A 72,089-nucleotide genomic window follows, 5' to 3' on the forward strand; every position below is an offset into this window, starting at 1 on the left:
CCCTCACTCTAGGAGCACACAGTCTAGAGGGGAGACAGATGGAGAGCCAAGATTATAGCATAATATGGTAAGTGTTGCAATAGATCTAGGCATATGAAAGCATCAGTGTTCACATGTCAGGGCAATGACGGAGATTTAGTGATGAATGAGTGATGTGAGGTTTATTTTAAGTGAAAAGAGAACTAAAAAGTCTCAAAGACATGAACACATTTCTACAGCCATAATGATAATTCCTAGAACTGCCGAAGCTTTAGGAGAGCCCAAATGCCACAATTCACTGGTTAGATATACACATAAAGGGTAAGCCATTGCCTGGGCTATTTTCTCAAAACTGGGACTTGCCTGAGGGTTTCCTCCTAGACCTTCTCCCTAACCTTCCTGTGGTTAGTGACTGAGAAGCATTTCTTTCCCGAGGTGTCTGCAGACGAAGAACAAATTGGCAAAGGGTCAAGTATCACACCCGTTTGGTTATGCCTCATGTGGACCTGGCTCTCAGAGAAGCTCTTAATGTAGCAGGTATTGATGCCTGGGATTGCAAATCCTCCTCTACTTCACGGGGCATCTTTCCACTCCTGGAGCTTCCTCTCCGCCTGCTGAAAGAGTATGAAGTTCCCTGGTGCAGGTGCAGCTTGGCATGTTGAAAGAAGTGAACCATGTATCCTAAGTCTTTGAACGTATGTCAGGAGTCAATTGAAGGCTCAGGAAAATACATGCTACTCATTTGCCTCTGTGGTGCAGCATAGTAGTTAATCAGGAACTAGACTGCCTGGGTTCAAATCCTAACATGGGCATGTTTATTAGTCCCTTTATGCTTTGGTTCAAGTATAAACTAGCAATAGGATTGCTATGAAGATTAAATCATTCAATGCATGTTAAGTGATTAGCAGAATGTTTGGCAGAAAAAAAAAAACCCAATACAGACAATCTCTAAACTTTCTAATATTTAATCCTTTATTCATTAAATCATGGCAGAATGATTTTTTTTTCCCCCTGGATGGCTGTGTTGCTGACCATAAAGGTGGCAGACATTTTTAGCCTGGGGTGGGGTGGGATGTCACAGACAACTGATTTCACATTGTGGGGGGGAGCCAATCAGCAACATAGCTGCTGTGCTTTTTTGGATGTTAAACATTTGCTCGTCCATCTCTTTCATGGACATGTGGATCCTGAAAATGGCAGCCATCATTAAGTAGCAACAATGGTGGGGGTTACGAGAAGCCATCATGTTTTTGGCATGAAACATCTGCTGGGTGAGCACAGCCACCATCAGGGTCCAGTAATGGTGGCTACCCTTGTGGGTCAGCAGGGTAAAGCCAGGCATGAAGAAGTACAGGCAGGGAAATGAGACCACATTCTCAGCCAGTTTCTGTAGGTCAGCATTTAGCTGGCTGGGGAAGCACAGGCAGGGGGTGACCCCACTCCTGGTGGGAGAAACCAGGTGGTTCAGGTCACCATAGGTGGGTGTGGGCAGCTTTAGAGTTCTGAAGCAGATGTCATAGAGAGCTTCATTATCAGTGCAAAACGTCTGTGCTTTTGTCTGTGTTTTTTATGAGCTGGTGGACAGAGAGGGTGTCAGGCCAGGTTTCCATTAGCAGCCAGTTTTCACTAATCTTTTACTATAGTTCTGACAAATGCATATGTTCAGCATTAAAGAACGAGAGAAACTGGCCCCTGAGTACAAAGATTGCAATGCAAAAACAAACCCATTAAGACCCCCACCTGAATTTTCTTAGTTCCTAAAGTCTGATAGAATAATAAAAGCATTCTTATACATAAGCCTCCTACCAGGGCCCACTTAAGATTAAGAAAGTTTCCAAGGCTCTAGGGAAACCTTTTCAGACCCTAAATATTAGGTATAGATTGAATGAAACACTTCTGCTTGCAGGTACACTCCTACACATAGGCATGGAGCTTAAAATGTACATAAGCACTGGAGAAAAACTTGTAACTTCGAGTTGTTCTGGTGACTTACTCTGACCTTCTCCCTGTAACTGGTTGCAGAAATAAACTTCTTTCTTTCCCAGTCTGTCTACATCTTGTTACTGGATGGCAAGAACAAGCAACTGGGCCTCATTCATCTAGGACCACCACCATTGTGTTCAACCCCTTGGGCTAGGGCAGAATGCCGAATGTGTTCATGATTTGTCTGGGTACTCCTCCCAGACCTTGCTGATGAAAAGGGTATCCATCCCAGACCCAGTGCCCCCACCCAGGGAGTGGGTCAGCTGGAAAACCTCCAGGCACTCACAGCTCTTAGCCTCCTTCCTGGCAACGTCCATCACTGACTCCACCAGCTCTGTGCCTTCTGTAGTAGTAGTGGGCTGTGCCTTGGCCCAGTTATTCGCTGCACCACTCTGACCGAAGATGAAGTTGTCCGGCCTGAAGATCCGCCCGAAGGGCACAGAGTCCAAGACGCCGGGCTCAGATCCACGAGCACAGCGCGGGCACCGCTGGGTCCCAGAGTCAGCGTACCAGGGGGATCCCTCCCTGGAAGGGCACGGCAGTCCAGCCCTCCCCACCCCTCTCCCGCCAGGCCGATGGGTCCCTGGGGGAATTGTCTCCTGGCTGCAAGCCGCCTAGCTCTGCTATGTGGCCGGCGGGGAGCCTGGGGGCCACAATGCAGGGCCACCACCCCAGAAGCCACTGCCACAGCGGAGGTGGTGGAGGCAACCGCGGCGACGTGGGCGGCAGGAGAGAGACTGGAGGGAGGAATCCTTACTATGAGCAAGAAAGGTATAGAGCTTGGCATTTAATGAGAAAAAGGTGTCCAAGACTAGGTTCAAGTTTTTCACAAGTACCTAGCTAGGTAGGAAATAGATACATAACCTAGAGACAATGAAGGAATCAAGTTAGGCGTCTCATAATGGAAGAAATTGAATCAGAGGGGCAAGGTGACTTTGCCATGACATTAACATCCCTTCCAATTATTAGTTTATCTTTGTCTCCAGGATTGTATTCAAAGAATGAGATCACAGACGATAGAACCACAAGGACCTCAGAGAATGGAGAGGTCAGTGGTGTTGGGTGGGAAGTGCAGTTGAGAGCTCCAAGAAGCATTTGGGCAACAAGCTCAATGGCTCTGAAGCACTACTGACATATTTCAATTTTATGAGTACCTACTTTGTGAAGTATGTTGTTTTAGGCTTTCCAGAAAAAAAATGTATAAATAAATATATTCCATATGTTTATATAAAGAGAGATAAAGAGAGAGGGAGAGAAGAGATCTGCTATCATTTTGTTGCTTCTTTTGATGTTGTTATTTCTGTGCACATGTGTATGAGTGTGTGTGTATGTGTGTGCACTTTTGCTTTACCTGTAGAAAATTTTGAAAATTCATAATATAATCTTAAGCTATATTGTAGTTAACATAATAATCATAAATAATATACATAAATCTGTATTTTTGAGGTATCTACTTTTATCAATATCAATGTTTTTCTTTGAAAATGAGGAAATGAATATCATTACATTTCCTCTTAATTTTCTAATTAAAAATATTAATTTCCCACTTTCTGATATTTATATTTCTAATACTGTTAGAGTATATAATGTTTTTACTTTTTTTTGTACCCACAATTCTCATGTTGATTTTAGTCTTGGTTCTCTATTTAAATAGACTCAATGTAAGTTATCAGTTTATTCTTTTGTTGGATTAATTCTTGAAGTTTAATGGATATTTCTTGGCTTTATAGGTCTGTATCAGTTTCTGAAAACACAGTGCATTTTTTCAAACTTCACATGCAGGTTTTTTATATCTTGAAAAAGTGTTTTTTCATTATATATCTGAATGTATGTTCTGTCTCATTTATTCCATTCTCTGTTTTTAAGAAACCAATCATGTGAAAGTTGGGTGTCCTTTGTCTTTTTGACATAAATATCATTTTCTCTGTAATAATTTCAATCCCTTTGTAATTTTTCCACTATTTTTGCATGATTTTTTTCTTCAAGCTAATGCTTTTTTATTTTGACTCTGTTTTAAGCTATATCTGTTCTAATATTGATACTTTTGAGTCTTTTTTATTACCTTCTATTTTTTTTTTTCTGAGGTATGGAATAAAGTTTTATTATCTTCTATGATCTTGAAATTTTTTCATTCAATCTTTTTTTTTTTTCTTTTACCTTGGGTAAATACCTAAGAATGAGATTTCTGGGACACAGCATACAGGAATGTTCAACTTTCTAGATAAAACCAAAACATAGTTTTCAAAGTGGTTGCACAAAATTGTACATTTCAGAGAAATTGTATAAGAGATCAATCAATTCATATCCTTTCTAACACTTGGATTATACAACTATTTGTTTTCAAATTTTGTTTTATTTCAACTTTTATTTTAGACACAGTGGATACATGTGCAAATTTGTTACATGGCAGTACTGCATGATGCTGAGGTTTGGAGTATGGACCCTGTCACCCAGATAGTTAGCATAGTACCTGAAAGGGAGCTTTTAAAAATCTATTTCTCCCCTACTCCCTATCCTCTAGTAGTCCACAGCATCTATCATATTTATGTCCATGTGTGCTCAGTGTTTAGCTCCCACTTATAAATGATAACACACAATATTTAGTTTTCTTTTCCTGCATTAATTCTCTTAGGATAGTGGCTTCCATCTCCATCCATGTTGCTACAAAAGACATTATTTTATTCTTTCTTATAGCTGTGTAGTAGTCCATAGTGTATATGTACCACATGTCCTTTTTCCATTCTACCATTGATGGATGACTGGGTTGATTTCGTGTCTTTGCTATTGTGAATAGTGCAGTGATGATCATACAAGTGCATGTGTTCTTTTGGTAAAATAATTTATTTTCTTTTGGATATATACTCAGTAACAGGATTGGTGGGCCAAATGGTAGTTCTGTTTGAAGTTATCTGAGAAATCTCTAAACCGCTTTCCACAGGGACTGAACTAATTTAAATTCCCACCAGCAGTGTATAAGTGTTCCCTTTTCTCTACAGCCTCACCAGCATCTATTATGTTTTGACTTTTTAATAACAGCCATCCTGACTGGCGTAAGGTAGTATCTTGATTTGTATTTCTCTAAGGATTAGTGATGATGAGCAGTTTTTCATATGTTTGTTGACTGCTTGTATGTCTTTTTTTGAGAAATGTCTGTTCATATTCTTTGCCAATTTTAAAATGTAGTTACTTGTTTTCACTTGCTGATTTAAGTTCCCTATAGATTCTGGATATTAGGCCTTTGTCAGATGCATAGTTTGCAAATACCTTCTACCATTCTGTAGGTTGTCTGTTTGCTTTGTTGATAGTTTATTTTGATGTGTAGAAGCTCTTTAGTTTAATTAGGTCTTTCTTGTCAATTTGTTTTTGTCATAATTGCTTTTGGGGACTTAGCCAAAAATTTGCCAAGGCCAGTATCAGGAAGAGTATTTCCTCAATTGTCTCCCAAGATTTTTATAATTTGAGGTCTTACATTTAAATATTTAACCCATTTTGTGTTAATTTTTATATATTGTGAAAGGCAGGGGTTGAGCTTCAATCTTCGGCATATGGCTAGCCAGTTATTCCAATATCATTTACTGAATAGGGAGTCCTTTCCCCATAACTTGTTTTTGTCAGTCTTGTAGCAGATTAGATGGTTTTAAGTGTGCAGCTTTGTTTCTGAGTTTCCTAATCTGTTTCATTGGTCTATGTGTCCTCTTTTGTATCAGTCCCAAGCTGTTTTGGTTACTGTGGATTTATAGTATACTTCAAAGCCAGGTATTGTGATACCTCTGGCTTTGTTATTTTTGCTTAGGATTACTTTGGTTATTTGGACTCCTTTTTGGTTCCATGTGATTTTTAGAGTGGTTTTCTCTAATTGAATAACACCTATGTTTTCTATTTAAAGCCTTTGTTTGACATTTAAGTCTTTAATCCATCTGATACAGTCTGGCCCTGTGTCCCCACCCAAACCTCATCTTGAATTGTAATCCAAATTGTAATCCCCACATGTTGAGGGAGGGACCTCTTGGGAGGTGATTAGATCACGGGGGCAGTTACCGCATTCTGTTCTTGTGATAGTGAGTGAGTTCTCACGAGATCTGATGATTTTATAAGGGACATTCCTCCCTTCACTCTGCATTTCTCTCTCCTGCCACCAAGTGAAGAAGGAAGTGTTTGCTTCCCCTTCCGCCATGATTGTAAGATTCCTGAGGCCTCTGCAGCAGTGCAGAACTGTGAGTCAATTAAACCTCTTTCCTTTATAAATTACCCAGTCTCAGGTATTTTATTATAGCAATGAGAGAACGAACTAATATACCATCTGACATTGATTTTTGTATGTGGCATGAGGTAGTCTATTGTTCCTGCATTTGCATCAACCTTTTTTTTAATTGGTCCCACCTCCATTAATTTTTTTTTTTATTATACTTTAAGTTCTGGGATACATGTGCAGAATGTGCAGGTTTGTTACGTAGGTATACACTTGCCATAGTGGTTTGCTGCACCCATCAACCAGTCATCTACATTAGGTATTTCTCCTAATGCTATCCCTTCCCTAGCTCCCCACTCCCTGACAGGACCTGGTGTGTGATGTTCCCCTTCTTGGGTCCATGTGTTCTCATTGTTCAACTCTCACTTATGAGTGAGAACATATGGTGTTTGGTTTTCTGTTCTTGTGTTAGTTTACTGAGAATGATGGTTTTCAGTTTCATCCATGTACCTGCAAAGGACATGAACTCAACCATTTTGATGGCTGCATACTATTCAATGGTGCATATGTGCCACATTTTCTTTAACCAGTCTATCATTGATGGATATTTGGGTTGGTTCCAAGTCTTTGCTATAGTGAGCAGTGCCACAATAAACATACATGTTCATGTGTCTTTATAGTAGAATGATTTATAATCCTTTGGGTATATACCCAGTAATGGGATTGCCGGGTCAAATGGTATTTCTGGTTCTAGATCCTTGAGGAATCGTCACACTGTCTTCACAATGGTAGAACTAATTTACACTTCCACCAACAGAATAAAAGCATTCCTATTTCTCTACATCCTTTCCAGCATCTGTTGTTTCCTGACTGCCATTCTAACTGGCGTGAGATGGTATCTCATTGTGGTTTTGATTTGCATTTCTCTAATGACCAGTGATGATGAGCGTTTTTTCATACATTTGTGGGCCACATAAATGTCTTTCTTTGAGGAGTGTCTGTTCATATCCTTTGTCCACTTTTTGATGGGGTTGTTTGTTTTTTTCTTTTAAATTTGTTTAAGTTCTTTGTAGATTCTGGATATTAGCCATTTGTCAGATGGATAGATTGCAAAAACTTTCTCCCATTCTGCAAGTTGTCTGTTCACTCTGATGACAGTTTCTTTTGCTGTGCAGAAACTCTTTAGTTTAATCGGATCCCATTTGTCAATTTTGGCTTTTGTTGCCATTGCTTTTGGTGTTTTGGTCTTTAAGTCTTTGCCTATGCCTATGTCCTGAATGGCATTACCTAGGGTTTCTTCTAGGGTTTTTATGGTTTTAGGTCTTAGGTTTAAGTTTTTAATCCATCTTGAGTTAATCATTTGGATTTTGTTATATAAGGCATCCAAGTTAATAAGATAATCCTAATTTGTATTGTTCATTTAAGTAAATAGAGGTGCTGTGATATTAAGTTAGTGGTAAGACAACATTTAGAAATCAAATTGTTGTGGGTCTTGCTTGCATTCATTTACTCACCTATTCTTTTGTCAAATATATTTTTTTCATCTGTTAAACATATGCAAGCATCTGTGTTAGATGCCAGGAGAATGCACAAGTGAAGCACACCTTGTCCTTAGATAGCAAGATAAGGATATTAAGTAGGTAATTAAATGACTGTCATTCAAAACAGAAATTAGTAAGTACCATAGGAAGAATACAAACAAGATTCTTTAAGGGAGAGAGATACAGAGAGAAAACAGAAACATTTCAAATCTTGACCAGGAAATCAGAGAAGAAATTTGATAAATTATTTTATATAGCTAGGTCCAGAGGGGAGTAGATGAGCTGGCTTTTCATAGAATGTGGTGAGTCATTCTGTAAAAGGCTTGAGAAAGTAACTATGGGTAATCACATTGCAGGGAGAGGCTGAAGCTTAATTATGGAGTGCCTCATATAACAAGCTAAGAATTTAAATTTCATCCTATGGTCCACAGAGAGGAGAATTTCTGAAGTTATCTATATAGGTTAGTTGAATGATATGAGTTGTGTTCTAACAGAAAATAAATCAAAAACCATTTAAATCTGTACAGTTGTAGACTGGATATCACTTGAAAAAAGTGAGGGCTTCTTCCAAATCACATTCTATGTACATTCTGGTTCCCTAACCTGAGATCTGTCCCTGATTCTGATCTGGCACTTTTGTGGCAGTTTGTGTTTGATGATTGCAATTTGTTCAACTTTATCTGATATTCTTCTAATCTCCTGCCTGCCACTGAAATTGATGTGTTTGGTCACGTTTCACAAATGAGGAAGTCAAAATTCTGTGAACTAGTGTGGTCCCTGCTGTCTTCCATGTGGGCAGAGTGAAAATTGGATTTTGCTACCAAAAAACAGGGCAAGCAGCTGCTGAGCCCCAGGGGACCATATAACCTGCCAGAATCTTTGCTTCTCTCAATCTATGCATGGCCAGGACCACTTTTTAAATTCTGAGATCAACTATGCATGAAATTCAATAGTTTCCAAAGATAAATCTGGTTATCACGACCAAATACATCCAAGAATAAGAGAATAAGAATGGATCTTTTTAAAATCAATAATTATAAGCAAATTAAAAAAGAAAACTCCTTCAAAAGTTACTTCAGTTAAACATCCTTTCGTCACGGTCTTTCTCAGAGTGATGATTCATCAGTGATCACTCACCTCAGTGAGTTTCTTGACCAAGTGAGGAAGAAATAACAGATACAGTGTGAGATTGCAAAATCCATTTTTTCCTGATAAATGCACTGAGTTTTCACTTATCCAGGTTATGTAACAACAGGCAAAATATGCTGAGCTCTTTGGTATCCAAGGAGAAAGAAACACAAGCATTTCAGTCTTGCGTGTCAAGCCCACACAAACATGTGAACACACACAACTATGTGCAAACACACGCACCCATACACACATATATATACATAATGCATACACAACCTGCACACACTTGTATATTATTCTGAAATACATTGCAAACAAAACTCATATGTGTGATTTTGTATACATAAACCCTTATGTAAATAAACAAATATAGGCACACACATGTGACACATACATGCAGACACATATGAAGGCAAGTACAGAGTAGAAATACAGCATACATAATAATGCACTCCTCTGAAGTTTTAAAAGAAGACAAGCAGAGTATGTAACATTATGTAACATTAAAAATGAATATGTAACATTAAAAATGAATGTGTAATCACTTTGCTATAACTGCAAAAGCATTAATGAACAGGTTGATATAAGGGGATCTGTTAAACTCATATAAAGAATTTGAAGCAGTTTCTCGGCCTGACATTGGCTATAAAAATTATTTGATTAAGAATACATTACATAACCTCTGTATCAGTTTAGTGGGATAACGTATTGTGACAACATCAATTTAAGGGTCTGGTGAAAATAATGAAGGTGAGAAAGATGCAGGCTGGTGACCATTGACTATGAGATCTGGCATTATAAGACTGAAACCTCAAAAAAATCGACCTTTCAGAAAGTCTGTCCAGTTCTCTATGAAATATCAAAATTGCTAGCCATAAAGAAGAATATGAAAACAATAATGACTGATTGTCAACTTACAACTTTCATTGTGATGAGTAAATGTGAGAAAGTGATGTGCTCCGAAGAATATGAGCAATAGTTTCCCCATGTTGAAATAGTTGGCAAGTTCTCCATCCTATGCTATAGCAATAAAAACAGTTCAGGTTTTGCATAACATGCAAAACAGAGGGAGATAAGATGATGGCAGCATTAATCTTGACCCTGTGGTGCACCGGGCTGTGTTCAAGGTGCTTTCGTATGTTATCTCATGATAATTTTTTTTTTGAGATGGACTTTTGCTCTTGTTGCCCAGCCTGGAGTACAATGGCATGATCTCAGCTCACTGCAACCTCTGCCTCCCAGGTTCAAGCAATTCTCCTGCCTCAGCCTCCCAAGTAGCTGGGATTACAGGCATGCGCCACTACGCCCAGTTAATTTTGTGTTTTTAGTAGAGATGGGATTTCTCCATGTTGGTCAGACCGGTCTCGAACTCCCAGCCTCAGGTGATCTGCCTGCCTTGTCCTCCCAAAGTGCTGGGATTACAGGCGTGAGCCACTGCGCCCAGCCCTCATGATACTTTTGAGATCTAATTTCCATATTCATACATAGTTCTTCTTTAAAAGATAATTTAACATAAACTCAGAAATTTTGAAATCTGTCACTCTCCTTCCACTCTGTCTGGACTCTTCAAAGCAAAATGGTATGCAATAGATTTTTTTTCCAATAGCAATTGAATGATGTTTTTTCCCCTATGTCTAAACAAACATGTCTTCACTTAGAGTGCCCTGGGGTAGAAGTAAAAAACATAAAAGATATGCATCTTTCTGGTTTATATATCTTCAGGAATTTTGAGTTTTGGCATGGAGTACTCTGGAAGTTAGTCTTAGCCTATTTGTAATCTCTAAGTTTCCAATGTAAGGACAAAGACCACAATAGTAACATGCATTACATGTATAAGATTCTCACGGCTCCCTATTCTCCATATAGTTCTGGGACATTACAGTCTTCTGCCGACAGGTGGATGAAATGAATGGCAAAGCATTTGAGGAGTTATTGGCCTTGGGAGTTTACATATATGAAAACTTTTCTGAGTGAGAATTGGTCTGGGGCATTGCGTAATCCCAAAGGATAGAGAAATGGCAAAATGCTAATCACATTTCTTTGGATTTGGCCAAAGATTCTTATTCTAACAGAAAGTAAAATTCCATCATCATGGAAAGGGAAAGCGGAATTTAATTTACTCTAATAATTATTCCATTGGATATAAGCATAGAGACTAAAATTATCCCAAATTCTCAAGAGGAGAAATGTTGAACAAATCCATAGAAGAGATGATGTGTCAGTCCATAGAAATGCTATGCTAGGCACCCACTGGGAGATAAGGAAGGAATCAGACGACTTAGTCCAGCCTGTTAAGAAGCTTGTAGTATGGCTCCGGGGACATCAGAAGGTATCCCAGACAACCGGTATATGCTTTAGAAGCTCTGGACAACGGGAGAAAAATCCTGGGTAGGCTGGGAAGGTTTTGCTGGAGGATGTAAAAACTGGAAATAGAACAGTGGGCAGGATTGATCAGAGAGAGAGGTAAGCAGATCCTAGAATGTTCCTAAGAAAATGAGTGGGGACATTTTACCTGGTTCCAATATCAGTTTGGGGGTATTTGAAAATACAAAAATAACAATGTGTGTTGTGCATCAGTTATGCACCAATTTTTTGTGAGGCACTGCAAGGTTTGTTTTATATATTATGCTGCATAATACTCACAACAACTCTATGAAAACATAAGCTATTATTCTCACAACATTGAAAACGTGATGCTTCCTGGGTTTAGTGGCTCACACCTGTAATCTCAGCACTTTGTAAGGCCAAGACAGGAGGATCCCTTGAGTCCAGGAGTTCAAGTTTTCTGTGAGCTATGATCATGCTATTGCACTCTAGCCTGGGCTACAGAGAGAGAGACTCTGTATCAAACAGAAAGAGAAAAGAAAGGAGAACATGATTCTTGACCTGTGAAGCTAGCCCACAATCACACACGTTAACTTGTAAACATTAAGCGGGCCGTAACTCAGCTAGATTTTTTTAAATAATCAAAACTGATTAACAGTGGAATGTATCAGCCAAAATCTTTGGTCATTTGGAGTACCCAGGCAAACTGATGGTTAGCCCTAGTTAGGGACTTGCTGTACTAGTGAGATTTTGAAATGGATAAGATTTAAGGCCAATTCTTAAGATTCTTTAGTAATAAAATCTGTGAATAAATAAACACAAAGTTAATTTTTATCTCAGCCTTGTCATGAGTATCCTCTGGAAGATACCTCCTCTGCTCAGTGGTGTTTTAAAGACCATTTCTCTGGAAAATGCTGGTGCAGTACAATTTACATTTATAAACTCTACCTCTATATAGCTTATGGCTAATTTGCCTGCAGATCTTAAATCTGGCAGAATTTTATGAGCTGAGACTCTCTATGCAAGTGTAATTAAGAGACACTCTGCAATTTTAGGTTCTAAATGATGACTTAAGGGTAAAGAGATTTTTTTTTTTTAAGGTAAAGAATAAAAGCACAAATTAAAAAAAAATTACCCTCCATCTGATGTAAAAGAAATGCATTCTAAAGTGGAAAATTTTGGAAACACAGAAAAATAAAGATGCTAAAATAACAATGACCCTTAAACCTAACAACTGTAGATAATGCGTCTTAGCAATTCAGCTCAGTCGCAACAATTCAGCACATTTTTCCCAGCTCTTTCTTGTAGAGGTGAAATGATATTTTCTATGACATGAATTATAAAGCTTTTTGACCTTAGAACCCCTTTACATCTTATAAATTATTGAAGATTCCAAAGGTTTTGTTTATGTGTTTTTTCGATATTTATTGTTGTATATTAAACCAGAGAAAAAGTATACTTTAAAAATTTATTATTATTGCAATATTAAACCTATTACTTGTTAATTAACCCAAGTAACATGTTTTAGTAAAAGATAACAAAAACTTAGTGAACATAGTAGCATTGCTTCACAAATCTTTTTGATGTCTGACTTAGCAGAAAACAGCGGGTTTCTCATATCTACTTCTGCATTAAACCCATTAAGATATAGTGCTGTGGATAAAGTTCATGAAGAAAATCCAGCCTCATATAAATGTAAAATTGGAAAAGAGGGGAGTAAGTAAATAGCCTTTAAAGATAATCGTGATATTACCTATAACCTCTAAAAGACTTCACCAAACCCTCATGAAAGAATAAGATTGAGACCGGGTGCGGTGGGTCATGCCTGTAATCCCATCACTTTGGGAGGCCAAGCCCAGTGGATCACAAGGTCAGGAGTTCGAGACCAGCCTGGTCGATATGGTGAAACCCCGTCTCTACTAAAAATATAAAAATTAGCCGGTTGTAGTGGTACATGCCTGTGGTCCCAGCTACTCGGGAGGGTGAGGCAGAAGAAACACTTGAACATGGGAGGCGGAGGTTGCAGTGAGCCAAGGTCATGCCACTGCACTCCAGCCTGGGTGACAGAGCAAGACTTTGCCTCAAAAAAAAGAGTAAAATTGAGAAGGTCAATAATGTCTTAGCGTTATTGTGAAAATAGTTTTGACTTCATAAACCCCTAGGGCCTTGGGGACCACAGTGGTCTCTGTACTAGATTTTGAGAAACCCCGTTATGTATATATTCTGTGTTGGTGACTTATCAATATATTTTAAACATCCTTAAAAATAACTCAAATAAAAACACATCATAATAAATTTAAACCATCTCCATGTTGTTTGGGCGTTAGGTTGTTTTCTTTCTTATACTAACAAAAATAACACTAAAATTCCTACCTTTTATCTATAATTCTGCATGTAAACATTACACTGTCGTTTCTTAAGATGGATTATCCAAAGTTTGAGATTGTATTTTATGGTAATTAATAGGTTGCGCCAACTTGATTTTAAGAAAGATTATACGAACTACTATTTCACAAATAGAAAATGAGAGCGGATATGTCATCAACTGCTCCGCAGCACGGACTATATTGCATCAAGTTATCTTTACTTTGTTATTAGGAGAAAAAAGTAACTTTTTCAAATCCTTTGCATAATGATGAGGTTGACCATTTTTTCGTGCTGATTTGTCACTAATATTCTATATGTAAGAGTATTATAACCATCAGCTCCTTGGCATTAGTATTGGTCATCCATTCCGTTACCTCAATTATTTTGGAGACAGGGGCTTGTTCTGTCACCCAGACTGGAGTGCAGTGGTGCAGTCACGGCTCATTGCAGCCTCAACTTCATGGGATCAAGCAATCCTTCCACCTCAGCCTCCCAAGTAGCTGGCACCACATGCATGCACCACCACACCGGGCTAACATTTTATGTTTTGAAGATACAGGGTTTCACTGTGTTGCCCAGGCTTGACTTGAACTCCTGGATGCCAGCAATCTTCCTGCCTTAGTCTCCCAAAGTGCTGGGATTGCAGGCATAAGCCACTGTGCCTGGCTTCATTCTGTTACTTTGAACCATGTTTATAAATCTGACCAAATACTGCAATGATTTTCCTTAATAATATAATAGTGTAAGCAGCGGTCTACATATGTTGGCATTCTAAGGTTGCTGTAAAAAATGTATGGGTGGCTTACAGAAATTTATCACCTCACTGTTTTGAAAGCCAGGAGTCTGAGATCAAGGTGTTGACAGTGTTGCTTCCTTCTCAGGGCTGTGAGGAAGGATGTGTTCCATGACTCTTATGTAATTTCTGGTGGCTTTTCTTTCTGGCAATCTTAGGCATTTCTCAACATATAGAAGCACCACCTTGATCTCTGCCTTCAGCTTCACATGTAACTACACCCATGTGTATATCTGTGTACAAATTTTCCCTTTTTATGAAAACACTGGTCATATTGGAGAAGGAGTCCATTTCACTCCAGGTGATGATCTCATCGTAACCTAACTAATCACATCTACATTGACTTTATTTTGAAATATGGTCACATTCTGAAGTACTGGGAGTCAAGACTTGAACATATGAATTTTAGGGGAACAGTTTTATCCATAATACTGTGCTTCCCAGACAGACACATCTACTGAATGGGAAAATTCAAAGATTCTGTTTGAACCCTAATATCTACCCCATTCCCTATAAAAAGCTTTACATCTTTTTGTGGTTTAACTAGTTGGGCATAATAGTAACATAATTCTCATAACTGTCATCATCATCGATTGCGTTTGTCCAGAATTTTACTGATTATGAAGCACTTCTCCTAACTTGATATTACTTGATCTTCTTGGTTATTTAAGGAAGGCAAAGTTGAGATTATAATACCTATTTTAAAGAAATCTGAGGTTCAGGTAGATTGCTTTGCCCAAGGTCACTGGGAATGACATCCAGCCCCACCTTGTGTTTGACCAGAGCCTGCAGGGGAGGCCTCAATGACCGTCACTGTAGATGAGAGTCAGTCAAAATGCTCTTTGATTAACAAAAACAAAACATAGCCTACACAGTGATGAATTATTTAACACATGTGAATCAATGAACACAAGGATGGTGAATTATAGCTTAAGTAAGAAAATTCAGTTTTCTAGAACAATTGTTTTTAATCTTTTAAGAGAATAGTTACAATATCTCATAACATACAGCATATGTTTTGTAATCTTTGTGGTTAGAAGTTACATTTACAAGCTTTATAATCAGGCAGTTTATAACCCTCTGGAGGTCTTCTCATTAATTATCAGCAGCTATAGCATGAAAATATGAAAGCAAAATAATTAGAGGCAATATTTAACATTATATAAGATATGGCCGGGTGTGGTGGCTCACGCCCATAATCCCAGCACTCTAGGAGGCTGAGGTGGGCAGATCACCTGAGGTCAGGAGTTCAAGACCAGCCTGGCCAATATGGTGAAACCCCATCTCTACTAAAAATACAAAAATTAGCTGGTTGGGGTGGTGAGCGTCTGTAATCCCAGCTACTCGGGAGGCTGAGGCAGGAGAATCGCTTGAACTCGGGAGGTGGAGTTTGCAGTGAGCTGAGATCATGCCACTGCACTCCAGCCTGGGTGACAGAGCAAGACTCCGTCTCAAAAAAAAAAAAAAAAAAAAAAAATATATATATATATATATATATATATATATATAAAAGATCTTTCCTCCATCGGGGCTCATTTCTAACACTACTATTCATTTATTGTATTCTTATGGTCACAGAAATGAAAATGTTCTGTGAAGTTCCACCTAATTTTTATTCTATTTAGAAAGGTGATATCAGCAATTATTCTGTTGTCTACACATTCATATTGAAAACTTCTCATCCCTACAATTGTCATTTACATTTCTAATATCAAGACCAGTAAAAATTGAAAGTTTATAAATTTTGATACTAGTCACAGATTCAGATATTAGTAACTCCATTGGGAGAAGTTTATCATAGCAACCTTGCAATGTCCAAAAAACAGCCTACCTATCCACTTTTAGAGAAATGTACAAACACATTGTAAACTTATCATTTAATTAATGGTATGGAGCAGTGAAAAGAAATGTGTCAGTATGGCTGAATCTCAGAAGCAGAATATTGATTGAAAAAAGTAAGTCTTGGAATAACGCATACAATATGAATCTGTTTTTATAATGTTCAAAAATATGCAAAGCATGACTATATATGGTCCAAGAATATACATCATGATGTGATTAAACTATAAAGAAAAGTATGACAATGAAAAAACACAAGCTTAGGTGTACCCAAGGCAATCATAATCTCCCATTTTTAACATCCCATTTGAATCCAGGAAGTTTGTTTTATTGTCTTTGTAACTTTTCTCTTGTATGTACTTTATAAAAACAAATCTTAAATGGTAGATCTGACACGTAGACACTATTTCTGCACTTCATGTCCAATCTTGTGCCCCCTAGATAGGTAAGCAGGAAGAAGACAATAAGCAGGAAGAAGATAAAGGATGACTGTTTGAATTCAGCATCCCTGCAGAAATCTACTACCCTGCCTCTACCCTGCTTTATTTCAGGCAGAAATAAATCAGGCCCAGTTCTTGCCCTCGTGGCACTTAGTGAAGCCATTCAGGAGACAACATTCACCTCATGAAATAACAAAGGGCATGGGGCAGACTGTGCTTTCCTCATGTTTTGTCTGGGTTCCTGCAACAATCTCCTGATTATTAAAGAAAAACCAGTTCTGTCCACTTGACATTCATCTAACGCAGGAAGTGCTTTTTCTACAGTCTCTGATCATGAGAATTGCAAACAAATGGAGTTTTCCATCATGCCCTCTGTGCTTATATTATATGCTAAGCTCTGTGTCTTAGCCGGCAAGAGCATTCACACTCTGGCTCCTACGCCACCGGGTTTGGCTCTCTCCAGCTCTACCAAACACCCACCCTGGCACCCCGCCCCAAACCATTTGTTCCTGCTTGCAAATCCTTATATTTGGCAGGACTGCTTACTCCTCTGGGTCTTTGCACATGCTTCTTCCTCTAGGTTGAGACACTATTGCTTTTAGCTATCTAATGAGCAATGCATAGCTCCTTATACTCAGTGCAAAAAATCTTTCCTGACCTTGGGTAATTGCCCCTCACTAGTACTCTTAAAGACCCCTGTACTTTCCTTTATCAACATATGCATTCCACAATGAACAGTGATGATCTGTTTATTTTTCTGAATTCCTGATAACTCATGAGATCCTTGAGGTGTGTGAATCTCAGGGTATTACATAAGAGATAATATTAGTAACAAGTAAAAGCAATTTAGCCATGAGGTACTATCTGCAAATAAAACATGACTGATTCATCTAAGTATTATAGGGTATTTGCAGGGTGGGATTGACATCTTCTTAAAGGAAGTAAGATTAGAACTGGCCTTTGAAGGGTAGACTTGGATCAGCAGGAAACAATAATATTCTCAATGGAGAACCCCTGAAGAAAAAGTACACAAGGAAGAATTTGTAAGCATTTTTTTTGGAAACAAGGAAAGCACAAGATAGACTAAGTAGGAAGTTTGTATTATTGTGAGAAATAAACTTGAAAAGGAAAATTGGACTAAAGTAAGACAACAGTTGGGAATCAATCTTGCATAAATGGGAAGGATTGTGAAGGACTGAGATAATTAGAGTGATCTGATGAAACTCCGGCCAACACTGAGTTAACTGGAGCAAAATTGAAACTGGAAACGCCAAATCTAAGATTGTCTTTCTGTCACTGATGAAAAATACATAATAAGTCCAAAACAGTACCTGCCTTAGTCTTCCTCAAGGAGGATTTTTGGCAAATTGGAGGCAATAAAAGAGACTGACTCATTCCAATTACTCTTCTGAAAATGAAATATGTAAAGGAAGTAAATCTACTTAAGAACTTAGAGAAATTGTGAAGTGCCTGTCAGATTACAATAATTGTCTGGCAGCCTTTTGTGAGCTGTGATGGAGGATGGTCTAGGTAAGGGGGAAAGAAAGGCAAAGTAAGATGTTTTCCTCCATTAACAGTTTCTAGAAACAGACTTTGTGATTGTGGTGTTTATGTGCTGCACGCAAGTTTCTATAGGAGAAGAAATGTTCTGAGGAGTGGAAACTTTCCCAAGGACAAGCTAGAGAACATGACCTGCCTCTTCCCAACCCTCTACCCTTCCAGTTCCTCTCAGTACTCCAAGTACTAAGTCCAAGTAAACTAAGTCTAAGTAAACCAAGTAAGTAACTAAATCTAAGTAAACCAAGTCCAAGATTTATTTGGGAGCTGGGAGCGTGTTTCTGTCAGGAAGGGAAATACTCTTGAGAAGTTATGGGACCCAGGCAATAACACTTCCATGACTCCAAGGCAGAGATCAAGATATTATTTTCATTACTGAAATTAAACTGACATTGGAGAATGTGGCTTAGGCAGGCTATTAATATAATAATGAGCTATTGAACACCATAGAAAACTCTGAGACCTCCTTACATTGGATTCTGGACTATAAATTTACAGCATGGGGAAGAAGAGTAGAATGCGTACTTTCAGGAGGTCGTGAGCTTCTAAGGAGAAAAAGGAACAGACGTACTTAGCTTCTCATTCCCAATTTTTTTCTGCTTCACAGTTGAGTAAAGTCATTCATCCTCTCCGGGGGGTAAATGATTAAGGAAATGGAGAAAGGCTGGGAGAGTTAGAATTCAGAGACCTCTCTAAAGAAAAGAAAATATGACTATAAAGATGTGAGCCTACCTAACAAATTTCTGTGTTCTCTGTGTAGCTGGAGGGAACCATTTTAATATCTGGAAGACCAAAGCCAGTGTCTTTGTGAGTTTCATTGAATTTGATTTATAAGTAAGGAGGCAAAAAGGATACAGAGGGGTCAGAGTAGTCAACTGTGTATTAGGGGAGATCAGGAAAAGTTTCATAAAGGAGAAGACATTTGGTGTTAAGGCCTAAAATAGTAAAGTGAACATTTCAGACATAATGTACAAAGATATGGGTTTTAAAATGGCATGTCATGTCTGGAAAATTCCAAGTATCCCATGTAAATCCTACGTTAACCAAGTATCTTATGTAGTGAGTGAAAACACGCTGAGATTGTTTCGGTTCTCGGGTGGGCCTAGTCTTGTAGGGGCCTTTGTTTAATGAGATAATGTCCTGTTAAAGTTGGGGAAACCACTGAAGGGGGTTAAAAATTATTTGCTCCCTGAGGTTCTCTGACACTTCAGTGAGCCCTTGAATCCTGATCTTTTGTTTGTTTCCATCTTTAGCGCAGCTCAGCTTCTACTCTGGCCATCATCGTAAAGCAGTTTATTTCAATTTCACTTTCTAGGTCTTATGTAATGGTATCCAGTAAATTATTTTACAATTACATTGAATTGTCTGACCTTTCACTAAACATCAAGTGAGTTTGGGGGAGGCATGAGGATGCTACAAGCATGACCCTTAGTTTCAAGGAGCCTGCCTTCTACAGCGTAGGAAGACAGAGGTCTACAAAACAAGATCTGGAACAAATCAGAGACGGGGCCCTAAAAGAGGAGCAAATGAGGGGCTTTTGGAGCACAGAGAAGGAAACACTAAATATTTGTCAGAAGGGGTGGAATTAAAGAGGGCTGCACAGAGGAGATAACTGTAGGCATAACAGAACAGGGGCAGTTTCCTGACTGATGTCGTCCTGTTAATCTCTACCTTCATTTACGGATACTTCAACCTTGCTCTACAAATGCTTAGGATACACTGGAACTCATCCATAGCTAATGGTCTGCATTGGGGGAGTGATGAAAGCTTGGAGACAACAGCTGTGGGGAGATGGGACACAGGGACACAAACACAAGTGATTTATTTCTGAGGTCAGATTGAGAGAAGAGCTGCAGTTTGAATATGAAGGAAGAGGAAGAGCAAGGAAATGTTGCTGGAGTTTCTGACTCTGGTGATCTTGTGGAGATTATTCAATCTCTTAGGATAATGACGTACAGGCACCTTAGCCAGCTGCCTGGGAGTTAGTCCATGGAGGGAAACCCTGTGAAAAACTTGGAAATGAAACAAAAATATTACTGGGTGAATTCGGTGGGAAAGTAGAGATTGTCATCTTGGTTGCTGTTTTTATTCAGTCTTTGTGCTTTCCCATGTGTGTTTTTTCAGTGTCTTAAATTACAGATACCTAGTGCAAATGATTTCGTTCATAGATATGCAAACACATTTTGTCTACTGAAAAGGACAATTGATTTCTCCTCTCATTCCCTTGGAAAAGTCAGTTTTTATCCATTTTAAAGTACATTTTAGCATTCCTGATGGTATATATACATGCACACATATGTGTATATATATATAAATATATATATACATGTTTTAATTCTCCTCTGAATTGGTTGCAACATCTTGTTGGTCATCTCATTAGTGAGTTAAGTAAAATCTTTGATTCATGCTAAGTTTATTTTTATATGAGAGTCATGATTTTACCCTTTAAAAATTACTCTTTAAATGTCCCCTTTAAATTGAACTTTATTTGCATGTAGGTTCAAGGATCTAGTTCTTTTCTTCTTAACTTCACATTTCCAATGACAGGAGAAAAGCTCCCTAGTTTCCTAGCTCATAATCCAAGTTTATGTTGGCTAATCCAGAAATCTGCCAGGTAAATAACTGGTCATTTCTTTCTTTTTGGAGAAATGTCTAAAGTAGGTGACTATTTCTTATGCTGTTCTCCCCAGGGAAGAACATGAGTGTAAGGCAGTCGTCTGAGATACATCTTTCTTGCCTTGCCTCTAGCTTTTTAAATGTCAGTTGCTTATTTTAGACAAATAATGTGCTCTGGCTGCTTTCTAATGTGCTCACATCTCATACTCCGTCCATAAATTTCTTAGTTATGGCTAGAGGATAAGAAGTTTCAAAGCCAACACAATGGGTCACTGGGGAACGAGTCTTAAGTAGAAGTTTTATTTTCATAAAAAATAAAATCCAAAAGGCAGCTCAATGGGTAGAAAAAAATCTTAGTTGAGGACATTCAATATTCCCATCTGATAACTTGTATCCTATAGTAGATTCAACTGCCTTCCCCTCATTTGTCCCCGCACGACCTGTGCATGCTCCTGTCCTAAAGACTACAAGGCTTGACAGTATTTATTTCTTAATATATGTGTCTTTCTTGCTAAAATGTGAGGCTCTTTAAAACAGGAGGCTAATTTGATCTTTCTGCAATGTCATTCAGAAATTTGGAATACAGTAACTTTCTAATATGCATTCCTACCTGTCTGGGCAGCTCTCACGATTTAAAAAGACCTTCCACGTTTTTCAAAAGAAGACATACAAATGGGCAACAAGCATATGAGGAAATTCTCAACATCCCAAGTCATTAGAGAAATGAATATTAAAATCACAACGAGATACCATCTTATACCAGTCAGAACGGCTATTATTAAAAAGTCAAAAAATAACAGATGTTGCCTAGGATGCAGAGAACAGGGAATGCTTATAAACCGTTGGTGGGAAGATAAATTAGTAGAGCCTCTATGGAAAACAGTATGGAGATTTCTCAAAGAACAAAAAATAGAACTACAATTTGATCCAGCAATTCTACTACTGGGTATATACCTAAAGGAAAATAAATCATTATATCAAAAAGATTCTTGCAGTTACGTGTTTATTGCAGTGCTATTCACAATAGAAATGACATGGAATCAAATTAAGTGAGTATCAACGGAGAATTAGATAGAGAAAATGGGATATATATACGTGTGTGTGTATGTGTGTATATATGTGTGTGTGTGTATATATATATGTATACCGTGTGTGTACACACACACACACACACACCATGGAATACTGCTCAACCATAAAAATGAATGAAGTCATGCCTTTTGTAGCAACATGGATAGAACTGGAGACCATTATCTAAAGTAAAATAACTCAGAACAGAAAGTCAAGTACTGAATGTTCCCATTTATATGTGAGAGCTAAATAATGTGTACTCGGAGACATGCAGGGTAGAATAATAGACATTGGAATCTCAGAAAGCTGGGAGGGTGGGAGTGGGGTGAAGCATGAGAAATTACCTATTGAGTGTAATATATACTATTTGGGTGATAGTTATACTAGGAGCTCAGACTTCATCGGCACACAATATGTCAATGTAACAAAACTGCACTCCGGGCCCTCTAAATCTATAAAACTAACTAAATAAATATATGTAAAATAAAAATAACAAAGACCTTTTATGTTTAGAGCCAGAACCTACTTCTTTATAATTTCCATCCTTATGTCACAGGTGTGTCCTTTGGAGTTATACAGATCAAATTTATTATTCTTTCGATGCCATGGAGACAAGGCACACACAAAAGAGAAGACAGTTAGAACAGTGGTCCCCAACCTTTCCGGCACCAGAGACCAATTTTGTAGAAGACAATTTTTCCATGGACTGGGGAGGGGGATGGTTTTGGGATGATTCAAGTGCATTTCATTTATTGTGTACTTTGTTTCTATTATTATTACACTGTAATATATAAATATATAACTAAATAATTTTACTGTGCATAATGTAGAATCAGTGGGAGACCTAAGCTTATTTACCTGCAACTAGATGGTCCCATCTGGGGGTGATGGGAGACAGGGACAAATCATCAGGCATTAGATCCTCATAAGGAGCATGCAACCTAGATCCCTTGCATGTGTAATTCACAATAGGGTTCGTGCTCCTATGAGAATCTAATGCCACTGCTGATTTGACAAGAAGCGGAGCTCAGGTGGTAATGCAAGCAAAGGGGAGGGACTGTAAATACAGATGAAGCTTCGCTTGCCCACTGCCCACCTTCTGCTGTGCAGCTCAGTTCTTAACAGGCCATGGAATGGTCCATGGCCTGGGGGTTGGGAACCCCTGAGTGGCAATAATGGAAGTCACCAAATTAGTTTTTCCACACATCCTCCAAGAATAATAGTGACAGAAAGGAGAATAAGTAAAACCACTTAGACCATGCCTACAGCATGACTGTAGGGTAGAGAATATTAAAGCTTCAACTTATATTTTAGTTGGGAAATAAACTTCTGAAACTCACAGATGGCCTCGGGAGCCCAAGCTAGAGCTGAGCGTCATATAGGAATGCATAGAAGAAAGAAATATGTGTCAGGATCTTGGATGTGACAGAACCAACAGCATCAACTAGGGTTTACAACCAGAATAAGGCCCCATCTTACATGATGACATATGTAAGGACCGCAGATCGGAGTTACTGAGGAGTTAAGAACTCTAGAGTCTCAGTGTCTAGATGGAAGGCACAGAGGTGTTCACTGTACTGTTCTAAATACACTGTATCATCCTAGTATATTGAAAAAGTTCAAGAAACTCATAAAGAAGTTTAAAAATATGGTAGAGAGAATGTGTTGTGAGAACACAGGGGAAAAGTCACTGTCTTCCTGGGGCTATATAAGAAAGGGGCTTTGAGAGAGATCTGGAAGGAGGCAAAAGATCACCTACTCAACAGGAAGGCGGCCCAGTCATGCATATTCCCTCATGGACTCTCAACACAGTGCCTGGGCACTACCTTGATCACCTGGCGGCTTCAGACCCTCTTTAGCCCAGGGATACCTATCCATATTAGTACTCTCTGCAGTAGTCTGTCCTCATGCCTTGGGTTTACTCTTGTTCTTGAATTTGGGAGGTGTTAGCTTGCTGCAAATATGATGTTGCTGAAAAAGATATGGTACAAACAAGTGAACATTTTGGAGAAATCATAGAAGCCAGCAGATGTTAGATTTTTGGTGCTGAAAAAGAATTAAGGCCCAACTTTAGAGCAAGTTATTAAGCAAAGAGAGTAAAAAGGCTCTTTTAGCTTTCCAGCATGTGTTGTACTTTTTCGGTGTCTTTTCTCTACCAGGGTCCACTTGGTACCTGTGCTAACATGGTATTTTTGAACATTATTAAAGAAATATGCAAAGCATCCTTTGCTCAGGGAATAACTGCAGGAAACTAACGTTCGTAGAGGTAATGCACAGAGTCAAGCATTGTGGTAGGTGCTTTGTGTACATTTTATCAGATATTCCCTACTTGAGTGTCATGGATTCTGGAATACCAGGAAGTAGTTGCAGATGTGTTGAGATATTTATGCCCTTCATGTCTGGTGTGGTTGAAAAGGGCCTAGTGCAGCCAGACAGAGCCTCTAGGCCAGACACATCAGGCCACAGAGAGCTTATATTTTCTGTGTACCATGCATGACATGAAAACATCTGGGCAGCATGGCCTTATACCAGCTATTTCTCATTGTAAACTAAAAGGTAAATATCACTTTCACTATTTCAGAAATAAAGAAACTGAGGCTCAGGGGAGTGAATGAGTTTCTGTCCAATCCCATAGACAATGAGTAGCAGAGCCAAGGTTGCAGTCGGACTGCCTGATATTAGGGTTTAGCTTTCTCTCTGCACCCTCTTCAGTTCATGGATTACCTCAGCTCTGTGGCTTAGCACATCTCTGCATTATGTTTGCAAACCCACAGAGGGCAACCACTCATATTTGGAAGCTGAAGTAACACATGAGCTGGAAAGATCTTTAGATAGCATAAAGTTCTGGAGCTTTCTACTGAGGAATACAGTTTGAAAGCATCACACTAGAGGGAAGAGAACAATGAGGCTTTAGGAGACTGGCAATGAGGCATAGAGAAGGAGGAGCCATTGAAAATATTTTTCCTTTAATTTCCCCCTTAATTATTTCTTATTGCTGTGTAACTCAAAAGTAACTAGAGATCCCCTATCCCTAGGTGTATATGGAGTCACTTCCATGGCAATGCCCAGGCTATATGAGCTCAGTGGGTATCCCTCTTTAATGGCAAGACCTTAGTTCCTCCAGGGCATCCTCAGGGATGTTCCACTGTTCTCGGGTATTAGGTCAGTCTGCATCCTCAGCAGCTGGACCAGGGCCCATCCTGCTGCCATTGCCTGTCCTTGAGCTACTGCTTTCTGCTCCACTGGGGCTGCTGTCTTTAACACTGGTTGCTCTAGGCTGGGATGTGGGCCTAGTGAGACTTGTGTCAGCTGCTGCTGCTTAATCCTGACACGGCTCATTCCCCTATTGTAACTTGCCCCTGTGCTTTCCTGGTAGCCTTCTGACCACCTTTATTCCCCAGTGTCTTCCCATTCCGGACCACTGCCTGCCACTTTTCTGGACTGAGTCCATCTTTGGCTTACGGCTCCGAGTAGTATCTTCACCCACTTGCTTGGGTTCCTGCCGTTGATGCAGCTGCTGTCACTATTGGTTCTCGGCAGGGCAAGGGACCACTCTTCTTTTCTATTTCTCTTTACTGCTTCAGGATCTCTACTTTACTTTAGGTTCTTACTCTTCTCTACTTTAGGTTCTTGCCATCAAGGAAGATTGCCCAGCTGTCTGTGTTGGTTCAAGCTGTTCAGATATTTTCTCAGGTAACACCCACCATGTGGCACTATTGCTACCCTCCAATCTTCAGGCCTTGTCACCAAGCCTGGCTCATTACAGCAGATTTCTTCTTCCCTCAGGGTAAATTCTTCCCATAACGATCCCTATTTCTTCTCAAAATGTCACTCCACTGGGTTACTCCCACCCAATTTACCAGATGTGCTTATAGCTATGCTGGCACCCGAATCTTGGCACTGTTAGTTCTTTAGCAAGGAGGCTATTCAGCATCTGCATCAACAGTGATTAACAGGAGTGAGGAAGTCATGTAATTCATATGCACATTTCCTCTTATTTCAAAACATGTCATTTTTATTGCAGAGATTTTAGAAAATGCAGTAAAAAAATAAGATGACAAATATCACTAGTAATGTTTCCACCCAGAGATAAATAAAGTTAATGTTTGCTGAATGTCATTTATATTTATTACGTGCCCTGTGCCTGGCATTGTGCTAAGCACAGCAATGAAAACAAAGCAAAATTCTCTCTGCTAGAGCTTATGGGAGTATACCACGTACACATAATGGAGCCTCTGCTCTCCCTCATGCTATTATTTCATAAAGCCTATTTTTTTTTTAATTCTTTACTGAAGACGACAGAGTTTTCCGACATTTTTCTCATGGTTTCTGAATTAAATCACATTCAGACACATGCCTTTCTCAGAATTTTCCAGATGTCTTTCATTCCCCTGCATTGCAGCATTTTTCTCCTATACTTCATTTTTCTCCCTTCTTTATTTGTTCTCAGACAGTGACTCAGCTAACTGTCATCCTCAGTATTTGTCAACAAATAGAACCTTTAGCTCTTTAGCTCTTTTCTGCCCACTTATGTGCTGTTAGAGTCTTTCCCTCGTATCTGCTCTTGGTGGAGATGACCCCTCATCCCATATACTCCAGGACTCATCTTCCAGTCGTTATTAGCTTAGTGCCCTGTGCTTTGTGGAGCTGGTAGCCTTCCCTGCCCCAGTGACTGGTGCACCACCCTCTTGAATTATTGGAAAATGCAGGTGTCCGTGGTACACATCTCAATTATACTGTTCTCAGGCTGTCTGTTTTCAGTCTACATAAAAGATTTTCTTTGTGGAGCCTGTTCCTCCCAGTACGCAAGGTGCCCCAGCTGGTGCCCCTGTGCTCCAAAAGTTGCTGCATACAGATGTGGAAAGGACAGCAGAGGCTGCGACCTCATGAATCAGCACCCAAGGGACAGATGGGCAGCTGCTCAGCTTTCAGATTGGTTTGGACAGTGGAGAACCTTTGAATGGGGCTAGATATTGGGAGAAGTAAAAGTGCTTTTCTTTCTTTAGATGCTATCTGTTTCATAAAAGAAAGTCTGGGTTCTTGCCTATCTGGTTCTAAACTCATTAGAGTTCATAGAAATGTCTCCATTTCTAATATTAGGTTGTCAGTCCATCTGTTCATCCTAATAGTCTCTGCTGTTATTTTCAGTTTCTTCTTTCCTTTGTCTTTATTCATATTTGATTGGCAGTTAGGAGGGGCCTCCCTCTTTCACTGAAGGTGCTAGACTAATCTTCACAACTATCATGATAGTTGCATTAGTGAACACCTATGTGCCTGATACTTTTCTTGCTGCTTTATGTATGTTACTGCTTTGATTCCAACCCTATGAGGTAGCTGTTATTATCTCCATCTTACAGATAAAGAATACAAGGTGAAGAGGTTATTAAAAATTTGCTCAAAGGATAGTGAACTTGTAAGGTGCACAGGCTAGCTTCAAACCTAGGACTGTTATACTAAAGCTCTTGACATTTCCCCAGTCTCTTAATATCTTTAAGGTTAATTATATTGTGTTATTTTGGCACACTTGTCTAAAAATGAATTTTATGCAAAACTTCCATCGATATCTGCAATAGCTGTACTGCAGGTAAAGGATGAGAACAGTCTGGCACTTTAGTGCGATTTAGCATCTTCCCTCCCTTCCTCTCTCTCTCTGTCTTCTTTCCTTTCTTTTTCCATTCTTCTTTCTTTCTTCCCTCCCTCTCTCCCTCCTTTCCTCCCTACATCTCTCTCTCCCTTCCTCCCTCCCTCTCTCCCTCCCTCCTTCCTTCCTTCCTTCCTTCCTTCCTTCCTTCCTTCCTTCCTTCCTTCCTTCCTTCCTTTCTTCCTTCCTTCTTTCTTTTTATTTCTTTTTCCTTTATTCTTCCTTTTACCCTCTTACCCTGCTTCATCTTTTTACTCCAGGCTCTCATGCTACAGTGAGTTCAAGACCCAATAATGCCTACTTTTTATATGTGTTACGTGTATAAAATTCCTAGCACAGTAGGGTTGATTGGAAATAAGTAAGATTGAAAGTGTTAAAGTAAGTGGCTTCTCTGCCATCTCAAAATGGAGTGTAGACTTATTCACAATCAGGACTAATTAACTGATGGCATTTTCATGTGCTGGTGAGAAAAGAGAGACAGGTTACCTCCAAGAGGAAGCAGGGCAGCAACAAAACTTTTAAACACAGCAGTTGAGCTGTGCGATGGGGCTGGTTGGTGCCCTACAAGAGCAACGGTGGGATGTATCCTACACTCAGGATGAACATTTAGGCCACTCCCATCTCTCAAGGCATGATGAAACTGATTCCCTCAGCAATGGCCCTGACAGGTGGGCTGAGAAGTTGTGAGATTACTCAGACTCTAGTCCTTCCTTCCATATTTAAAAGTGTGGTTGATGAAGCCCATAAACTTAATTCACAAATATAAAAACTACCTATCTTCTTCATGAACTCATTAATATTATGCTTTTTATTAGTAATTTTGCTGATTTTAAAGCATATAAATATCAGTGCCTACTTTGGGCTAAAGACTGTCTTTAAATTAAATATTTTAGATCCAATGATGAAGCTTATCTTTGCACTTGAGCAAGCAATGTCAGATAAAGAAAAAATTGTTTACTGATTTGTACATGAATTTTTCCCCAAATGGGCCTTTACATTTGTTCATGTTCTTAATATTTACACATCTGCAGTGAGATCAGCTCCCCAGGTTATCCCATTTCTGCATAAATATATCCGTATGATTCACCTCACCTGGATTGTCTATAGGCACAAATACATGGGTAGATAGGTTATCATATTACATATTCATAAAGTTTGGTCCACAACCCATCACTATATGATGAATGTCCACTGCTTGCCTTGGCTGAGCAGATTGGGGTCTGTCTACACATTAATTCATAGTGACAACTCACAAGAGTTCCCTTAGTGAATGTGTCATTTATTTGCACCACAAGGAAATCAGATTGTCAGACCTGATAGCTGAAATGTATAACAATATCTGTCAAAAATCTGAAGCTACTGCCCTCAAATAGACCTTGCAGAAAAACAAAGGCATTTAATCCTAGTGGCCACTAGGCAAATAGAAGGGTTTTAGAGCGTGTAGAGTGTTTCAGCTCTGTGCTTCATGGATGAACTTAGAGATGGCACAGCCTGTGACACATAAACGCTACCAATATCCTAGGGAATAAAACTTTCTTTCCATTTTCAAATAGCTTTGTTGGAACATGATTCACAGACCATAAAATTCATTCACTTAAAGTGTACAGTGTACAGTTCAAGGAGTTATGTATCCACAAACACTATCTAAATTTTTGTTCATTATGTTTTGTGTTTTGATTATTGTTTAGTGATTCTTAGGATTTCCTATATATAAAAGCCCGTCATACAAAAATAGAGAAAATTTTGCTGCTTCCTTTCAAATCTGAATGACCTTTTTTTCTTTTCTTGTTTAATTTCCCTGGTTAAAATTTCCAGTGCAATATTGAATAGAAGTGGTGAGAGCAGTAATGCTAATCTTGTTCCCGCATTTAGAGGAAAAGAATTATCTTTTATCATTAAGGATGATTTTATCTGTGGGTTTTTCATAGATACTCTTTATCAGGTTAAGAAATTTCACTTTGATTCCTAGTTTGCTAAATGCTTTTATCACAAAAGAGTGTTGGAATTTTTCAAATTCTTTTATCAAGATGACTGTATGACTTTTATCCTTTACTCTGTTGAAAGAATATTACATTAAGTGATTTTTTAATGTTAAACTAACTGTATTCCTGGGATAAATGCTATTTGGTCATGATTTTATAATCATTTCTATATGCTTCTGGATTCAATCTGTTAGTACTCAAATATTTCTCTATCTATTTTATATTATAAGAGTTACTGGGGCCGGGTGCAGTGGCTCACGCCTGTAATCCCAGTACTTCTGGAGGCTGAGGCTGGCGGATCACCTGAGGTCAAGAGTTCGAGATCAGCCTGACCAACATGGAGAAATCCCGTCTCTACTAAAAAATACAAAAATTAGCTGGGCATGGTGGCACAGGCCTGTAATCTCAGCTACTCAGGAGGCTGAGGCAGGAGAATCACTTGAAACCAGGAAGCAGAGGTCGTGGTGAGCTGAGATCAAGACTTTGCACTCCAGCCTGGGCAATAAGAGCGAAACTCTGTCTCAAAAAAAAAAAAAAAAAAAGAAAAAAAAAGAGTCATTGGTTCGTAGTTTTCTTGGGATGTCTTCATCTGCTTTTGTTATCAGGTATACTGGCCTCATAGAATGTTTGGGAAATGTCACTTCCTCCTATTTTTTGGAAGAGTTTGTGAAGGGTTAGTGTTAGTTCTTTAAACATTTGACAGAATGATCTAGTAAAGCCACCTGGTCTTAGGCTTTTCTTTGTGGAAATATTTTGATTACTAATGTAATGTCTTTATTCATTGTAGGTATTTCCAGATTATCTATTCCTTTTTCAGTTAGTTTCAGTAGATTTTGTCTATCTAGAATTAAAACAAAAATTACCTGTTATATAATTTGTTGACACAAATACTATGACAGTTGTTCATAATATTTTCTTATACTTCTTTTTCTTGTAAGTTTTGTAATAATGTTCCATCTTTCATTCATTATTTTAGTAATTGGAGTCTTCTATAACTTTTTACTGATCAATGTAGCAAAAAATTTGTATTTTGCAACTTAAAAAATTTGATTTTATTGATTTTTTCTATTGATTTTCTATTATAAATTTCATTTATTTCCACTTTAATCTTTATTATTCCTTTTCTTCTACTTGCTTTGAATTTGGTTTACTTTTTTTCTAGTTTCTTATGTTGGAAGATTAGGTTATAGATTTGTGATTTTTCAGTTTTTAATACAGGAATCTAAAAGTATACATTTCCCTCTGAACACTGCTTTAGCTGCATCTTGTAAATTCTGATATATTGTTGCGTTTTTTTTTCAATTGTTGAAGTGATTTTTAAATCTTCCTTATGAATATTGCTTTGACCATTGTTTCATTAGCAGCTTGTTGTTTAATTTCTAAATATCTGTGAATTTCCCTGTCTTTTTTGAGACGGAGTCTTGCTGTCACCCAGACTGGAGTACAGTGGTGCAATCTCGGCTCACTGCAAGCTCCACTTCCCAGGGTCATTTATTTTTTATTTAATTTCATTGTGATTAGAGAACTTATTTTGTATGATGTCGACACTTTTCAATGTATTGAGGCTTGTTTTATGGCTTAGCATAAGGTCTATTCTGCAAAATACTTTATGAGCCCCAGAGAAGAGTGCGTATTCTGCTGCTCTGATGGAGAGTCTATTAGATCTTGTTGGTTTATAGTGTTGGTAAAATTTTCTGTGTCTTGTTTTGCTTCTTTTACATTGTCATATACATTATTAAAAGGGGATATTAAAACTCCCCAACCATTATTATTGAATTGTCTATTTCTCCTTCCAATTCTGTCAGTTTGTGTTTCATGTATTTTTTATGTCTGCTCTCGGGTGCATGTGGAAGCTCTCCACTGGGTTTTATTTGTTTGTTTTTCCACAAAATACTCTATGATCTAGTTATCAGAGAAGATCATAGTTTAGAAGACAAAGTAAGAGGTAAAATGTTTCACTGAAATCATACTCTGTGTTAGGCACTGTGTTTACATATCTGTACATACATTTTCTTAGTAAATACTATAGAAAATCCTTTGCTATCAGTATTATTGCCTCATTTCAAAATGATAGTATGAAGTTTTTCAGCAGGTAGTAAGATCTACTAAAATTTTGCTAGCATATTAACAAATACAGAGTATAATTAAAAATATATATTGTAATACTTTTGTCTGACTAACACATTGTTGGTAAGCTCCCAGAGGCAAGAAATGATTTCACATCATCTTTTCCCACTAGCACCACTAAACCTCAAGTCTGAGCAAATAAGAATTTGCCAGTTATTTATAGCATTCAAAGCACAGTATTCTTATTAACTTCATATAACTCTCATAACACAATACAAGGACACAGTGGCCTAGTGAAAACAAGAGCTTTTGGATCAACTAAACTTATGAGAATTTTAACTCTTGCTATCTATTAGTTGTACATTCTTGGGCAAGTTCAATATCTACTTTAAGCTTCAAATTTCTCATCACTGAAATGGAGAAAATTATAACTAAATCTTTGCAGGGGGAATTAATGTAAATCTTTTATAATACAATCATAATAATTACAGAAGTTAGAAATGGTATAAGTTACTACAGAACCTTTTAAAAATGATTAGTTGAAACTGTTTAAAGCTCTTGCTTTATCTGATTGAAATTTATTGATAAAGTTTGGTAAATTAGCTTTCATGTGTTTATCAGTTAATCCATTTATTTTTACAGGTGCACATTGATTTACTCAAGAACTGTTGAGAAAAATCATAGAGGTAGTACAGTTTGCTTTTGTTTCTTAACCAATCTTTCATTTTTAAATTATCCATTTAATTAATTTCTGCACTGTTTATTTCCTTCCTTTCTACTTTGGCTTTTCTTTTCTTTTTTTACTTTCTTAAGATGCAATATGAGATACTAATTTCATATGTTCCTTCTTTTCTTTAATTTTTTTTTTTTAATTTTTGTGGTTTCATAGTAGATGTATATATTTATGGGTTACAGGAGCTACTTTGATACAGGGAGAGATGGTATAGTTTGTGTTTGAAGGAAATTCATTAGATATTCACGGAAATAAAATAATATTTCATGTGGGAGATGACGTTAGAAAGAGCATGGAACTTGAAGTGGCCTTCAATGTTACAAAACCTGCAAGAAAGTCTTTAGAAGTTTGAGAATAAAATGTGAGGGACATTATCTGAAACAAGGACAAATAATTGGCAAGACTGGACCCTAAAAGATATTATCTTCTACACTTTATGTTCAGGCATATAGAGATCTACTGGGAATGTGTACAAAAGATAATGACCAGGTTAGGCTTGTACTTTAGAACAGGGGTCCCCAGTTAAGAAATGGGCTGCACAGCAGGAGGGGAGCAGTAGGCAAGCGAAACTTCATCTGCATTTACAGCTGCTCCCTATCACTCACATTACTGCCTGAACTCCACCTCCTGTCAGATCAGTGGCAGCATTAGACTCTCATAGGAGTATGAACCCTATTGTGAACTGTGCATGCGAGGGATCTAGGTTGCCTGCTCCTTATGAGATTATGAGAATCTAAACCCTAATGATCTCAGGGGGAGCTAAGGCAGTGATGTTAGTGATGGGGAGCGGCTGCAAATACAGATTAACATTAGCAGAAAGGTTTGACTGCACAGAGACTATACTAAATCAATTGTTTGCAGACCCATATCCAAATCCTGTCAATGGGTGTGGCAAACAACGAGCTGCATCTGGTGGCAAGCTTTATAGTGGCAAGTGAGTTGATGTACTTCAGTTGTATAGTTGCATCTGATGGAAGGCTTTAAGTCAGAATTCGACACTTACTTTAGCCCATGCATGGCCCGCCCATTATTTTATTTGCCACTTTCACCCATGCCTCTTTCCTGTACTGAGCACTTGTCTCAGTCACAGTTTTGGTAAGCCCACCAGCTAACCCTAGCCAAAATGAGTTTTAAAAAAAGTCACTGGAAAGCTTCTTTGAAAAGAGGAAAAGACCCAATGATGAGACTGCAGAAGACTCTAAAACTGCCAACAAAAGAAAAGCTGCATGATATGGTTAGACTTGTGTCCCCACCCAAATCTCATCTTGAATTGTAATCCCCATAATCCCCACAGGCCAAGGGAGAGACCAGGTGGAGGTAATTGAATCGGGGGGTGGTTCCCCCTATGCTGTTCTTGTATTAGTGAGTGAGTTCTCATAAGATTTGATGGTCTTATAAGAGGTTCCACCCACTCTTCACTGGGCATTTCTCCTTTCTGCTGCCGTGTGAAGAAGGGACCTTACTTCCCCTTTGCCTTCCATCCTGATTGTAAGTTTCCTGAGACCTCCCCAGCCATGTGGAACTATGAGTCAATCAAACCACTTTTCTTTATAAATTATCCAGTCTTGTGAAGTTCTTTATAGCTGTACGAACATGGACTAATATGCTGCATTTGGTAGAAAATACCAAGAGTCTACTTAAATTATGGGTTCATTGCGACTGGTGATTCACATTCTCTAATCCTGCTTTGTATAATATGTGGTGACTGGCTATGCAACGAAACCATGAAACCTTCAAAACTACTTCACCACATGGAGACCAAGCACTCTCATTAAAAGGCAAGACTTTAGTGTTTAAACAAACAAACAAACAAAAAAAACCCAAAAAAATGTGAATATGAAGAACAGAACCAATTATTGAAGACCATCACTTCATCAAATGTATCTGCACTGAATGCCTTATTCTTAGTGGTTAACTGCATTGCTAACGCTAAGAAGCCCTTTACCATTAGTGAAGAGTTGATCCTTCCTGCTACTAAGGACAGTTGTCATAAAGTTTTAGGAGTGGCTACAGTTCAGAAGGTGGCATGTGTTCCTCATTGCTAGCACCATAACCAGATGAACTGATGAAATAGCAAAGGATGTTTAGGCACAATTGTTAGAGGATTAACGAATCACTGTGGTACATGATCCAGGTTGACAAGTCTACTGATGTTGACAACAAGGCAACAACACTTGTTTTTGTGTCATATATTTTTCAGGAGGATGCATGAGGATATGTTATGTGCACTTTCGTTGCCAACCAACATCACAGCTGAAGGACTATTCAAGTGTTTGAGTGATTACCTATCAGGAAAACTGAATTGGTCATTCTGTGCTGGTAAATGCACGGACAGAAACGGCTGCAAAGATTGAATGGCTTTCTGATTTCACTACTTGCATCAAAGAGTTAGCATCTGAATGTGAGTTTCTGCAGTGTGTTATCCACAGAGAAATGCTGGCTAGCTGAAAAATGTCACTTGAACTTAGTAACATTTGGCACGATGTGATTAAAAAAAATTATCAACCACATTAAAGTGCATGCCCTTAACTCACATCTGTTTGCGCAACTCTGTGAGGAGATGGACGCAGAGCACACACATCTTCTCTTATACACAGAAGTGAAATGGCTTTCTAAAGGTATATCGCTGGCCACAGATTTTGAGTTATAAGAACTGCTCCAGAGATTTGTCTTAGAAAACCTGTCATCACCGGCAGCAGATTTCAGTGACACAGAATGGGTCACAAAACTTCCTGACTTGTGTGACATATTCAACCTGCTCAACAAACTCAATCTGTCCCTGCAAGGAAGAATGATAACTGTATTCAAATCGGCAGATAAAGTGGTCACATTAAAAACCAAACTGGAATTATGAGGGCGACAAGTAAACAATGGGATCTTTGAAACGTTTCAAACATTAGAAGAGATTTTGAAAGAGACTGAGCCAGGGTCTTCTTTCTTCCAGCTGGTGCATGATCACCTCTCTTAGCTTTCAAAAGAGTTTGAGCATTACTTCCCAACCAGAAAAGACCCCTGAACTGGGAAGGAATGGATCCCACAACCCATTTGTGAATAAGCCAGGTGAATTGACTTTGTCCGTGCTAGAGGAGGATCAACTGCTAGAGATCACAAATGATGGTGGACTTAAACACATGTTAGAGACAACTTCAAATCTCCATACATTCTGGATTAAAGTCCACGTGGAATATCCTGAGATTGCCACAAAAGTACTGAAAAACCTGCTCCATTTCCAACATCCTATGTTTGTGAAGCAGGGTTTTCTGTAGTGACAGCAACAAAAATGAGATTATGTAGTAGGCTGAACAAAAGCAACACACTTTGAGTGTCCCTGTCTCCCAGCACCCATTATTATTACCATGTAATAATAGTATAAATAAAGTGCACATTAAATGTAGTGTGCTTGAATCATCCCAAAAACATCCCCACCCCCACCCCAGTTCATGGAAAAATTGTCTTCCATGAAACTGGTCCCTGGTGCCACAAAAGAGTTGGGGACCGCTGTTTTAGAAGAGCAACCAGAACTATATACTTAATTAGTTAATTCATAGTCATACTCATAGAATTCAAGATAATGAATGAATTTTTCGCGGGAGAAAGGCTAATTAGGAATCACAATTGCAATCGGAACTTGTACTGGGGAAGCCACTACTGGGTGAACCTCCAAAGAAGGCTTACATAACGGATAAGCACGCAACCTAGAAACAACCAATATATAAGGAAAACCAAAAATATGAAAGCGAGCTCACAAACTCAGTACCTGAAAAAGCTTACCCTTGAAGAAAAAAAGGTAATAGATGAATAGTACATTACAGTGAAACTTAGCATCAGAGAGAATGACAAACCATAGCCCTGAAATACATATAGAGGTTAAAACAAATAAGAGTGACTTATGATAAAGACCCAACTGGAGACAAATGAAAACGCAATTATAGAAAATGATACATATGTATATAACAAAATGATAAAATAAAGCTTCATTTATTTAGTTTTATTGCTTAATAATAAAGCTTAATAATAAATTAGCTTAATTGCCTAATGGTGACTAATGAAGAGCAAATTAGTGAACTGGAATACTGAGTTGCATCATCCTTCTAAGGTATGACATAAAGAAATAAAGAGATGAAAATAATGACCAGTTGTCATTTAGAAATTGAATTATGCTTTTCATATTGTAAAAGTGCTTCTTTTCTATTTTCATATGGTTATATTTATTACGTTTTTACTTTTTAATGGAATACAAGTCACAGTTAGGAAAGTTTTCCCCACTCCTATGCTATACAAGAATTAATTGGTGTTTTTTAAAGTATTTGCATGGCTTTAATTTTTATATTTAATCTCTGATCCATGCATGATTTACTTCTGTAGGATGTAAGAAACATATGGACATATGATTATCCAGTTTTTCCAACATTATTTACTGTTTTCTTTTTCTTTCCTTTTTTTAAATATATATATAGACTCTTGCTCTGTTATCTAGGCTTGAATGCAGTGGCTCCATCTTGGCTCACTGCAACCTCTGCCTCCTGGGCTCAAGTGATCCTCCCACCTCAGCTTCTCAAGTAGCTGGGACTGCAGGCTTGTGCCACACATGGCTAATTTTTGTATTTTTTGTAGAGTTGGGGTCTCACTATGTTGCCCAGGCTGGTCTCAAATTCCTGATCTTAATGGATCCACTTGCCATGGCCTCCTGAAGTACTGGGATTTCAGGTGTGAGCCACCATGCCCAGCCTCCAACATTATTAAAACCTCAATCTTTTCCACATTGATTCGAGATGGTGATTTTATTAGTAGTAAATTTAAAAGGAGAAACTAAAAGGTAGTAAAATAACAAAGGCATGCAATTTAGGAAGAAATGCCAAATTGACAGAGCAGACTTCTCAACAGCAACAGGAGATGCAAGAAAATGAATAAATAATACTTTTGAACTGCTGAGAGAAATACATTTTCAACTTAGAAAATTTTACCCTGCTAATTAAATACTCAAGAATAAAGGATGAACACACACATCGTTGGACAAATAAAAACACTCACAATGAAGCAGATCATAAAAAAGAAAATAAAACTAACAAAGAAAGCCAAAACTTCAGAAAAATGGTGAAGGAAAAAAATCAAAATCATGTGAATTAAAAAGCATGTGGGCCGAGCACGGTGGCTCACACCTGTAATCCCAGCACTACCCCAGCCTGGGCGACAGAGCTAGACTCCGTCAAAAAAAAAGAAAGATAAAAGCATTGTGTTCATGTAGAACAGTAATGATAACTATAAAAATAACAAAGAAGGTAGAATTAATACACTAAAATAAAAATAACTTGTATGAGAGATGTGTACAACTAGGTTCCATATACTCTTGGGAAAAAAGTTAAACGATTAATTCATTTTAGGCTTTTAAAAGTTGATATGTTGAAACTTTAAAAATACCAAATTTTAAAGACTATGTAATGGAAAGAACTAAGAAATGGAAATATGCCAATAAATGCATGATTTCCAAATCAATAGTTGCAAAAAATAATACAAAAATATCACTCCAAAACAGTACAAAAATTAGGAAAAATGAAAGCAAAAGAAGTAGTATAAATAGGAAGTAAAAGGCAGGAGTTAATGATGATAAAAGGAGAAAGTAATACAGTGGTCAACACTGAAAATATAAAAGTGATTTACAAAACAAAAATATTAGGTCTTTTAAAAAGACAGAGAAACAAAGCTCTGTCACAATTGATTTTGAAAAAGAGGTACTAATAAACAATATTGAGTTAAAAAGTATATAAATTTACAAAAGTTGAGATTAAAACGATAAAGGAATAAATGATAAAATGAATAATTTTCTTGAACATATTGTTACCAGTGGTGACTCAAGAAGAGGCAGACAATAGGAATTGACCAGCAAACATTTAACACATTGAAATAATGATATATCTCTCACCCAGAAAATGAGTTCTATATTATTCACAAAATAATGTTATTAACTCTTCAAAAAATAAATAATCTCTTGTGTATGTACTTTCCCCCCAAGAATAGGTGTGCTTTATGTAAGGTTACTATCAACATCTGACAAAGCAATAAAGCAAAAGGAAAATTATAGGTTAATCATTCTGAAGAACATAAATATAAAAAGAATATATGTTGACAGAAAGACCAAACGTATTACAGGAATGTAAAGATTATCCAGTTCCAGAATATCTGTCAAAAAGAAAAAGAAAGAGCACATGCTTATCTCAACAGGTATGGAAAAATTATTTTATAAATATTTATGTTTAAACAGTGGCTCTGAAAATATGAGGATATTTCTGTTATCAGATGAAGGATATCCAACAAAATGCACAGAGAAAAGTAATTAGTGATAAAATTTTGAAAGCATTCCCGTTAACATTATGGAAATACTTGCCAACATTTGTTGCAACTATTCAACACTGTTTGAGAGGTTATAAACACTAACTGTGCAGAAGAAATAAGATTAAGGATTAAATAGAAAGAGAAAAAATTGTTGTTACTTGCCAAATTTTCTATACAGAAAATTCACAATTCTACAGACAAAATGCTACACTTAAATAGGAACTTTCAGCTAGTTTTCTAAATAAAAGATTAATAGCAAAAGTTTATTAGCATTTTTGCATTTATAATAACTAATGTAAAATGCTACTCAACTCCACAAAGCCATGAATAATCCTCTCATTAATTAATAAACAATAAAATTTCAGCTTGGAAAAATGACTTTCTAAAATTTATACTCAAAAATGGAAGGAAAAACAGGCTTATTCTAAGACAATTTTCAAAATGGAGAATAATACTAGAATACTTGTAACAATAGCATGATGATACTTATCTTAAAGGGATAGTCCCTAAAACTGTGTGTTTTTGGCAAAAGGCTGAACAAATAAGCCAAAGGAACAGAGTCAAGAAACCAACCGTCACCTGCATAGGAATTTGATATGTTACAGAGTTTAGTTATGGAAAAAAAAAAAAATGGGGAAGCACAGGTAATTCAATAAATACAAGTTTTGGAACACCAGCATTATCAATGTCTACTGTAAATTGTCCCTTCTTTGAATCTTTAAAATAAATTCATTCTGTATCTCACAGATTAATAGTTGGTTGTAGTTTTTCGCTCATGTCTCTATCATCATTCTAGGAGTTTATTTTCTAATAAACTAGGATGTATATAGTAAATATAGATCCAAGTGGATACGGCATCTGAAAGGGCTTTAAAGTCAGAAAATGTGCTTAAGTTTTGTTCCTGTTTCTCACAATTTCCATGGGCCATGGGCTTCTTATTTCAAAAATGGGAACAGAAATATTTGCCTTCTGTATTGATAGATGTGAAGTAAAAATGATCAAACGAATGTGAAAATATTCTATAAATATGAAACTCTACATGTGTTAATTATTTGTTGCTATACTATTTTCAAAGCTTAGGCTATAATAGATGCCAAGCATGATGCAGATGGCCAACAGGGCTGGCTTCATGGGCATTTGACCTGTGTGGTCAACTGAACATGCATGTGAGCAGAGAAGTTATAAGCAATATGCACATCCCCTGTTTCTTGCCAGCCATTTCTACATAGTGTTCACAATGTCTCATAGATGTAGTACTCCAGGGACTCAGGATGCATGAGAGACTCAGAGAACTGCAAGGGAGATTTGTTATGTGTAAAACAGTGACAAAGATGGAAAGGGTAAGATTTCACATTCCATAGTTCCTTTTTCTTTAGTCCTTTCTTACTCATCTGAAGGTAGAGAGTGTTGGTAGAATGTGTGTATATCACAAAGTGAAATATAAACTGTTGAGTTGCTTTTGCACAGCATTTCCACTGTTCTAGTAAGAACAAAATACATATGTATGTACAACCTGTGAAATACAAACTGTAACTTTGATGATTCTACATATGAGTTAAGTGCTCTTATATTTACATTTTAAACTGGCATTGCACAAAATAAGGATAAAGGTAAAATTCACTCTAAGAATTTATTTTTTGATTTTTTTTAACCCAGAATGTCATTAAATACCAAACATAAAGCCCTGTGGCAAGTCGAAAGACTGTGGAAGAAAGGAAAATACTTCACATTTTAATGCCGTTAAAGGACTTTTTTCCTTCATTTTCACAAGAGACACTGCAGTTTCATTTTGCACTGGGTCCCACAAATTATATGCCCTATGCAATGACTGATCAAATTGCTCTGTGAAACACACATTGGCCGATGTACGCATATATACTCCCCCCAACCACTAGTATCAAATTAAAGAAGTAAAATGTGAGACCAATCGCTTGTTTTGAAAACCACAGACTTTCCTAATAAGAGTAGGATTCTAAAAACTTCCTAGAAATGGTTTTGACTCACCTTAATAATTTAACTTAAATATTAGTCAACATTTGCAGTGGCATTGCTTAAAAAACTAAAATAACCAATTTGCTTCTCTCAGGCCCAATTTTTAAAATGCTCCAAGGAGTTTTTGAAGCATGGTCCAATGGAAGCTTCAAGACCACAGCTTCCACTCTATTTTCTTTTCTTTTTTATTTATTTATTTTTGAGACAGAGTCTCGTTCTGTTGCCCAGGCTGTAGTACAGTAGCACCATCTCAGCTCACCACAACCTTCAACTCCTGGGTTCAAGCAATTCTCCTGCCTCAGCCTCCTGAGTAGCTGGGATTACAGGTGTGTGCCACTGCACCCAGGTAATTTTTGTATTTTTTCTAGTAGAGAGGGGTTTTCACCATGTTGTCCAGGCTGGTCTTGAACTCCTGACATCAGGTGATCTGCCTGCCTCAGTTTCCCAAAGTGCTGTGATTGTAGGCATGAGCCACTGCACCCAGCCTTCCTCCCCATTTTCTAGGCAATTTGCACAAAAGAAACAAGGGGGCAGAGATTTATTCATAAGCTTCATCTTGACTTTAGGCCTGTGTGCTAAGAAGACAATTAGACAATTTCTGAGCTATATCCTCAGAAACAGGAGAAAAGGACAGGAAATCTATCAGGAGGATATAAAGCAAGAAATTCCAGAACATTGGTGGTAAGAATTTGGTAGGGATTCTTGAATCTCTGCATATTCCATCAGTTTATTTTATTTTTTAATTATTTTTATTTTTATTTTTTTGTAGAAATGGTTGAGGGGTGGGGGGATTCACTTTGTTGCCCAGGCTGGTCTCACACCCCTGGGCTCAAGCAATCCTCCCCTCTCAGCCTCCCAAACTGCTAGGATTACAGGTGAACTTTCTTCCTATCTTCCTTTCTCTTTCTTTTATTAGTTTTTTTTTTTAAATATTTTGTTTGTTCTCTCTTCAATCATTGTCAATCAAGTCCCCAAAATGAGAGTTAAGGGTGTGCTTGCCATAAGGAATAATAACTCCCAGACTTGGGAGGGGAGAAACCTCACCAGAGAGTGGGCATGGCAGCTGCGGTAGATGACAGAGGAAGTGTGAGTCAGGCCATCTCTGCACTGAAGGCAGTGAGTCTACTCCTCTGGGGCCCGAGACTGGTCTTGCCAGCCCTGCAACCTGTGTCCGCAAGTCTTGTCGCCTGGCATGGAGAAGATGTGAAGGAAATGTGAGTGAATACTCCTGCAACTTCCGCTGTACCAATCTTCTACATGATTCTGACACTGCTCCTAACAAGCATAAGCAGATGGAGGCTGGGAACACACTTCCTTAGGTGTTTAATTTATTCCTAATAACTATGCTGCATCGTTCTTGAACAAAAATCAATTTCCTTTCTGTTTATGTCAAAACTCTTATACTCTCCTCAGTGTCTTAAAATCACTGGTGCAGAAATTTCACATCAAGATCTCATTTTGTATCGAGAAACCAAATTGCATAAAAGCATTTCTGCTCCTTCAACATGAATTTTTATGAATTTTCTGGTATGTAAAATTCTTCACATTAAAGATCTGTCATAACTCAGATCTTTAGCCAAAGTTTAGGCTAATGACTTGGACACTCTTATTAAGCTAAAAGATGTAAGCATTTAATGAAAATAAGTAGATTTTATACGTATTTTTCAAAATTTAAATCTTATTTCAAAATCTGTTGTGACTAAAGTAGACATAACTTTGGTTGAAAAATTAGCCCATTATTGGCTTGACAGAAATAATAAAAATAACACTGAAGTAGAAGTAAATAGTAATATAACTCATTTAAACCCTATGAAATTGGGATAGAAAGATCTACTCTGAGTTTCATCTGAGGGATCATTAACCAGTTCATTGCAGTAGGAGAGAGAAAAGGGGGAGGATCTGGGGTTAGTACCTAAAATTGCCCCCTGACCATTGGTGCTAGAGGGATGCCAGTTCAGTACAGCTTGGGGTAGTAACTGCTTACCTCATCTGGACGGAATATGTTTCCCGATGATGCCGGTGATGGTCAAGGGAAGTAGACATGTTCTGAGGTCACATGCAGAAATGAGAGAACCATTTCTGTAGCAGTGAAATTGGGGCATGTGACAAAGTTATACCTTGATCTGTCTGTAGACAGAAACACTCCAAGCTCTGAGTTAGCATTTTAACCCTAGAGATTAAATTCCTGGCTTGGGAACAGGTTCACAAGAAGAGCACAGGCTACAGTAAAAACTAGACTAAAATGAGGCAGGTCATCCAGAAAAACATGTGGGCCGAATAAAACAAGATTGTGGTTGCTTGTCAGACCTGGCACAAAGTGGATCTTGAATAAGGTCACAGCCCACTCACCAGGTGTGTAATCAAGGTCAAGGACAGAGTAGACAGTATAGATTTGGTGTTAGGTTGTATATTTAATTGTGAGGCTGAAATCGTTAAATTATTTGGTTTGAAAATGGTTTGGAGGCTGGGAAAAACTTGAGAAGGAGAGCCTCATGGCTAGGAGCCAAGCGGAACCTGCCCTGGGCAGGAACCTGTTGCAATAGTCCTGGTTAGAGACAGTTATGAAGCTTTGACTTTGTGAGTAACCTAACACTAAATTCATCAGCCTAACTGTATTATTCTGGTATATTTCGTCATAAGGAAGAAAATAAAATATCTCTGAAGATATGAGGGCCCTGGATGACTGGTTGTTTCAGTTCTGTTAATTCCACCCCCTAATGGAAAGGGGTGGATTCTGGCTTGAGGAACATGTGTGCACACAAAGGTGGGTGTCTCATTTGAGGTATCTATGACTGGTTTGAGTTACTCTCCAATCTTAAAATACCAGGCTGTATCAGTGAGGGTTCTTTAGAGGGACAGAACTAATGGAAAACATACATACACATAAAAGGAAGTTTATTAAGTATCGTAAGGTCCCACAATACCTGCAGGCTGAGGAGTAAGGACAGCCAGTCCAAATTCCAATACTGAAGAACTTGGAGACTTTTAGTTTACCTATAGGCTGCTTGTGTTAACCAGCTCAATTAGTCCCTCTACCTTGTCACAAGGACAGAGGGCTTTCTGTATCTTGGATTCTTGCCTTGGTGTACTGAAAGAATGGATCACACATGGGCTTGGAGAGCGAGTACAAAGGCAGGCAGAAAGTGGCTACCTAGGTTTTTGATAATAGACACAGGGAGGCCCAGGAAAGAGAGAGGAGATACAGATATTCCCAGGGTGGACCTGTTAACTGCTAAAGGTATGGCAAGAACTTTCTCTTTTCTAAAAGTTTATCAGCTCCCGTACAAGGTTTAATTTCTTTCACCAGGGTGAAACAGCCTGGAGTAAAATGTTGTTAATATATGTTACTTCTTGTCTCTATAATCTTTGGCACTAAATTCTTTCCTTGTATAATACACATGTTTAACCCATGCATACTTAACCTTATAAAACTTGATTTTCCTCTCATGCTTAGAAACAACCAAACTCCAAAAGGTTAGGCAACCAGAGCCTCGGACGATGGCTCCCCTTTCCTAGGAACCCTTAGAGAGACTTCTGGGAGGAATCTGACCGCTGTTTTTCCCCCCAAAACAATGACCCCTGTCAGCAGAAAGCAGCTAAAACTGGTCATCTTCCATATTCTGATGGCAGTTAGATGTACCTCTTCAGTGAGGCAGAATGATATGGGAGTGCTGGGAAGGGAACAGCATGTCCCATTAAATGATATAGAAGAGGAGGAAGGGAGGTGCTGAGTAGAGGAGGGCATGGTCCCTGGTTATGGCTCCCTCCCCACTGATGTAGGTGAGGACAGGCACTCCTGCTTTCTCGCCCAAATGTTGCATTTTCCAAGACCACCCAGGCCCACCATGACCCCATCCTGGGCCTATAAAAACCTGAGACCCTAGTGGGCAGACAAACAGGCAGCCGGACTTCAAGAGTACATCAGTGGAAGAAGACATAAGTGGTTAGTCATCAAGAGGATGTCGAGAGGAGCATGCTTTAAGAAGAGCACACTGATAGGCACTGGCACCCCATCAGGCCATTGACTGGCAGGATGAGGTGGAGTTTGGCTGGGCCAGTTGGAGGAGAGCTGGGAATGCCGAGCAGCCCAACTCCATAGGAAAATCATCTGCTTTCTGGCTCCCCCATTGGCTGAGAGCTACTTCCACTCAATAAAACTTTACACTCACTCTCCAAGCCCACATGTGATCCAATTCTTCCAGTACACCAAGGTAAGAATCCAGGATACAGAAAGCCCTCTGTCCTTGTGACAACGTAGAGGGTCTAATGGAGCTGGTTAACACAATTAGCCTATAGGTAAACTGAAAGAGTACGCTGTAACACAGGCCCTCTGGGGCTTCAGGAGCTGTAAACATGCACCCCTAGACACTATCATGGGGTTGGAGCCCCACAGCCTGCCTGTTTGTATGCTCCCCTAGATGTTTGAGCAGCAGGCCACTGAAGATGCAAGTCATACTCCCATCACATGCTCTGTGAGGGGGACAAGGAAACCTTTCCTATTTCAGTACATTCAGGTTCCACCAAAGCTCAGTAACAAACCAAGGGCTATCTCTCAAAAGAAGCATAGTTATCTGCAGAAGATGGCAGGGCCTTGCTCCAAAATCCTATAGGTCTCTGCTGTGATTCACCTATGGGGACCTGCCAAAAGCTCCAAACAGCATTGCTATCTGCCACTGACACCTCAAGCACCATTGAATCTGCTGGGTCGTATGGCCCAAGTGGCAGAGCAGCTTGCACAGCAGCTTGGACCTGTTGCAGAGCCTTCTCCTGTTCTGGTCTCCACTCAAAACTGGCAGCCTTTTGGGTCACTCAGTGACACGATGGGATGGAGTAACACACCCAAATGAGGAATGTGTTGCCTCCAAAATCCAAATATGCTCACTAGGTGTTGTACCTCTTTCTTGGTTGTAGGAGGGGTCAAATGCAGCAACTTATCCTTTATCTTAGAAGGACTACCTCAACAGGCCCTACACCACTGGACTCATAGAAATTTTACTGAGGTAGATGGTCCCTGAATTTTAGTTGTATTTATTTCCCATCCTCTTGCACACAAATGTCCTACCAAGAAGTCCATTGTGTTTGCTACTTCTTGCTCACTGGACCCAATCAGCATAACATCATCAATGTAATGGACCAGTGTGATACCTTGCAGAAGTGAAAAGCAATCAAGGTCTCTCCGAATAATATTATGACACAAAGCCACAGTGTTGATATACCCCTGAGGTAGGAAAGTAAAGGTATGTTGCTAACTTTGCCAGCTGAAGGAAAATTGTCTCTGGTGGGCCTTATGGTCAGGTATGGAGACAAATGCATTTACTAAGTCAATAACTGTATACCAGTTACCAGATATGTTAATTTGCCCAAGCAATGAAACCACATCTGGTATAGCAGTCGCAATTGGAGTCACCACCTGGTTAAGCTTACGATAATCCACTGTCATTTTCCAAGATTCATCTGTCTTCTGCACAGGCCAAATGGGAAAGTTGAATGGAAAGGTGGTGGGAATCACCACCCCTGCATCTTTCAAGTCCTTGACTGTGGCACTATTCTCCTCAATCCCTCCAGGGGATTTACTATTTTTCTAGGTAGAGGCAGTTCTAATGGTTTCCATTTGGCCTCTCCCACCATAATCGCCCTCACCCTACAAGTCAGGGAGCCAATGTGGTGGTTCTGCTAGCTGCTAAATATGTCTGCCAATTATGCATTCTGGCACTGGGAAAATGACCACAGGATAAATCTGGAGACCCACTGTAAGCTGGACTTGAGCTAAAACTCCATTAATTACCTGACTTCCATAAGCCCCTACTTTAACTGGAGGACCACAGTGATGTTTTGGGTCCCCTGGAATCATTGTCAGCTCAGAGCCAGTGTCCAGTAGACACTGAAATGTTTGATCATTTCTCTTTTCCCAATGCACAGTTACCCTGGTAAAAGGCCGGAGTGTCTCCTTGGAAAAGATGGGAGAAAGATTCACTGCATAAATTGTCAGTAATGTAGGGGGGTCCTTCCTCAAGGGGACCTGGTCTTCCCTTCATTCAAGGGGTTCTAGGCTTTTAACTTGTTTAAGTCTGGAAATTGATTGAGGGGCTGTGATTCTCTGTTTTTATAATTCAAATTATTCTTTTTGTCCACTTGACCTGGAAGTTTTCTACTTATATAAATTAAGTAGGAATGCAGTAGGCTTCGTACCAACCTCACTTCTGGGAACACCATGACTAGTTAGCCAATGCCAGAGCTCTACACGAGCCAGACTATTCTGATTGCCACTTTGCCTCTGCTGTACATTTCAGTAGCTATGCCCATCTTGCTTTTTATGGTTGGCCACTGCTACCTCGGGATCCAATTATTTCCACTGTATTTAAAATAATTTATAGTTGAGTGACTGCGGTTTCCACTGTTAGATCTGACATACAGAGAAGAACAGTTACAGGGCTCTTCAAAGATGCAGGTGCTGCCCTCACAAATCTATTCCACAAGATATTGGTCAAGGGTATATCTCCTGGACCTTCCCATCTGGGATGAGTAGGTCTAAAGTGACTAATCTACTCCACCATCCCAATCTCCCTAAGTCTTTGGATCCCTTCCTCTACATTAAACCACGGGAGATGGGACATTTCCAGCTCACTCACAATGGGCCATCTTTTAATCCATATTTCAGCTAACCAAGCAAATAAACTATCAGAACCTTTTTTAACTCCATAAGCTGTAAGGCTACAAGCAGAGTCCCTTCTTAGTGGGCCCAAATCAGTTAATTCAGCCTGATCCAACTCTGTGTTTCTTCCACCATTATACCACACCCTTAATATCCATTCCCATGTCTGTTCTCCAGATTCCTGTTTATATAAATTAGAAAACTCACACAGTTCTTTTCGAGTGTAGTGCACCTTCTTATGGGTCAGACGCTCAATCTCACCTCTAGGGGCCCACCGGGACTTTCATCTAGTTATAAATCTAAAAGCAAACAGGGGTTTTGGGTGTGGCTCCTGAAAAGAATCAACATTATCTTGCCTGGCGACTGCCTCAGGGGAAGCCATCACTGTTGTCTCCAGCAGCTCCGGATTTATCTCCTCAAAGGTGGAAAGGTTGATGGCAGCATGGGACAGGGAGGGGATGTTGCCACTACTGGGGATGGGGAAGCTGTTTCTTCTGGCAAAAAAGATTCAAAAGAATTTATAAACTCAGTGTCCCCAGCTTCACCAGTGTCTTCCCACACATCCCCATTCCAAGTTGCAGGGTCCCATTCTCTACGAATCAATGCTCTCACTTTAACAGTAGACACCTGGGGAGGCTGTGCATGCACCTTTCATTGCAGGTCAGCCACTCGCTTGATAAGAGCTTGTGTCTGTTTTTCCACAATTACAGCTGTTTCTCTATAGGAGATAAGACTCTGACTTGGGGCAATCGTAGCAGATTTGAGGCTCAGTTATCTGCTTCTGAAGCTGGGAGATATAATCTCTGACTTCATTTTCTTTCATCATTTTATCCACTGAGCTTAGAAGCAACCAACTAGCTTCATTATATTCTTTGGTTTTCCACATATGGTCAAAGATATTATGTACAGAGCCACTAAACTCCTTGCCTCTGACAAGCAATAAACCAGGAGTGTCAAATGCATTTATTTTTCATAATTCTCTAAAGAGTTCACACCAACGGCTACCAGTGTTCTCCATACGATTAGAAGTAGAGTCCTTAGTATTTTTGGGTCTACTCATATTAAGCAGCCAACTCCAGAGACCCCAAAACCAACAAAAGAACTCCATCTTTAGTATTCTGTCCTTCTAGAAGCACTCCTGGTACTAAAATCTGTATTAGTCACGGTTCTCTAGAGGGACAAAACTAATGGCAGGCAGAGTTCATTAAGTATTAACTCATACAATCGCAAGGTCCCACAATAGGCCGTCTGTAGGTTGAGGGGCAAGGACAGCCAGTCTGAGTTCCAAAACTGAAGAACTCAGAGTCTGACGTTCGAGAGCAGGAAGTATCCAGGATGGGAGAAAGATTTAGGCTGGAAGGCTAGGCCAGTCTCTCTTTTCACATTTTTCTGCCTGGTTATATTCTAACCATGCTGGCAGCTGATTAGATTGTACCCACTCAGATTAAGAGTGGGTCTGCCTTTCCCAGCCCACTGAATCAAATGTTAATCTCTTTTGACAGCCCCCTCACAGACACACCCAGGATCAATACTTTGTATCTTTTAATCCAATCAAGTTGACATTCAGTGTTAACCATCACACAGGTCCACCTCCCCTTTGGTGAACATTTATCTGCAGAAATGAATTGTCAGAAGCAGCAGTCTTCAGCTACTTCTACTTCATGGATGAGTACCTTTCTATGTTATCATCTAGTAAAGAAGCCAACTTGCCCCTTGGTTTAATCAATTTTTTAAAAATATAATACTTTTTTTTTCTCCTGCCATTTCAGTCTTTATGGCACTGTCTTAGAAATACTTTCCTATTTCCCTGACCTATACATGCTCCCCTCCCAGGTACACTTGCAAAGGATAAATTGTTGTATAATCTGTACATTTACCTATAGACATTGGACAATGGATGAACTAGAAACAGATTTTGAAGCCACAGAAACTTTATCTTCCTGCAACCAACTTTATTCTGCATTGTATATAAAGTCAGGATATTTCAATAACTTAAAGGGTGCCTGTAGCACCACTGCACTCCAGCACGGGCGACAGGGTGAGACTCTGTCTCAAAAAAAATAAATAAAAATAAATAAAACTTTTTGAAAAAGGGTGTTCTGGGAGCATTTTACAAAATGTGAACATTAGAAATGGAGTGAAATGAATGAGCTGTGTGAGAAACTGTGGTAAACTTTCTTTAAAAATGAAGTCAGGCTGGGCGCGGTGACTCACGTCTGTAATCACAATACTTTGGGAGCCGAGGCGGGTGGATCACTTGAGGTCAAGAATTCAAGACCAGCCTGGCCAACATGGTGAAACCTCATCTCTACTAAAAATACAAAAATTAGCTGGGCGTGGTGTTGCATGCCTGTAATCCCAGCTACTCGGGAGGCTGAGGCAGGAGAATCACTTGAACCCAGGAGGTGGAGGTTGCAGTGAGCCAAGATCGTGCCACCGCACTCCAGCCTGGGCAACAGAGTAAGAGTGAAACAAAAAAATGAGGTCATACGGTGGCTGGTGCACATCCCTGCAGAAGGAAGCTCCTTAATGATTTTTCTCCTTCTTCTTTTTCTTTACAATGTCTTATCTAAGTGTGATATCATCGATAATAAGGAATTTTATTTCCTTTTCCAATATTACCATTCAGATACTGAGCAGTTGAAATTATTGTTCAACCAGGAGTCCTCCCAAAGGATTCACGTTAATATCCATAGGTATTTCCTGAGCACCTGTCATGCTCTGGGTATAGAACATAATAGACAAAGATCCTGCCCTCATGAAGCTTATATTCCATTTAATAGAAACTCATTATCTCTCAGCCAAGCATGGTGGCTCACACCTGTAATTCTAGCACTTTGGGAGGCCAAGTCAAGCGGATCACAAGGTCAGGAGTTCAAGACCAGCCTGGCCAACATGGGGAACTCCGTTTCTACTAAAAATACAAAAATTAGCCAGGCATGATGGTGCACGCCTGTAATCCCAGCTACTGGGGAGGCTGAGGCAGGAGAATCGCTTGAACCTGGGAGGCAGAGGTTATAGTGTGCCGAGATGGTGCCAGTCAGTTAACACATTTTTGTATGATTAATGTAGTATACATAGTATTGTTACAAGAAGATAAGCTACAGAACAAAGAAAATGTTATTAAGAGAATCATAAGAAGAAAAAAAAGTGTTTCCTATTCATTAAGTTGAAGTGGATCATTATGAAAGGTCTTCATCCTCATTTTCTTCCCATATAGTGGGCTGAGGAGGAGGAAGAGGAGGCATTGTTCTTGTTTCCTCAGGGGTTGCAGAGGCTGGAGAAAATCTGCTTGTAAGTGAACCTGCACAGTTCAAGCCCATGTTGTTCACATACCACAACCATAACATGGATGAGTTTATTTTATTTTACACATTTTGTTTTTATTTTTATTTATATGAATTTAATGGGGTACAAGTATAGTTTTTTTTTTTTTTTACATGGATTTATTGCATACTGGTGAAGTCTGAGCTTTTAGTGTAACCATCAGTCGAATAATGTATATTTTACCCATTAAGTAATTGTTAATGCCTTATCCACCTCCCACTCTCCCACCCTTTGGAGTCTGCAATGTCAATTATGCCACATTTTATGACCATGTGTACACATTATTTATAAGTGAGAGCATATAGTATTTGATTTTCTGTTTCTGCATTGTCTTCTTAATGCCCTCCAGTTCCACTCATGTTGCTGCAGAGACATGATTTCATTATTTTTATGGCTGAATAATATTCAACATGGTGAAATTTAGAAACATATTGCTCAGAAAAAAACAAAGAGAAAAACACATACAATGATTACATTTATATTAAGTTCAAAATAAATTGAAACAATATATTTAGATATAACTACATACATGATAAAACTATTTGAAACATAAAGGCAGTTTAAAGTGATAAACACAAAATTTACAGTAGGTATTTCCTCTGGAAAAAGGCAAGCTAGAAAATAGGATACAGAAGAAACACAGAGGTGGTTTCTAGAATTTTGGTAATGTCATTAGATAGTGATCTGTTTAAAGGTGTTTTTAAAATCTCTTTGTTTCACAGCTTACATATACAATACATTTATAATATTTTTTGTAAGTGTCAAATGCTTTATAATATTTGTAGTAAATACTGGAGCAGAGGATAAAGAGTAGGGCATATACAACTCTTATAATTGCACAGTGCTACGTAGCATGCTATGATAAAATAGAAAAAGCTACACATTTTGCAAAATTCTATGGTTTACATCATCTCATTTAATGCTTATACAGATTCTATCATGAAGGTAGAGTAATTGATAATACAAAAGACAGAAAGTAAATAGCCTATTATCATTATATAGTTAGAGGTTGAAATCTCCATCTGTTTGATCTAACTCTATCCCAGTGCTATCTAGTAAATCATACAGTGCTGAAGGATGAAACTCACTGAAGCAAAGAGTAATATTTTTAGAGAAACTATCAGCCAGATAATAGCATGGAAATAATAGATTGGGTTTTAAAGGGCACCAAAATTGTACTTGTAGCTGTAGTTCTCAAAGGAAAGTACTGGAAAGGTAACAAAGAATGAAAAACACTCTTTAGCAAATGCTCTCATTTAAGGTGTGGGTGAAGAAATATAAGCATAAAAAATTGCACCTGAAATGTTTGGCTATGCCTTGTTTTCTTACAAATATTACGTAAACTATTTTTGATGGCTGTATTAGTCCATTTTCACACTACTATGAAGATGTACCCAAGACTGGGTAATTTACAGAGGAAAAAGGTTTAATTGACTCACAACTCCACATGGCTGGGGAGGCCTCAGGAAACTTAAAATCACAGCAGAAAGAGAAGCAGACACCTTCTTCACAAGGCGGCAAGAAAGGGAAAGAGCAAAGTGGGAAGATCCCCTCATAAAACCAACAGCTCTCATGACAACTCACTCACTATCATGAGAACAGCATGGGGGAAACCACCCCCATGATCCAATCACCTCCCACTGGGTCTCTCTCTCAACACTTGGGAATTATAGTTCAAGATGAGATTTGGGATGGAACACAGAGACAAACCATATCAGTGGCTCTTTAAGTAAGGATTAAGTGTGGCTATGGGTGAGAGTAAAGCAAAAACTAGTTGTGGTCTAAACAAGAGAGAATTTTATTTCTCTGTATAAGTACTACAAGGAGTACTTATACTTGAGGAAGGACCCCACTACATTATCAAAAGTGTATGCAGTGAATCTTTCTCCCATCTTTCCCCAGGGAGACCTCCAGCCTTTTACCAAGGTAACTGTGCACTGGAGTAAGGGAAATGATCAGACCTTTCTGGACTACTGGACACTGGCTCTGAGCTGACATTGATTCCAGAGAATCCCAAATGTCATTGTGATCCTCCAGTTAAAGTAGGGGCTTATGGAGATAAGATCATTAATGGGGTTTTAGCTCAGGTCTGACTTACGGTGGGTCCAGTAGGTCCCCAGACTCATCCTGCAGTAATTTCCCCAGTGACAGAATGCATAATTGGCATAGACATGCTTAGCAGCTGACAGAACCCTCACATTGGTTCCCTGACTTGTAGGGTGAGGGCTACTATGGTGGAAAAGGCCAAATGGAAGCTATTAGAGCTGCCTCTCCCTAGAAAAATAGGATTGTGGAGATTAGTGCCACCATCCAGGATTTGAAAGACACAGGGATGGTGATTCCCACCACATCTCCATTCAACTCTCTTATTAGACCTCTGCAGAAGACAGATGGATCTTGGAGAATGACAGTGGATTATCATGACTCCAATTGCACCTGCTGTACCACATGTGGTTTCATTGCTTGAGCCCATTAACACATCTCCTGGTACCTGGTAGGCAGCCATTGACTTGACAAATGCCTTTTTCTCTATTCGTGTCCATAAGGCCCAACGGAAGCAATTTGCCTTTGGCTGGCAAGGCCAGCAATAGGCTTTTACTGTCCTACTTCAGGGGTATATAAACTTTGTGGCTTTGTGTCACAATCTTATTCGGAGAGACCTTGATCGCTTTTTGCTTCTGGAAGATATCACACTGGCCCATTACATTGATGACGTTATGCTGATTGGATCCAGTGACCAAAGAGTAGCAAACACACTGGACTTGGTGAGACATTTGAGTGCCAGAGAATGGGAAATAAACGTGACTAAAATTCAGGGACCTTCCATCTCAGTAAAATTTCTGGTGGTCCAGTGGTGTGGGATCTTTTGAGATATGCCTTCTAAGGTAAATAAGTTGCTGCATTTGGCCTCTCCTACAACCAAGAAAGAGACACAATGCCTAGTGGGCCTATTTGGATTTTGAAGGCAACACATTCCTCATTTGGGTGTGCTACTCCAGCCCATTTATCCAATGACCAGAGAGAATGCCAATTTTGAGTGGGGTCCAGAACAGGAGAAGGCTCTACAACAGGTCCAGGCAGCTGTACAAGCTGCTCTGCCATTTGGGCCATATGACATAGCAGATCCAATGGTGCTTGAGGTATCAGTGGCAGATAGACATGTAGTTGGAGCCTTCAGCAGGCTCCCATAGGTGAATCACTGCAGAGGCCTCTAGGATTTTGGAGCAAGGCCATGCCATCTTCTGCAGATACTGCCCTCCTTTTAAGAGACAGATCTTGGCCTGTTACTGGGCTTTGGTGGAAACTGAACATTTGACTATGGATCATCAAGTCACCATGAGACCTGAACTGCCTATCATAAATCAGGTGCTTTCTGACCCATCTTGCCATAAAGTTGGTCATGCACAGCAGCATTCCATCATCAAATTGGAAGTGGTATATACGTGACCGGGCTCGAGCAGGCCCTGAAGGCACAAGTTACATGAGGAAGTGACTCAAATGCCCATGGTCTCCACTCCTGCCACCCTGCCTTCTCTTCCCAAAGCCTACACCGATGGCCTCATGTGGAGTTCCCTATGATCAGTTGACAGAGGAAGAGAGACTAGGGCCTGGTTCAGAGATGGTTCTACACGATATGCAGGCACCACCCAACAGTGGACAGCTGCAGCACTACAGCCGCTTTCCAAGACATCCCTGAAGGACAGTGGTGAAGGGAAATCTTCCCAGTGGGCAGAACTTCGAGCAATGAACCTGGTTGTGCACTTTACATGGAGGGAGATATGGCCAGATGTGCAATTATATACTGATTCATGGGCTATAGCCAGTGGTTTGGCTGGACAGTTGGGGATTTGGAAGAAGCTTGACTGGAAAATTGGTGACAAAGAAATTTGGGGAAGTATGTGGATGGACCTCTCTGAGTGGTCAAAAACTGTGAAGATATTTGTATTCCATGTGAGTGCTCACCAGTGGCTGACCTCAGCAGAGGTGGAATTTAATAATAAAGTGGATAGGATGACCTATTCTGTGGACACCACTCAGCCTCTTTCCCTAGCCATCCCTGTCATTGCCCAGTGGACCCATGAACAAAGTGGCCAAGGTGGCAGGGATGGAGGTTAGGCATGGACTTTCACTCACCAAGATTGACCTGACTATGGCCATTGCCACTGCTGAGTGCCCAATTTGCCAGCAGCAGAGACCAACACTGAGCCCTTGATATGGCACCATTCATCAGGGTGATCAGTCAGCTACCTGGTGGCAGGTTGATTATATTGGACCTCTTCCATCATGGAAAGGACAGAGGTTTGTCCTCACTGGAATAGATGCTTACTCCAGTTATGGGTTTGCCTATCCTGTACACAATGCTTCTGCTAAGACTACTATCCGTGAACTCACAGAATGCCTTATCCACCGTCATGGTATTCCACACAGCATTGCCTCTGAGCAAGGCACTCACTTTACAGCTAAAGAAGTGTGGCAGTGGGCTCATGCTCATGGAATTCAATGGTCTTACTAAGTTCCCCATCATCCTGAAGCAGCTGGATTCATAGAATGGTGGAATGGCCTTTTGAAGTCACAATTACAATGCCAACTAGGTGACAATACACTGCAGGACTGGGGCAAAGTTCTTCAGAAGGCCATGTGTGCTCTGAATCAGTGTCTAATATATGGCACTATTTCTCCCATAGTCAGGATTCATGGGTCTGGGAATCAAAGGGTAGAAGTGGAAGTGGTACCACTCACCATCACCCCTAGTGATTCACTAGCAAAATTGTTGCTTCCTGTTCTCAAGACATTATGTTCTGCTGGCCTAGAGGTTTTAGTTCCAGAGGGAGGAACACTGCCACCAGGAGACACAATAACAATTCTGTCAAACGGGTAGTTAAGATTGCCACCTGATCACTTTGGACTTCTCCTACCTTTAAGTAGCAGGCTAAGAAGGGAGTTAAAAGGTTAGCTGGAGTGATTGACCTGGACTATCAAAATGAAATCAGTCTACTACTCCGCGACTGTGTAAGGAAGGGTATGCATGGAACGCAGGAGATCCATTATGGCATCTCTTACTATTACCACGCCCTGTGATTAAGGTCAGTGGAAAACTGCAACAGTCCAATACAGGGAGGACTGCAAATGACCAAAATCCTTCAGGAATGAAAGTTTGGGTCACTCTACCAGGAAAAAAGCCACGACCTGCAGGTGCTTGCCGAAGGCAAAGGGAATACAGAATGGGTAGTAGAAGGTAGTCATAAATACCAGCTATGACCACGTGACCAGCTGCAGAAAGAAGCTCTGTTATTTTCATGAGTATTTCCTCCTTCTTTTTTAAAAAACATGTTTGTGCATGTATACACTTGTACTAAGGGATGAAGAAAATGTCTTCATTTTATTTCCTTTTCTGTTATCATGTGATACGAGATGTATTGACTTCACATCAGCATTTAAGTATTGTAAACTTTATGTAATAGTATTTGGGTTGAGGATTGGTGTGTTTCCAGTTGTACGATGAATAGTTGTTCTATGTTAGGCATAATTATGGCCTTATTATTTTCTGTATTTGAAGATTATGTATGATCTCAGGAGTTGCGTATGGGTTCAAGTTGACAAGGGTTGGACTTGTGAAGGTTAATATTGACTGTCCACTTGATTGAACTGAAGGATGCAATGTTGATTCTGGGTGTGTCTGTAGGGTGTTGCCAAAAGAGATTAACGTTTGAGTTAGTGGGCTGGGGAAGGCCGACCCACCCTTAATCTGAGTGGTCACAATCTAATCAGCCACCAGCAAATATAAAGCAGGCAGAAAAACATGAAGCCATGAGACAGGCCCAGCCTTCCAGCCTACATCTTTCTCCCATGCTGGATGCTTTCTGTCTTCAAATATCCGACTCCAAGTTCTTTAGTTTTGGGAGTTGGACTGGCTATCCTTGCTCCTCAGCTTGCAGACAGCCTATTGTGGGACCCTGTGATCATGTAAGTTAATACTTAACAAACTCCCCCTTTATATACATAAAATATATGTATCCTAATAGAACCCTGACTAATACAGCTACCTTAGTGCAGCATTGCATTAAGGACCTTAATCCTTCAAGCTTAGGCTCTGCCATGTGACTGCCATTTCCAAGGTGACCTCTTCATCGAGGGTGGCTACCCCATCCACATTAAAGCCAGCAGAAAGAGTTGGACAGATCTTTTCCCCTTACATCATTTTACATATCTAAATTCAAAGGAAGCTGGCAATATACTGTATTCTAGATGGTCATATACACAGATAAAATATGCAGATTCTATTACCAAGAAAGAAGAGAACAGTGGATATTGGGGGATATATAGTTGTCTTTAATGCAAATAAATTAATGTGTATTTCATTTCTTTTATCCTTCATAGAATACAGTGCTGGAGCAGGGCAATATTAGATACTAAATTAAATGTAGGGTAATCCATATAGTTGTTGATTGCCTGTGTGAGAAGATTTTATGAAATTTCCCTTTGATTATTTCCAAGGGACAGATAAGGCAAAGTCATGCTTCTCTAGCAGTCTCTGGAGAGTGGAAAACTTTTCAATTCGAGATAGAGTTTACTAGAAGTAAGATGAATCGAAAAGGTGAAGGTTAAAGGCCAGAAGTCTGTAGAATGGCCACAGTAATGAGAATAATTATCCCTAAAAAGGAGTAAGGGAGTGATGTGGATTGGGTATGGACTCAGTGGGTGTCAGAAAATGCAAAAAGGCAATACAGAGGAACTTAGGGAAGTTAACTAGATTTTTTCGTGCTGATACAAATTGACCATGCCCACCCTGCAATATGGCATATACACTTTTAATACATTTTAAATTAAAGTCAGCATGACATATTAAAACACATTTGATCCTTCGTATCTGTGGGGCATTGATTCCAGGATGGTCCTCTTCACCCTCCAGATGTTCAAGTCACTGATATAAAATGGTGTAGCATTTGCATATAACCTATGCACATCCTCTCATAGACTTTATTTCTAATTAATTTTATTATTTTTAATTTTTGTGGGTACACAATGTATATATATGTGTATATATGTATACACACGTATATGGGATACATTACATGTTTTGATATAGTGATAGCTTAACAGGATGACTATAGTCAATAATAACTTGTTATTACATTTAAAAATGTAATAACATTCTAAAATAAGAGTGCAATTCGATTGTTAAAATAAGAGTGCAATTGGATTGTTTGTAACTCCTGTATACTTTAAATCATCTCCAGATTACTAATACCTAATGCAATGTAAATGCAAGGTAAATAATTATTATACTGTATTGTTTAAAGGATAACTACAAGAAATAAAGTCTGTACATGTTCACTGCAGAAGCAGCCATCCTTTCTTCTTTTTTAAAAAATATTTTTGATTAGCGGATACAGAGGCTGACTATATTCTCAAAATATGCAATAAAATTTCCTCAAAGACAGAATAAACTGAATGGAACAAATAGCTTCAGAGCCAGAGGGAACATCTTAAAATAACCTTGTTTAAACTTACAGCATCTTTGCTACTATGCCTTTTTATTCATATTTACCTTTAAAAATCACCGAAATTTAAAAAATTTAAAATATATTCCAAAAAACATTTTAAGCTTAAAAATTTCATCATAAATATGACGTATCCTTGTTAATAAATTTCAAATATGAAATTCCAGAAAGTAAAAATTCAATTTTTCGTAATCCCTACGTCCAAAATTAACCATTTGCTAGATAACTTTACAGGCTTTTTACTATGGATTTGTTTAGGCTGATTATGTGGAATAAAAATTTAACATGTATTTTGTGAGTTACAGGTAGGATGATACTGAATTACAAAGAGAGAAGAAAACATATACCAGATTCATAATTAGGAAATGTATTTATTCCAAAAAATGCATAAACGTAAGCTGACATACATGTGTTCATACAACAGCAACGTTTTATTTGTATTACCCCCATAATTCATGAAAAGTGAAGATCTTAGTGCTGCCAAAGAGGCACCATGATTCAAGGTTTTCACACATCTTGGATGGAAATTTCAATGAGTGTATTTTTTTATTGACGTCAAATCTGTTGCGACATAGCTGAGCTATTTTTTTTTTTTTAATACAAGAACCAGTTTCCTCTTACGACACGAAGAAAATGTTTACCGGAATTCTTTCTAGTGAAGAGATTTCACTGAATCACTTTCATGTTTATAATTAATACACTAATTTGAATCACATATAAATAAATTTTTCTAAGCACTAAGGGCCCTACTGTCAAGTTTCTCCAGCTAAGTCCCAGCTATTATTTCTATAGCAGCTCTCTTTTAATGTGCAGCAAAATTGCCCATAGTTTTCCTTTAAAATTGTTAATTAAGAGTGTCCAGGCCACGCGCGGTGGCTCACGCCTGTAATCCCAGCACTTTGGGAGACTGAGGCAGGCAGATCACAAGGTCAGGAGATTGGGACCGTCCTGGCTAACACGGTGAAACACCATCTCTACTAAAAATACAAAAAAAATTAGCTGGGCGTGGTGGCAGGCCCCTGTAGTCCCAGCTACTCGGGAGGCTGAGGCAGGAGAATGATGTGAACCCGGGAGGTGCAGCTTGCAGTGAGCCGAGATCGCGCCACTGCACTCCAGCCTGGGCGACAGAGCGAGACTCTGTCTCAAAAAATAAATAAATAAATAAATAAATAAATAAATAAATAAATAAAAATAAAAAAGAGTGTCCGAGTTTGGAAAAAAAAAACAAAATATTGTTACTTTCATGAACCTCCCCTTCATTACTAAAATTAAAAATGAATTAACCTATTTTACCATTTTGAAATAATTTTACAATTAGGAAACAAAAAAAACACTCAGTTCAGGAAATTTAAGGGCAAGGAAGAAGACACAATAAGGTTTGGGTTATTTATTACCAAGTTACCAAATGTTGTCTCTGTAGGTGTCTACGTGTACCTCCTTGGCGGTTAAGATGGAGCTCAGTACGGTCAAAGGAGTATCAGTGCACAAGTGACTAAGCCTGAGAGCTGTACTACCCTGTCAATGCTACTTAAAGAAAGTTAGCAGCAAGCTAATGGCGATGCCAAAATAGTAATTTAAAATTATTCAATGTCTGAGAAACTCTCAGTGAAAACCTCTAGGAGCAAAGATAAATTGTAAAATATCATGAGACATGAGGTGTGTGGGGATGTCATCTTGCTCAAAAACACTGCTTCTTATCCTCTTCAGTGTGACACCCTTGGTCTCTAGGGCGGGTTGAGATACTTGCCTCTTAGTTTGGCACCTCTCTATGTAGGACTGACAATAAATTTCTACGAGGAGGTCTGGTGAGATTAGAGGCCCTGGTAAATGATGGGAAACGTAAGCCTGTCCCTCAAAATTTGAATAACCACATTCCACTCAGGCTCCAATAGATTTACCCTTGGAATAAAAAGGTTTAGCTTGTCAACTTGTTTTCCTAGTTTGAGGCTCATTAGGTAAACAAATGTACAGTATATTGGAGAGGGTGTAAAGATGGGGTTACACTGGAATGTAAAAACTTCAGGAGCATGGGCGATATTGTATGTGCACCATGTTCTTATAACTGGCACAGTGCATGCTATGACTCATGCTGGGCTGCCAACATGTGTTTGTTTTATTAAATTAAACTAATAGCAGATAACCTGTCAGAGAGTTCCCAGATGGACAGCAATAGTGAAGAAAGAAATCATTAAAATGATTAGTCACTGGCCCTAGAAATAGGACATTACTGAGATAAAGTAAAAGCGATCTGGACCATAAGACAAAAAATATTGGCTCATGGCTCAGTTTTGATTACTTTGAAATTCATCTCTAGAGAAACACAAAGTAATAGGAGGAAAAGTAGGGAATCAAAAGCTGACCCATGAGGCAGGTATTTACGTGCGAATGGCTTATTTGGGGGAATAATCACAGGTAGTAATTTAAAAAATGACACAGGGGCAGAAAGGGAGCCCATATAGAGTATGGTAACCGGCAGAGTGTCTCTGTGGACCATAGAGTCTCAATCTCTCATGCTTACAGAGTGTCCATCACAGAAATGTTCCACCTGTGGGTGAGAAAGTTAGCATATTCATCCACCAACTCCCATCTGGCACTTATTTGTAACATCTCTAGAGTTCATGAACTGCTGTGCATTTTCTGTTTGCCCCACATATGAAGCAAACAGAATTCAATGATCAGAGAGAACTCAGAAGAAAATCCAAGGTACTTGCAGGAGAAAAGCAAATGTGAAGACTGGAGATATCAACAAGGTACTGACAGCGTCTGCTACAGAAGCTCAGGACAACTTGCTAGTCTTGATTCTGTGACTAGAGAGTTGTGAGACCTTGACCAAGTCACATATCCATTTCGAGGCACAGCTCCCCACTAACAAAATGGGAGAAATTTATTCCAGCCTGCCACAGCTCATGGTGGCCAAGTCCATAAAGTGAGATAGAGCATCTGTATTCAACAAACGGCAATTGCCATTTTTGTTTTCTGAGCCTTAGAAAACTGTGATGAATTTTCTTAGGCAAAAACCTAATTAAATAAAAACCAAGATGAAACTCACACTTAAAAAGTGGGAAATATACAGCAAATTGGCCAGTGAATGTGTCCAAAGGTGTGAAAAACAAAATAGATGGCTAGAAGACTCATTAAGGAGTTTTGGCATCATATGTCAAAAAGTAACATATCTATTAAGAGAGAGGAAAGAAGGGGAAAGGGGAAAATATTGAGGGAAGGATTGTTGAGATGGTTAAGAGATGGTTAAAGATTCTTAATCTTTACTCAGGGCATATTTCTTGGTGAACAGCCCTTTTCCCCTTCTGCTCATTCTCAAGGTGGTTTATCACTTCATAGCTCCATGAATTCATTGCACAGGCCCATTGAATCACAAAAGTATTTCTCACTTAAGTTCCGTACAGAAAAATCCCACAGCCACTGCAGTTTGGAAAGCCAAGGATTTAAATTATTTTTTCAAAAAGTGAGAATGAAAATAGTCCCATTGCACCCAGAAACCCACCACGAATGTTGAGACAAGGCTAACTAAAAAGATTACCAGGGAGAGTAAAATGTGAGAGACGTGATTCCCCTTCCAGTAAATGCTTCCCTGGGAAAGGCGTTTGTTAACTCCTACTGAAAAATAGGCCCGCTGTCCAAGTCAGCAGTGAATTACAGAAGAAATGGTGCAAAACTTCACAGCCTGGAGAGAAAACCCCAGTGGCACTGAAGTGGAGCTGTGAAGTGATTCCCATATTTCAATGAGAATTATTTTATCTTTTTGCTAAGTCACTGAAATAAACAATCACATCTCTAAACTGTGAAAAACAGGAAGAAATACTGGGAAGATTTATAATACACATGTTTCTACTCCCTGTAGAAAAATGAAGATAGTAAACATAAGTGCATTTCTGTGACATCCAAAATTAACAAAATAGTGTCAGTATGTTGTAGATAAAAAGCTAATGTTCAAATAGATTTAAGTGACTTCCCTATGGCCACAAAGCTGAGAAACGGTGATGTTGAAATGGGAACCCTAGCCTTCTGAACTTTGATTCATGCTTTTAAATCCCAGTCATAGCTATAAGAGAAATATCTTGGAATCCAATTGTGTTATCATATTCCTGGATATGCTTATTTTTTCATCTGTATTATTTATTGGAGTTTTACAAATGATTTTCCCATTTCTGTAATAAAAGTCAAAACATATTTGCTATAGTTTTAAGTGTGTATTATTTTATAATATGCCATTCTCCCACTTAAGGATTTGGTTTCAGATCCAGATTTTGATATTCATTACCTCTAAGCAACCCTGTGTCATTTCTCACATGTAAGTTATGAATAACAACATTTGCCTTAGGATTATATTCTGTCTCTAGGTCCTGGTGAGTAGTGTGTGTTCAATAAATGGCAGATGTTATATTTGTTTTTATCCCAAAGCATGTGAATATACACTTTGTGCACATAAACAAAGGTTAATTAAACAGAATTACACATATGCAAAATGAAAAACTAGAAGAAAGAGACGAGGAGGGTGCCAAGAAACAGCAGTAACAAGAAACACAATTAGCAAATCATTTTTTTTTCCAATCGTGTGCAAGCCAGAAAAAGAGAAATAACAATGTGGTTGTCATTAACTGGGTTAGTATCTCTTCTCTAGCAACCTGTATTTCTCTTTATAACACTCACTTCATTTGATATATTTTTTCTTTTTGGTAATTTATTTAGTACTGTAAGCTCTATGAAGTCAAGCACTTTTTCCTTCCTGTATATGTAGCAGATAGAATAGAGTTGGGTACAGAGGACTCTCATCATATTTTGACAGCTCAACTCTTTACTCCTCCCTCTCAAATAGCCCCCTGATTTGATTTTGGCAAATAATCCCTCTCTCCTTGTGCGATGTCAGTGGGAAAGTAAATCTATGTGCCAACATTTCACCATGTGGGTCCAAGTGATCAAATGCTTCTCTCTGGCTACAGTGGGGGCAAGCCTAATGCCTAAATTCAGCAAACCAAATACTCTCTCTTGAAAGTTTGAATTCTGAGTAAATGTCCACAGTACAAAATAAATATTAGAATGTATTTATTTCACTTTCAGTGTCCTGATCAAACTATTGACTGCTATGCTATCATTGTTGTTGATTCTCCTTCTAAATCCCCACATAGGCATTTGTTTCTGCCTCTGATAAGGTCTGCATACACTCAATCTGACATTCCAGTATACCCAGTAAAAGCTGCCAATGCCAAGATGGAGTCATTTACATTAGAATGAAAGCAAATTAGATATGTAAGGTGATATGGTATGGTTGTGTCCCCACTCAAAATCCCATCTTGAATTGTGATTCTAATTGTAATTCCACGTGTTGGGGGAGGGACCTTGTGGGTGGTGATTAGATCATGGTGGTGGCTCCCCTTTGCTGTTCTCATGATAGTGAGTGAGTTCTCATGAGATCTGATAGTTTTATAAGGTTTTTCCCCCGCCTTTGTGAAAAAGGACAGGTTTGCTTCCCCTTCTGCCAGGATTGGGAGTTTCCTGAGGCCTCCCAGCCATGCGGAACTGTGAGTCAATTAAACCTCTCTCCTTTACAAATGACCCCATCTTGGGCATGTCTTTATAGCAGTGTAAGAACACACTAATACAGGAGGTCATGAAGGAGATAATCTCATGCACACATATCTGACGTAAGCACTATCACAAGGACTGACTAAACACCCACAATAAATTTGTGCACTCCTTGCAAGCCCTGCTCATTCTGCATGAATGTCTGACACAGTACTCATCACAAACAATTCCTCAAGACTGTAGCATTACAGATCAGTTGCCCTCACAAGAACACCCTGCCTAGCGAACAGCTCTTTCCACCAATGAGTTAACACCAGCTTCTGCAACAGGCCCCTGTGACCAATGATTTTTTTTTTTCACAACAGCTTATGTAGACTTCTTTTTGCCTTTAAAAGTTTCCCTTTTTCCAAGCATCTCTAGATTTGACTGTGATTAATCTTAGCTTGTGTATCATGGATTAGAAACTCATGGTTATTCCTGAATAAGTTTATTTCCTTAGAGAGCCATTCCTTCTCTTGATTTTTTAGTAGGTTGATCTAATTTGGTGTCATAAGTGGGAACTGAAGCAAGATGCCACTTCCTTTCACCTTTGGAAGGAACTGGTCACTCTTGGAATTGAGAGCTACCAATTCTTAGGAAAATTCTCACAAAGGACTCATGGAGCCTTTTGTGTTATTTCCTTCCATAGCTTGCCTTTTCTGCAAGTCTTCATTGACAAAATAGTCACTTATGTCAAACCCCAAACAAAGTGGAGCTGAGAGGTCATAAAAAAGAGGATAGGATCTCATCATATACATGTGTTCAAGATAAGTACCATCACAAGGACTTTCTAAACCACCCCTCCCCAAGAAAAAAATCTGTATGACCTACAAGTCCTGCTCATCTTACTTGTCCTACTCATGTCCATAAAAGGATTATCATGAAAATTCCTCAAGACTACACTTCAGATAAGCTGTCCTCACAAAAACATTTGCTAAGGACTGTTTCCACCAATGAGTTAACATCAACTTGTACAACAGACCCCCAGAACCAATAATGTTTTGTTTCAAAACTTACACAGGCTTCTGTTTTTGCCTTTTAAAAGTCTTCCCTACACAACCTCTCCAAATATGCCTATGATTTGTCATAACATACATATTCCAGATTATAATCCTCTACTTATTCCCAAATAAATTCATGTCTTTAAAGAACCAGTCTGTCTGTTGTTATTTTACATTAAAAATTCCATTTGCTTAAGTGGGCCAGATTTGGTTTCTATTGCTTGCAAATGATAAATCCAAAGCAAGAAGACATGTTTTAGTTACATTGAATGTATAAACATCACGTATCAGTTTATAAGAAGATAATTTTTTCCCTCACTCAAATTCTACAAGAATTTTACTCTGAGTTTGTGTATATAATAGATAAGCATCATCACAATCACTTGGTGATAGATGGTGGAAGTTTTTCTACATACTTATTTTTCTATATACTTACATCAAAGCCTCAATAAAATGAGTCAGAACTCATTGGGGTATTTTTTGAAGAAGTTTTGTTAATAAACTATAGACTAATCAGTTTGGTAACAACTGGCCTATTTCAAGCAGTGAGCTAGAAGACACTATAGGACTGTTTATAATGATAATTTATTCTGATGAATTTTCAAAAGTTTAATCATGCTTTTAACTATATTGGATACAGTCAGTATAAGGCTAAAATCACATACTTAGAATATACTCAGTATAAATAAAATATTATTTATTTATTCATTTTATCTATTTTCTTAGGCATCTATTTTCTTTGGGCACTCTCACACTTAAATTCTAAACTATAGCTCAACTTATGGCTATAGTTTGAATCTCTCAAAAAAGAGAAAATGGAGAACATTATGCTTAGCCTATTTCTTTTCAAAATTCCACCAATTATGCTGTTTGGCAAACAATGTTTAATATTTTGAAAAGGTACAGAGTACAGAAAATACTACACTTTTTCAGATAGAATATTATTTTAAGACAAGCCAAAACCTCAGTGCTTCAACCAAAGGTAAAGACAATGGTTTCAGGATAAACTTTTGTTGTAATTTGTATGAATTTAAAATACAGAATAAAATAGAATGTCTTAAATATAATGAGTGTTTATATTTTAAGGAATATGCAAATCAAAGCAAAGTATCACTTTAGTATTAACCACAGGGCTATAACACAGCCTTGCTGAAAATTTTAAAGTATTTAATGCTCAGGGGAAACATTTTGATAACTTTTAATCAAACCATAATTTTTAAAAAAGAACACCAGATTAATAACTAGGATATTCTGGTTCCAGTCTAGGATTTCTCATGTATTATCCATATGATTGTGGGCCTCAGATGTCTCATCTACAAAATGGGAATGTCGTGCTTACTGATTTCAAGTTTTCTTACGTCTTTAATGTTCATAGAGATGTATAAAATATGCCAGAGGCTACACAAGACCACATTGCTTCTGAAAGTTTAGTTTCATGAACGTTATTGAAACATGCAGTGGGATCAACACAGTAATAAGCTATAGATATATCTAAGTAATTCTTAGGAAGATTGCACAATTCAGAAAAAATGCTGCCAAGTAACAATTGTTATAGAGAGCGTCCAACTGCAGACATAGAGGTTAGGATGCGTGTAGCACTGAAGAAGTTTGCTTACCAGGCTAGATGCTTAAAGAGTGATTACTGGAAGAGATAATTCCTGCATTGAGGTTTAAAGGATGAAATATTAATAAGATGAAGAGAAGGAACTGGAGCACACCAAGCAGAAGAAACAGCTTGAGAAATATGCAAAGTGTGAAAAAACATGCTGTGTATAGGAAATGAGAAGTAGCCCAGCACTTCAGAATGTAACATGCAAGGCTAAAGGTGGTGATAAATTATGTAGCTGAGAGGTAGGTGGCTTTAGAGAAATGTAATATTTTCTATTAAGGCAATGGGAAGAAATTAGAGGAATTTAAACATGACAGTAAAATGGTTGATCTGTGTTTTAGATGAACTCTATTGCCCATGTAGAGAATAAAGTTGAGGATGCTTAGACTAGAAGTAGAAAGACTGTATACAGGGCCAACTGAGAAAGGCTGAACCAGGAAATAAGTAGTGAGAATGATTTAGGGAGGTCAGTTTCTAAAGGTTAGAGAGAAGTTCTTGCAAGATATGTACCATCAGCCATCTGAACAGAATTAATAAATACATGGGGATAGATGGGAACTCCTAAATGAAGTAATCAGAGCTATGAACCAAGAGCAGAACACCAAAAACTGAGTGGTGGATGGAAGAAATGGTGCCCAACTAAAGGTCTTAAAAGAAATAGAGCTCTAAAGTTCTCTCTTCTGCTTGTTCAATTATATTGCTGAGACTTTCCAGAACATTTTGCATTTCTCTAAGTGCACCCATTATTTCCTGAAGTTTTGATTGTTTTTTCATTTATGCTAATTCACTTAAGACTTCTCCCCTCATTTCTTGTATCATTTTATTTTTATTTCCTTAAATTGGATTTCAGCTTTCTCTGGTGTCTCCTTGATTAGCTTAATAATCGACCTTCTGAATTCTTTTTCAGGCAAATAAGGGATTTCTTCCTGGTTTTGACCCATTGCTGGTGAGCTAGTGTGATTTTTGGGGGGTGTTAAAGAACCCTGTTTTGTCATATTACCATAATTGGTTTTCTGGTTCCTTCTCATTTGGGTAGCCTATGTTAGAGGGAAGATCTGGGGCTCAAGGCTGCCGCTCAGACTTTTTTTTTTCCATGAGGTCTTGCCTTGATGTAATAATCTCCCCCTTTTCCTAGGGATGTGGCTTTCTGAGAGCCGAGTTGTAGTGATTGCTATATCTTTTCTGGATCTAGCCACCCAGCACGGGTACCAGGCTCTGGGAGAGAGCAGTGTCATAGATCCAGAAGGTAAAGATTCCAAAAAAGTAGAAGTGGCAAATAGTGTGAAATTCAGTCAGACTGACAGCTCAAATATGTTGTTTATTTAGACTTGGATGTAGAAATAATAATTGGTGTCAGAGAAAGAGCTGTTGCAGGAGCAAGGTAGAATAGAACACAGATGCATCTGATTATAAAAGTAAATGAGCACAAAAAGGAGGAAATTGTAACTTGACACAAATAAAATGATAAATTTTGATCCTGTGGTCATTGTTAAAAATAAAAGGGAAGAAACAAAAAAGAAAGGTGACAATTATTGAAGATAGGGAAAGACTACCCAACATATGAATAGCAGCAGTTCCTGAGAAAGAAAACCAAGGAAATGAAGTAATGACAACAAAAATATTAAACATGCTATCATTGAAGAAAATCTCCCTAAAATCATGAAAGTTTTGCAATTACATTGAAGAAGTACACTGTTGAGCCATGTTGGAGTACTGTGTATCAGAGTAGCCCTTCTAGAAAAAAATTGGGGAGAAAAATAAAGCAGCTGTTTTCAGATATTAGACAGTAGGTGATACAGGCATGTGACCCCTAATTAGGGAAGTCAGTGAAGCTAGCCTTAAATCACCCTGGGTTTCTTCTGGGAGGCATCTTCTGAACTGTGATGTAAGAAGGGGAACTCCAACAAGAGAAGAATGGTTTTGCTGAACTGAAGAACCAAGATATTAGATTTCAGTGAAGTCTGAAGTTGCATGTAATTTTTAGGGCAGGGTACATGAGAGAAAAAGAAAAATTCAAGGGAAGATTTCTAAAAACTAGCATGGGACTCTCCTTGAGTTTTTGGCTGACTACTAAGCTTAGTTGGTTCAGAGTAAGATTCCAGGGGACAAGGAAAAGGACAACCATCAGGGAAATAACAGCTGCTGCTAACTTACTGGTTACTAAGGTGAACAAAACTGGAGCTAACATTGAACTAGGAGATGTTCAACTTTCAGTCTAACAAAATAGAAAAGCAAGCCAAATATCAGGGACATTCATTATAAACCTCAGAAAGATTACATTTTATTAACCATCGAGGTTGAAATAAACTAGCCCTATGCTAAACCACCTTTATACAGCTTAAAACCAAGTGTCAAAAGGGTCAAGTCGGTCCTCCAGTAAATTAACTGCATGAAAAAATAAACTTTAGATCTCTTTAAGGGAACACAACAGTATCTAGATACTCACTAGCAAAACATTCACAACATCAAATGCCAAATCTAAAATTGTACAATCATCTCAATAAATACAGAAAAAAAGTTTGTGCCATTGATCCATTTTTGACACAAATTTTCTACTAAGTGGGAATAGGAGAATTCTTCCTCAATATAATAAAGACAATAAAATAAAATACAAAATTACAGCTAAAATCATCATTAATGATGAAAAATCAAATGCTTTCAGTAAACGATTGAGGACAAGACAAGAATTTTCTTCTGTCACTGCTTCTGTTAACATTATACTTGAGATCCTAACCAATGCAATAAGGCAAAAAAAAAAAAAAAAGAAAAAAGAAAATAAAAGGAATTCAGATGAGAAAGAATTAAGTAAAAGTTTTCTCTCTTATTTATTTATTTATTTATTTTTTGAGACGGAGTCTTGCTCTGTCGCCCAGGCTGGAGTGCAGTGGCTGGATCTCGGCTCACTACAAGCTCCGCCTCCCGGGTTCATGCCATTCTCCTGCCTCAGCCTCCCGAGTAGCTGGGACTACAGGCGCCTGCCTCCGAGCCCGGCTAGTTTTTTGTATTTTTTAGTAGAGATGGGATTTCACCGTGTTAGCCAGGATGGTCTCGATCTCCTCACCTCATGATCCACCCATCTCGGCCTCCCAAAGTGCTGGGATTACAGGCTTGAGCCACTGCATCCAGCCTCTTTTTTTTATTTATCATGAAAGACAGATCTCAACATGAGTTGGGAAATAACCAAGAAAAACCCACACCAGGACACAGTCTACCAAATTTGCTGGATTAAAAAAAATTATTAGATTTTAAACAGGGAGGAAAAATCCCTTAGCATCTAGAAGATGTGAGAAATATAAAATTATTGTATTTAAGAATGTACATTTGTATGGTATAACCACGTGGTAGTTGTCTTCCTGTGACTTATTTTACTTTGCGTAATGTTCTCCGGTTCCATCCATGGTGCTGCAAATGACCAAATTTCCTTCTTTTTAAGGGATGAATAGTATTCTATTGTATTTATATAACACATTTTATTTATCGATCTGTCTGTTTATGGACATTTAGGCTGATTCCATAACTTGAGATGTTTTATATTGTGAACCCATTCTATTTGGTCTATATTCTCTAAACCATAATATATGATGTTTCTAACACCTTCATTCAATCTTGACAAATTTTGAGTATCTGACTTGCAATTAGAATGTTAGGTATAAAGATGTAAAAATTAGTAAATACGGCGTTTGTCAAAAGAGCTCACTATATAACAATGAAAGCAAACTATTGGACAAATAATCCAATTCGTATGGCAGAATAAGTTTGATATAAGTCCATAATTTGTAAAATACACAAAATTGCATAAATAAAAAAGGCAGATGACCACCTGAAAAACATTACTTGTAATCTTATTACAAAGATCAATTTTCTTGGCTGGGCATGGTGGCTCCCGGTGCTTTGGGAGGCCAAGGCAGGGTTTCCTGAGTACAAGAGAGCAAGACCAGCCTGGGCAACATAGTGAGACCCTTTCTCTTAAAAAAAATTTAAAAATTAGCTTGGCATGGTGCTGCACACCTGTAGCCTTAGCTACTGCAGAGGCTTGTGCGGAGGATTAATTGAACTCAGAAGTTCAAAGTTATAATGACCTATGATCCAGCCTAGGTAACAGAGTGAGACCCTGTCTCAAAAAAAAAAAAAAAAGTTGATTGATTTTCTTAATGTATAAAGAGGTCTTTCAAATCAATAAGAAAAAGGCCATCAATAGAAAAGTAAGCAAAGGACCTATATAGAAAATATACAAATATGACAATATAAATGATGAAAGAACATATGAAATATGATTGTCGTTGGTCATATAGTCATTGAAATTTAAGCAATACAGTATGTGAAGTGCAATCTGGCAGTGCCAATAGCAACTGTGTGTTTGGGGACATCTTGGAAAGTTTCCACTGATTAAATGATATTTGAAGTGTTTGTTAAAAGACGAAGAGGAGCTCACCAGGTAGATACATTCTACAAGATGAAAATAGTTTGAATATATACTGTGTTTAGAAAAGGTAACAATGTAAGTGTTATTGGGACACAGGGTGTGTAGGCTAGCATAGTAGGATATGCAGCTGGTAAGATTAGTTGGAGTTAACATGGAAATGTTTTGTATGCTGTGCTATGCAGTTTGGGAGTGCCCCTGACAGAAGACAGGGAACTTCAAGGGATTTTGAGAGTGACTCAATCAGATGTTATACTATAAAGATAACAGTACTATGGAAAATAAACTAGATGGATATTTAGGAAATTCTCATAAAGATTGAAATGAGAAACAACGGAGGTCTAAACTCAAGAAGTGGCAGGGAGAATGGAGAGGAAGATAGAGAGGTGACCATGCAGGGTTTAGCATAGGTTTACTGTAGACCGAAAAGGGTGATGACTTTCTTAGAGCAAAATCGTGAAATTTGAATTTTTAGTTTCCATAGTAGTGATGAAAATAGGAAGACATGGTATATTTGGATGAAAACTTGTACTGCTATACCAGCACTAATTTGGGAGACTTTTTAAAAGCATGACAAAAATAATGAATAGTCATTTTCCTTTTTAAAGGGCAGATAAAAATACATCATCACTCAGAAAGGAAAAAAATATGCTGGTCTCTTTAAGCCATGTTTTCATTTTGTTAGATTGGTGCAAAATTAATCCAATTTTGGCAAAAGCCACAATCACTTTTGCACCAACCTAATAGTAGCACAGGTACAGTAGAAGCTATTAAAATACTCTAACTTTCACCTGTAACACAGAAATTATTTGGTAAGTTCAGGAGCTCCTTGATTTCTACAGGAACAGAGCTCCCAAATAATGGCACATGATTTGAAGACCTTAGTTATCCAAGAGATGAATGCAGCAAGGCAAAATGACATCAGATATATTCTCAGGACTTTTAAATTAAAGGGATTAGAACACAGATCCATTAAGCATTTATTCAAATACTCTTTCCTTTGTAAACTCTTTCTTGATGTCCTACTTTAAACTATTTTAATTGTCTTATTGCTGTATTTACTAAATTCACAATTTATATTTGCCATATTCTACTTCTTATTCCAGTTATTGGCATTCATGGCCAATTGTCCTATAAAAAGATGGATATTGTAAACTAATAATTGTAAAGTGACTAAAATGTATGAAGTCTTTTTTCTGTGCCAAGCTACTGTTTTGAGTCATTTACATATATATTAATTTATTGAATACATAAGAAACCTACAAAAAGTTACTGATATCACCATCCCATCTGGAGATGAAGAAACAGACACAGGAAAATTAAGTGTCCTGTCAAAATCACACACTAATTACAATTTGCACATAGTCTGATCCAGAGTCTATGCATTTAACAACTATTTTACGCTACCTTTTATTACCCGTA

General features: G+C 38.5%; 1 pseudogene; it reads left to right on the top strand.

Moving 5' to 3' along the window:
* The first annotated feature begins 33,033 nt into the window (after window positions 1–33,033).
* Window positions 33,034–55,856, top strand: LOC140713270 (uncharacterized; annotated as a pseudogene).
* Window positions 55,857–72,089: the final 16,233 nt, after the last annotated feature.

The sequence above is a fragment of the Chlorocebus sabaeus genome, chromosome 14, assembly GCF_047675955.1.
Source record: "Chlorocebus sabaeus isolate Y175 chromosome 14, mChlSab1.0.hap1, whole genome shotgun sequence".
Lineage (NCBI taxonomy): Eukaryota > Metazoa > Chordata > Mammalia > Primates > Cercopithecidae > Chlorocebus > Chlorocebus sabaeus.